Genomic DNA, 71914 nt, shown 5'->3' with positions numbered 1-71914 from the left:
TGACCAGGTTACTCAGAAGCAAAGAGAAATTTAAACAATACAGGTCTATCTGTTCCTCAAGCTTATCTCTATCCTATGTACTTGACTACACACCTAGAACAGTTGCTGGGAGTGAGTGTGGAAGAGATGAACCATCCTTTCTCAGAAGAACATCATTGGCACTGAAGAAATGTCACTGAAGAAATGTCTCTAGTATTGTTAAGCATTTTAATTAACTATTAATATTAAACAAAGCAGGTAAAAACACTATTTTTCTCTCACAGTGTACATGGAGAATACTGTAAGAACGGCCCATGTTCTGAATTCTGTCGCTGTACATTTTAAAAGTGCTGAACTAATAGTTCTATTGACTATGTCCGTCTTATCTCACTTATTGTCTTCATCAAAATCACGGAATGCCTCTTATCCACTCGTCGTCCCCTTATGTCATAGTTTGTACATCTCAATTGTCAGTAGAAACCACATTTGTTTAAGCAAATCAGCCATATCAGTTGTTTTTTTAAAAGGCAGTAACTGAGATTGAATGAACTGTTTCGCTGCCAGACAAGGCTCCGCTGATAGCCAGGTGTAACAGTGGTAAGGATTTATTCCATGGTGCTGAAAGGAAAACTCTGCTGTTGGGACACTTTATGTAGGTCCTAACAGTTTGTGGGCACCGTTTGTCACCGTTATAGTGCAGTTAATGTATTGTTTACTGTTGTGTTGTGGCTTTTATTTTTTGCCCCACCAAGATTTACATGCTAAAATCGCTACGGCACAGAACCAGAAGGACATTCACTTTCTCTGATATCTTTCCCTTTCTCTGCTCTGATAGACATGAGCCTGCAACTACCATCTCTCCAGAGTTGTACATCATTTATTTCCTGATAGAATCATAGCCATGGGAGGGTACAGCACCCTTGAAAAATTGAAATACATTTGCAAAAGTTATAGAATTACTACCCTCTTGTAACGGCTGTCTGAAGAGAGAGTAGACCAAGGTGCAGCGGAGTTAGTGTTCATCATGAATATTTAATTACGTAAGAACACGATACAAAAAACAAGAAAAAACTGACAGCTAACACACTGAACAGAAACAATTACCCACAAAACCCAAAGGAAAAACATGCTCCTTATGTGTGACTCCCAATCAGCAACAACGACCTTCAGCTGTGCCTGATTGGGAGCCACACACACGGCCCAAAACAAAGAAATACAAAAACATAGAAAAATGAACATAGAACGCCCACCCAATGTAACACCCTGGCCTAACCAAAATAAAGAACAAAAACCCCTCTATGGCCAGGGCGTTACACCTCTGTTCAGAAATAAATACAATTATTCAGAATACTACACCAGGAGTAGGCCTATAATTTAACCGCAGAAGATCAATAGCTTTAAAAAAAAATACATGTATAGCCTAGCTGTGGATTGAGTGTAGCGCAATCACAAGGCATTGCCTACAGTCAGGAACGTGTGGCAAATCTGTCAGTGAACAGCATGCAGCCAAAACAGGCCTTTTTTCAATATTTCAAATACAATCATGGGATAGCACAAAACAAAAATACTTATCTGTCTGAAGGCTACGAAAATATTTGATCAACTTCCAGATAGGCCTATTGAGTGAACAGTACTGTTTTTACAAACTAAAATGAGAGAGAATAGGCTTTTGGACGAGCGCATTGACCATCGCTGGTGAGTGAGCTGCACATCCTTTGGTAAGTAATTGAAACTGGAAATATTTTTTAGGACTATATTTTCCTCATATTGTACAATTTGTGTGTCTCCTCCACACACCTAGGTCTAGGCTATTGATGGATTGAATACCTAAGCATGACTTTTGTCCAATACCTTTTTTTCTCCAAGCATTGCTTTTTTTGTGTCAGCAATTAGACATTGTTCTTAGGTGGGGCTAGTTACCTCCTAGTACCCTAAGTGTCAAAGTAGCTTGACATTTCAATAATTTGCGTGGTATTAAAAAAGATTCTGCTAAAGTCTCCAGTCATGTAAAATGACACGTATGAAATGTGTTTATAAAAAGGCCCAATTTTTGCCGGACCCTAGGCTACAAAAAAAGATTCCGCGAGCACCATTACCCTACTGCTCTAGTCTAGAAGACAACGCAAATGCGATGATATGTATGCAATGCTTTATTATAAAGGTGATTTTCCGGTACCTCAGAGCTCCCCAGGTCACCTCCTACTATGCATAGATAATAAACAGTGAGTAGCAGCAGTGTACAATACAAATGGAGGGGGGTGTCAAAGTAAATAGTCCGGTGGCCATTTGATTAATTGTTCAGCAGTCTTATGGCTTGGGGGTAGAAGCTGTTAATGAGCCTTTTGGCCCTAGACTTGGTGCTCCGATACTCGCTTGCTGTACGGTAGCAGAGAAAACAGTCTATGACTTGTGTGACTGGAGTCTCTGACAATGTTATGGGCTTTCCTCTGACACCACCTATTATATAGGTCCTGGATGGCAGGAAGCTTGGCCCCGGTGATGTACTGGGCCTTACGTACTACCCTCTGTAGTGCCTTATGGTCAGATGCCGAGCAGTTGCCATACCAGGCGGTGATGCAACAGGTCAGGATGCTATGGTGGTCTGCTTGAAACATGTAGGTATTACAGACTCAGTCAGGGAGAGTTGAAAATATCAGTGAAGACACTTGCCAGTTTGTCCGTGCATGCTTTGAGTACACGTCCTGGTAATCCGTCTGGCCCCGCGGCTTTGTGAATGTTGACCTGTTTAAAGGTCTTGCTCACATCGGCTACCGAGAGCGTTATCACACAGTCGTCCAGAACAGCTGGTGCTCTCGTGCATGCTTCAGTTTTACTTGCCTCGAAGCGAGCACAAAAGGCATTTAGCTCATCTGGTAGGCCCGCGTCACTGGGCAGCTTGCGTCTGGGTTTCCCTTTGTAGTCCGTAATAGTTTTCAAGCCCTGCCACATCCGACGAGCGTGAGAGCCAGTGTAGTAGGATTCAATCTTAATCCTGTACTGACGCTTTGCTTGTTTGATGGTTCGTCTGAGGGATTTCTTATAAGCGTCCGGATCAGTGTCCTGCTCCTTGAAAGCGGTAGCTCTAGCCTTTAGCTCGATGCGGATGTTGCCTGTAATCCATGGCTTCTGGTTGGGATATGTAAGTACGGTCACTGTGGGGACGACGTTGTCGTCGATGCACTTATTGATGAAGCCGATGACTGAGGTATACTCCTCAATGCCACTGGATAAATCCTGGAACATATTCCAGTCTGTGATAGCAAAACAGTCCTGTAGCGGACCATTTCTGTATTGAGTGAGTCACTGGTACTTCCTGATTTGGTTTTTGCTTGTAAGCAGGAATCAGGAGGATAGAATTATGGTCAGATTTTTATTTTTATTTTTATTTATTTTACCTTTATTGACTGAGAACACATTCTCATTTACAGCAACGACCTGGGGAATAGTTTCAGGGGAGAGGAGGGGGATGAATGAGCCAATTGTAAGCTGGGGATGATTAGACAGCCGTGATGGTATGAGTGCCAGATTGGGAATTTAGCCAGGACACTGGTGTTAACACCCCTACTCTTACGATAAGTGCAATGGGATCTTTAATGACCTCAGAGAGTCAGGACACCCGTTTAACGTCCCATCCGAAAGACGGCACCCTACACAGGGCAGTGTCCCCAATCACTGCCCTGGGGCATTGGGATATTATTTATTTTTTATTTTTATTTTTTTAGACCAGAGGAAAGAGTGCCTCCTACTGGCCCTCCAATACCACTTCCAGCAGCATCTGGTCTCCCATCCAGGGACTGACCAGGACCAACCCTGCTTAGCATCAGAAGCAAGCCAGCAGTTGGATGCAGGGTGGTATGCTGCTGGCGTTAAATGGAGGCGGGGGAAAGCTTTGTATGCATCTCTGTGTGTGGAGTAAAGGTGGTCTAGTTTTTTTTCCTCTGGTGGCACATGTGACATGCTGGTAAAAATGTGGTAAAACTGATTTAAGTTTGCCTGCATTAAAGTCCCCGGCCACTAGGAGCGCTGCTTCAAGATTAGCATTTTCTTGTTCGCTTATGGCCTTATAGAGTTGGTTGAGTCCGGTCTAAGTGCCAGCATCAGTCTGTGGTGGTAAATAGACGGCTACGAATAATATAGATGAGAACTCTCTTGGTAGATAGTGTGTTCTACAGCTTATCATAAAGTACGAGCAATACCCCGAGACTTAATATTAGACATCGCGCACCAGCTGTTACTGACAAATAGACACACTTAATTTTACCAGACGTAGCTTCTCTGTTCTGCCGGTGCATGAAAAATCCCGCCAGCTCTATATTATCCGTGTCGTCGTTCAGCCACAATTCAGTGAAACATAAGATATTACAGTTTTTAATTAACGTGGCAGGTTAGGTGAGTTAACGTAGAAGGTTAGGAGAACTAGCAGCAGGTTAGGTGAAATAACCTCAATCTCCTAACCTGCTACGTTAAGGTTAGAAAAAGGGATAGGGGTTAGCTACAATGCTACAGTTGTCAACTGTTGTCCCCGATGCAACCACTAGATGGAGGTGTATTCCTACTCCTACGCCTGACATACCATCATTATCATAACACCGGGAAAATATTGTGAGGTTGCAAAAGGCAGGACAGGCTGAAAGACCAGGCAGGCTGGGGCTCATGATTGGGAATGCCTATCCATTGCATTATGTAATGTAGTGTAGCCTAGTTTTATAGACACCATCCCAGCAGTGCAAAAACTTGGGAAGGAAGAACATTTTCTTAGAAATATAATTTTGCCCTGTGCTTCTCTAAGCATGCTCTTCGTATAGCTTCTTCACTTCACTTCTACCCAAGATGGCGTAGCAGTTCAGACGTTCTTTGTTCTCCTCCTGTCGTGTCCCGTGTATATATACTGCTCAAAAAAATAAAGGGAACACTTAAACAACACATCCTAGATCTGAATGAAAGAAATAATCTTATTAAATACTTTTTTCTTTACATAGTTGAATGTGCTGACAACAAAATCACACAAAAATAATCAATGGAAATCCAATTTATCAACCCATGGAGGTCTGGATTTGGAGTCACACTCAAAATTAAAGTGGAAAACCACACTACAGGCTGATCCAACTTTGATGTAATGTCCTTAAAACAAGTCAAAATGAGGCTCAGTAGTGTGTGTGGCCTCCACGTGCCTGTATGACCTCCCTACAACGCCTGGGCATGCTCCTGATGAGGTGACGGATGGTCTCCTGAGGGATCTCCTCCCAGACCTGGACTAAAGCATCCGCCAACTCCTGGACAGTCTGTGGTGCAACGTGGCGTTGGTGGATGGAGCGAGACATGATGTCCCAGATGTGCTCAATTGGATTCAGGTCTGGGGAACGGGCGGGCCAGTCCATAGCATCAATGCCTTCCTCTTGCAGGAACTGCTGACACACTCCAGCCACATGAGGTCTAGCATTGTCTTGCACTAGGAGGAACCCAGGGCCAACCGCACCAGCATATGGTCTCACAAGGGGTCTGAGGATCTCATCTCGGTACCTAATGGCAGTCAGGCTACCTCTGGCGAGCACATGGAGGGCTGTGCGGCCCCCCAAAGAAATGCCACCCCACACCATGACTGACCCACCGCCAAACCGGTCATGCTGGAGGATGTTCCAGGCAGCAGAACGTTCTCCACGGCGTCTCCAGACTCTGTCACGTCTGTCACATGCTCAGTGTGAACCTGCTTTCATCTGTGAAGAGCACAGAGCGCCAGTGGCGAATTTGCCAATCTTGGTGTTCTCTGGCAAATGCCAAACGTCCTGCACGGTGTTGGGCTGTAAGCACAACCCCCACCTGTGGACGTCGGGCCCTCATACCACCCTCATGGAGTCTGTTTCTGACCGTTTGAGCAGACACATGCACATTTGTGGCCTGCTGGAGGTCATTTTGCAGGGCTCTGGCAGTGCTTCACCTGCTCCTCCTTGCACAAAGGCGGAGGTAGCAGTCCTGCTGCTGGGTTGTTGCCCTCCTACGGCCTACTCCACATCTCCTGATGTACTGGCCTGTCTCCTGGTAGCGCCTCCATGCTCTGGACACTACGCTGACAGACACAGCAAACCTTCTTGCCACAGCTCGCATTGATGTGCCATCCTGGATGAGCTGCACTACCTGAGCCACTTGTGTGGGTTGTAGACTCCGTCTCATGCTACCACTAGAGTGAAAGCACCGCCAGCATTCAAAAGTGACCAAAACATCAGCCAGGAAGCATAGGAACTGAGAAGTGGTCTGTGGTCCCCACCTGCAGAACCACTCCTTTATTGGGGGTGTCTTGCTAATTGCCTATAATTTCCACCTGTTGTCTATTCCATTTGCACAACAGCATGTGAAATGTATTGTCAATCAGTGTTGCTTCCTAAGTGGACAGTTTGATTTCACAGAAGTGTGATTGACTTGGAGTTACATTGTGTTGTTTAAGTATTCCCTGTATTTTTTTGAGCAGTGTATATATATTTACATATTTTCTTCACATATCTTTTTACATATTTTTTTCTAAAAACTCAACCTCAAAACACTCTCCTGCAACCCGCCTCACCAATTAAAAAAAAAAACTATTATTTACTTCAAATCTGAAATCCACAACAGAAGCTAGCCATTTCACTGGCTAACGTTGGAGTTCAGCTAGCCACGGTTAGCGGTCCTCAGCTATCCATTAGCTTGAAAAGCTATCGCCAGTTTTTGTACAGCGCGACTCAGACCAGAGCATACCGGACCTATTCTCTCTCCATATCCCTGGATTTCTACCGCAGGCTCTGGACATTTACACCTGGATCTTGCAGCGAGCTAGCTGCTACCTGAGTGACTATTGGCAAACGTCGGTCCTGGAGCTAAAATAAATTATTCCGGAGCTAGCCAGCTGAAGAGTTCCTTCAGCCACTCCTGGGCTACAACCACCTATCCGGACCCGTTTTTTTACTGCCGATGCGGAGCCCCATCGGGCCTTCACGACTGGACCACCGACGTTATCTGCCCGAGGGAGTTATCCAACTGGCCCCTCCGTCGCGGCGTAACCTGAACGCCCATCTGCGGCCCGCTAATTCGTTAGCTATCTTATCGGCTGCTGTCTGAATAAGTCTATCGGACAACTTTCTTGGGCCACTATAACTATAACTATTTTGCCAATTGGACCGGTCCCCCCTACCACACGGAACCCCACTAATCTACAGACGGAAACGCACAAAGTGGCTAAAAACAGACCTCCCTCCATCTTCTACCAGCTTGCTACCTATGGCTCGGCTAGCTATCTAATTCTCACTGGACCCTTTGATCACTCGGCTAAGCATGCCTCTCATTGTCAATATGCCTTGTACATTCCTGTTCTGGTTAGTGTTTATTGGCTTATTTCACTGTAGAGCCTCTAGCCCTGCTCATTATACTTTATCCAACCTCTCAGTTCCTCCACCCACACATGCTATGACATCTTCTGGTTTCAACGATGTTTCTAGAGACAATATCTCTCTCATCATCACTAAATGCCTAGGTTTACCTCCACTGTATTCACATCCTACCATACCTTTGTATGTACATTATACCTTGAAGCTATTTTATCGCCCCCAGAAACCTGCTCCTTTTTCTCTCTATTCCGGACGTCACAGACGACCAATTCTTATAGCTTTTAGCCGTACCCTTATCCTCATCCTTCTCTGTGCCTCTGGTGATGTTGAGGTGAATCCAGGCCCTGCAGTGCCTGGCTCCACTCCTACTCCCCAGGTGCTCTCTTTTGATGACTACTGTAACCGTAATAGCCTTGGTTTTATGCATGTTAACATTAGAAGCCTCCTCCCTAAGTTTGTTTTATTCACTGCTTTAGCACACTCTGCCAACCCGGATGTCCTAGCCGTGTCTGAATCCTGGCTTAGGAAGTCCACCGTAAACTCTGAAATCTTCATCCCTAACTACAACGTTTTCAGACAAGATAGAACGGCCAAAGGGGCCGGTGTTGCAATCTATTGCAGAGATAGCCTGCAGAGTTCTGTCCTACTATCCAAGTCTGTTCACAAACAATTTGAACATCTACTTTTAAAAATCCATCTCTCTAAAAACAACTCTCTTACCGTTGCCGCCTGCTATAGACCACCCTCGGCCCCCAGCTGTGCTCTGGACACCATATGTGAACTGATTGCCCCCCATCTATCTTCAGAGCTCGTACTAATAGGTGACCTAAACTGGGACATGCTTAACACCCCAGCCATCCTACAATCTAAGCTTGATGCCCTCAATCTCACACAAATTATTAATGAACCCACCAGGTACCACCCCAAAGCCGTAAACACTGGCACCCTCATAGATATCGTCCTAACCAACTTGCCCTCTAAATACACCTCTGCTGTTTTCAACCAAGATCTCAGCGATCACTGCCTCATTGCCTGCATCCGTAATGGGTCAGCGGTCAAACGACCTCCACTCATCACTGTCAAACGCTCCCTGAAACATTTCAGCGAGCAAGCCTTTCTAATCGACCTGGCACTGGTATCCTGGAAGGATATTGACCTCATCCCGTCAGTAGAGAATGCCTGGTTATTATTTTTAAATGCCTTCCTCACCATCTTAAATAAGCATGCCCCATTCAAAAAATGTTGAACCAGGAACAGATATAGCCCTTGGTTCTCCCCAGACCTGACTGCCCTTAACCAACACAAAACCATCCTGTGGCGTTCTGCATTAGCATCGAACAGCCCCCGTGATATGCAACTTTTCAGGGAAGTTAGAAACCAATATACACAGGCAGTTAGAAAAGCCAAGGCTAGCTTTTTCAAGCAGAAATTTGCTTCCTGCAACACAAATTCAAAAATGTTCTGGGACATTGTAAAGTCCATGGAGAATAAGAACACGTCCTCCCAACTGCCCACTGCACTGAGGATAGGAAACTCTGTCACCACCGATAAACCCACTATAATTGAGAATTTCAATAAGCATTTTTCTACGACTGGCCATGCTTTCCGCCTGGCTACCCCTACTGCAGTCAACAGCACTGCACCCCCCCACAGCTACTCGCCCAAGCCTTCCCCATTTCTCCTTCTCCCAAATCCATTCAGCTGATGTTCTGAAAGAGCTGCAAAATCTGGACCCCTACAAATCAGCCGGGCAAGACAATCTGGACCCTTTCTTTCTTAAATTATCTGCCGAAATTATTGCAACCCCTATTACTAGCCTGTTCAACCTCTCTTTCGTGTCGTCTGAGATTCCCATAGATTGGAAAGCAGCTGCTGTCATCCCCCTCTTCAAAGTCGGGGACACTCTTGACCCAAATTGATATAGACCTATATCCATCCTACCCTGCCTTTCTAAGGTCTTCGAAAGCCAAGTCAACAAACAGATTACGGACCATTTCGAATCCCACCGCACCTTCTCCACTTTGCAATCTGGTTTCAGAGCTGGTCATGGGTGCACCTCAGCCACGCTCAAGGTCCTAAACGATATCGTAACCGCCATCGATAAGAAACAATACTGTGCTGCCGCATTCATTGACCTGGCCAAAGCTTTCGACTCTGTCAATCACCACCTCCTCATCGGCAGACTCAATAGCCTTGGTTTCTCAAACGATTGCATCGCCTGGTTCACCAACTACTTCTCTGATAGAGTTCAGTGTGTCAAATCGGAGGGCCTGTTGTCCGGACCTCTGGCAGTCTCTATGGGGGTGCCACAGGGTTCAATTCTCGGGCTGACTCTTTTCTCTATATACATCAATGATGTTGCTCTCGCTGCTCGTGATTCTCTGATCCACCTCTACGCAGACGACACCATTCTGTATACTTCTGGCCCTTCTTTGGACACTGTGTTAACAACCCTCCAGACGAGCTTCAATGCCATACAACTCTCCTCTGTGGCCTCCAACTGCTTCTAAATACAAGTAAAACTAAATGCATGCTCTTCAACCGATCGCTGCCTGCACCTGCCCGCCTGTCCAGCATCACTACTCTGGACGGTTCTGACCTAGAATATGTGGACAACTACAAATACCTAGGTGTCTGGTTAGACAGTAAACTCTCCTTCCAGACTCACATCAAACATCTCCAATCCAAAGGTAAATCTAGAATTGGCTTCCTATTTCGCAACAAAGCATCCTTCACTCATGCTGCCAAACATACCCTCGTAAAACTGACCATCCTACCGATCCTCGACTTCGGCGATGTCATTTACAATATAGCCTCCAATACCCTACTCAACAAACTGGATGCAGTCTATCACAGTGCCATCCGTTTTGTCACCAAAGCCCCATATACTACCCACCACTGCGACCTGTACGCTCGAATGTTGGCTGGCCTTCGCTTCATAATCGTCACCAAACCCACTGGCTCCAGGTCATCTACAAGACCCTGCTAGGTTAAGTCCCCCCTTATCTCAGCTCACTGGTCACCATAGCAGCACCCACCTGTAGCACGCGCTCCAGCAGATATATCTCTCTGGTCACCCCCAAAGCCAATTCTTCCTTTGGCCGTCTCTCCTTCCAGTTCTCTGCTGCCAATGACTGGAACGAACTACAAAAATCTCTGAAACTGGAAACACTTATCTCCCTCACTAGCTTTAAGCACCAGCTGTCAGAGCAGTTCACAGATCACTGCACCTGTACATAGCCCATCTATAATTTAGCCCAAACAACTACCTCTTCCCCTACTGTATTTATTTTGCTCCTTTGCACCCCATTATTTAAATTTCTACTTTGCACTTTCTTCTACTACAAATCTACCATTCCAGTGTATTTACTTTGCCACCATGGCCATTTTTTGACTTTACCTCCCTTATCTCACCTCATTTGCTCACATTGTATATAGATGTATTTTTCTACTGTATTATTGACTGTATGTTTGTTTTACTCCATGTGTAACTCTGTTGTTGTATGTTGTCGAACTGCTTTGCTTTATCTTGGCCAGGTCGCAATTGTAAATGAGTACTTGTTCTCAACTTGCCTACCTGGTTAAATAAAGGTGAAATAAAAATTAATTTAAAAAATAGCCTGGGCCTTTAGTATAGGCTATGGATCATTTGAGACCACACTAGGCATACATGATATTTCGTGCCCAGCAGAGTATGAGGGATTTTACATTTAATCAATTACAAATTACATGACACTTCCCTGGACTAAATAAAAAATATACTAAACCCCGCGACAGAAATTGAAAAAGCATGACCCTCCCCATTTTCCACTGGAAAACAGTTGTGTTAATTGCGACCCCTCCCAAATATCTTTCTTTACTAGCTATTGGCAGTCCTCCATAACCCTTAATTGCAGTTGTTAAAACAGCCAGCTTCAGTCAGCTGATTCTATCCATTACTTATGGTTAGTTCTAGTTGGGCAGCTTAGTCTCCCGTTCAGAGGACCCCCACTTTTGTTAGTGTCTTATTTGTCAAGGTCACGCTAACTAATTACTGCCACATCTCCTTCAGCCTATCACTGGCCTTGATTCCCGGGACTTCAGTTTCAGTTAGTCTATGACCCCAGCACGCTGTGTGGTCAGAAACGTGCCTACCCTCCTGCTGAACTTTTCCTCCTGTGGACTGAATCCCTGTATGTATGATTAATTGTGCATGCATCTAAACTAGAGGTCGACCGATTATGATTTTTCGATACCAATACCGATTATTGGAACCCCCCCCCCCAAAGCCGATACCGATTAATCGGCCGATTTCTTCTTTTTTTTGTTATGACAATTACAATACTGAATGAACACTTATTTTAACTTAACATAATACATCAATAAAATCAATTTAGCCTCAAATAAATAATGAAACATGTTCAATTTGGTTTAAATAATGCAAAAACAAAGTGTTGGAGAAGAAAGTAAAAGTGCAATATGTACCATGTAAGAAAGCTAACGTTTAAGTTCCTTGCTCAGAACATATGAAAGCTGGTGGTTCCTTTTAACATGAGTCTTCAATATTCCCAGGTAAGAAGTTTTAGGTTGTAGTTATTATAGAACTATTTCTCATACGATTTGTATTTCATAAACCTTTGACTATTGGATGTTCTTATAGGCACTTTAGTATTGCCAGTGTAACAGTATAGCTTCCGTCCCTCTCCTCGCTCCTACCTGGGCTCAAACCAGGAACAGCCACCCTCGAAGCAGCGTTACCCATGTAGAGGAAGGGGAACAACTACTCCAAGTCTCAGAGCGAGTGACGTTTGAAACGCTATTAGCGCGCACCCCGCTAACTAGCTAGCCATTTCACATCGGTTACACCAGCCTAATCTTGGGAGTTGATTGGCTTAAAGTCATAAACAGCGCAATGCATTGCGAAGGGCTGCTGGCAAAACGCACAAAAGTGCTATTTTGAATGAACGCTTACGAGCCTGCTGGTGCCCATTATTGCTCAGTCAGACTGCTCTATCAAATCATAGACTTAATAACATAACACACAGAAACACGAGCCTTAGGTCATTAATATGGTTGAATCCGGAAACTATCACATTTATTCTTTCAGTGAAATACGGAACCGTTCCTTATTTTACCTAACGGGTGGCATCCATAAGTCTAAATGTTCCTGTTACATTGCACAACCTCCAATGTTATGTCATAATTACGTAAAATTCTGGCAAATTAGTTTGCAACGAGCCAGGCGGCCCAAACTGTTGCATATACCGATTCTGCGTGCAAGGAACGCAAGAGAACTGACAATTACACCTGGTTAATACTGCCTGCTAACCTGGATTTCTTTTAGCTAAATATGCAGGTTTAAAAATATATACTTCTGCGTATTGATTTTAAGAAAGGCATTGATGTTTATGGTTAGGTACAGTCGTGCAACGATTGTGCTTTTTTTCGCAAATGCGCTTTTGTTAAATCATCCCGTTTGGCGAAGTTGGCCGTCTTTGTTAGGAAGAAATAGTCTTCACAGTTCGCAACGAGCCAGGCGGCCCAAACTGCTGCATATACCCTGACTCTGTTCGCAAGAGAAGTGACACATTTTCCCTAGTTAAAAGAAATTAATGTTAGCAGGCAATATTAACTAAATATGCAGCTTTAAAAAGATATACTTGTGTATTGATTTTAAGAAAGGCATTGATGTTTATGGTTAGGTACACGTTGGAGCAAAGACAGTCCTTTTTCGCGAATGCACACCACATCGATTATATGCAACGCAGGACTGGCTAGATAAACTAGTAATATCATCAACCATGTGTAGTTAACTAGTGATTATGATTGATTTAATGTTTTTTTATAAATTTAAGTTTAATGCTAGCTAGCAACTTACCTTGGCTTCTTACTGCATTCGCGTAACAGGCAGGCTCCTCGTGGAGTGCAACGTAAAGCAAGTGGTTAGAGCATTGGGGATGCAATCTTATGGTTAACTAGTCCAAGCTGACAAGGTAAAAATCTGTCGTTCTGCCCCTGAACAAGGCAGTTAACCCACCGTTCCCAGACCGTCATTGAAAATAAGAATGTGTTCTTAACTGACTTGCCTAGTTAAATAAAGGTAAAAAAATATAAAAAATTAAATATTTACTAAAATATATATTAATAATCATTAAAAAAAATATTGAAAAGATATTTTTAAAATTTGACAAATCGGTGGTCAAAAATACCGATTACCGATCGTTATGAAAACTTGAAATCGGCCAACCTCTAATCTAAACAACCACATATCTCATATCAGTTATCACTGGACATGATTCTCAGTTACCTGAACCATGAGTAGTCATGTGTGTGGACATCTTACAAGGATCCGCCCCTTTCTTTCAATTTTCGCCTAAAATGACATACCTAAATCTAACTGCCTGTAACTCAGGCCCTGAAGTAAGGATATGCATATTATTGGTAGCGTTTGTGGATATGTTAAAGGAATGTAGAATATAACAAAAGATCTGGTAAAAGATAATACAAAAAAAATATATATATTTTGCGTTTTTGTACCATCATCTTTGAAATGCAAGACAAATGGCCATAATGTATTATTCCAGCCCAGCTGCAATTTAGATTTTGGCCAGTAGATGGCAGTGTATGTGCAAAGTTTGACTGATCCAATGAACCATTGTATTTCTGTTCAATGTTGTACCAAGACTGCCAAAATGTGCCTAATTTGTTTATTAATAACTTTGTTCAAAACTGTGCACTCTCCTCAAACAATAGCATGGTATCCTTTCACTGTAATAGCTACTGTAAATTGGACAATGCAGTTAGATTAACAAGAATAAGCTTTCTGCCAATATCAGATATGTCTATGTCCTGGGAAATGTTCTTGTACATACATCATGCTAATCGCATTAGCTTACGTTAGCGCAACCGTCCCGTGGACGGTACACCAATCCCGAATAAGTTTTAAATTCCCATTAACCTGGACATCTGCCTCATCCTTGTTCTGACTGGACATTCTGTAGTGCTTGCTACCGGCCTTAAGCCAGAGCCCAAGGTTTCTTATTATATTCAGTCCCTCGACTCTACAACCATACCTCTATTTTTCACTGATGAACTCCCTTTGTCTGGGAAGGGGAAACATGGAAAAAGAGATGGACACAGGGGAGACATTTAAGATATGGTGGTGGCCAATTATAAGAGCTGCTACATTTTACTTATTAAAGACAGATACAAGAGCTGTGCAATAGGGTAGTACTGTTCCTTGTTTGAAAGCTGAACGTGTGTAATTTGTATTAAAACTATCATGTTTCTCATGCACCATCATTCTTTCCTTGCATCCATACATTTCTGAATAAAAAACTTTGCATCAAAAACTCAAGTAAATTGTGCTGTTGAAATAAATCTACCAACCATAGACTGGGTTACTACAGATAGTCTATTGGGATAATTCAGCAAAGTTACCCTACCATATGTTGTCTGACAAACTGCAGTAACTTTTCTAAATCTAACTGCAAAGCAATTGAAGTCAATGTTACCCGAATTACCCTATAAAGCAGTCTGACCAAAGCAACAGCAAGCTAAGCTGTGGGTATTTACCTGGTCACACACGGCAACCACTTACTAAGAATTCCCTAACCAATAGCCCATGAACGTCAACTGCAAAAAGCAGGCTTTATATTTCATGCCAAATTAGCTTCAAGTTAATTGCTAGGTTTCCATTTAACTGGCGACAGATTTATGCAAATTGGAAACCATGTGAAGTGGAATGCTTCCACCAAATGAACTATGCGGATAAAAACAGCACACTAAATGTACTGTTTCGCGTAAGTTTGTCTGGAATAAGAACGTAAAGCTAACTAGGTCACATTTAAGGCTGAGTCAAAAAAAAAAAAAAGTACAGTAAATGGCGAATGTGCCTAGCCAACAGCTCGCATATAGTGCGGGGTAGACTAATCTACATTAGCCTACCCACCCCAGTCATAGTGGGAGGACCATATTTGCGCGTAAAGGTATTTCCACCGCCACTTCCCACAATACATTTTACTGACACGAGATGTATAACGAACAAATTCAGTCAGCATTTATAAAATTACACCATAAACTTCTCCATCACATTTTATTGGATACAACTACTTGCATAACTGTGGCACTTTAGTGGAAGGACCACAAACATTGACAACGTCTAGCAGCTGGAAGTCACAAGTGAGATTAAACTTTGTCGTAACAATATTAACCAACATAAGGTCCTAATCAAAAGCTCTGAACAATGGTTAAAGCACTTGAGATCAACATTTAGAAGTTGAGGTGGAAGGTCACCATGTTTTATTTTGTCTTTAAGGCATTGTGCCTTAAAGGCACAATATACCCCATGTGAAATCTTACTGTTCTATAGGAAACAAAGTTGCAATAGAAGTGTGATCAGGCAACCTTTTTTCTAACTTTAAAATCTCACTGACAAGAGTCATTGACTCAGTCACAAACGGGTAGAACATTTCAAACGTTGCTTGTGAGGGGGAGATGGTTGCAGAAACAGTGTAATGGTTTAGTCGACTTCCTCAAGTCGGTCAAGATAACCCACCGCCTCTAGAGCTGTGCCACCAGCTCTGGGGAATCCACCAGCCATGCCTTCGGGCATACCAGCACCTTGGTACAACTTGGTGATGCTCCCTCTGGTGGTGCTCATACGCTTCCTTCTCAGCAGTCTAAGAAACATAAACAGATTAACATTAGCAAAATATTAAATGGTCTTCAAATTAGAAATATTTAACTTCAGTCGCTCAGACATCCAAGGAAGGTATTTGGCCATCTTTGGTCTTTCAACCTCTGGTGGAAACTACGAATGGCAGGAGTAAACTTCATCACAGCGAGTGGCCCAAGACTGTACAAGGCATAAATTAATTCTTACCTAGTTCTTGTCAAGGCAGCCAATGACCTCGTTGCACTTGTCCAGAATCTTGGTCTTGTCCTCGTCACTGATCTTGCCCTGTAGTTTCTCATCCTCCACTGTGGATTTCATGTTGAAAGAGTAGGACTCCAGGGAGTTCTTGGAGGAAACCTTGTCACGCTGCACATCATCCTCACACTTGTACTTCTCTGCCTCCTGGACCATGCGCTCAATGTCCTCCTTGCTCAGATGACCTGATGACAAAATACAATCAAGTCAACCAACATCAAAAGAACTACATACTCAACTGTACATCATTGTAGACTCAAAAGTACTACTGTCGCTCAGACATCCAAGGAAGTTGTTAGGCCATCTTTGGTCTTTCGACCTCTGGTGGAAACTACGAATGGCAGGAATAAACTTCATCACAGCGAAACTACTGGGTTAGGGCTAGTAACTGTAGCCCATTTTCTAGTCTTACAATGCCACCACCACAACAAACATACCCTTGTCATTGGTGATAGTGATCTTGACCTCCTTGCCAGTGTACTTGTCAGCTGCAGACACCTTCATGATGTCGTTAGCGTCAATGTCAAAGGTGACCTCAATCTGAGGAACACCGCGAGGTGCAGGGGGATTCCAGTCAGCTCAAACTTGCCCAACAGGTTGTTGTCCTTTTTCATGGCCCTCTCACCCTCATACACCTGGAGGATACAGTCTATATTAGCTAAAACCATGCATGGTCTTCAAATGAGAAGTACATTAAAAATAGTCGCTCAGACATCCAAGGAAGGTATTGGGCCATCTTTGGTCTTTCAACCTCTGGTGGAAACTACGAATGGCAGGAGTAAACTTCATCACAGCGAATATCACTGCATTGCAGTCCTTTTCAACAGAATAAAGATCATAGCAAGCCATTTACCTTCTTATCCAAGCCGTAGGCAATGGCAGCAGTAGTTGGCTCATTGATGATATGCAGTACATTCAGGCCTGAGATGGTGCCAGCATCTTTGGATGCCTGGCGCTGGGAGTCATTGAAGTAAGCAGGCACAGTAACGACTGCATTGTTGACTGTCTAGGGAAAGAAAATATAAATTTTAATAATTCAATAACAGGGAATCAAGAAACTGACAAGTCATTGCAAATGAAAAACTACACCTTGCTGTTCAGATTTAAAATAAATACACATCAATTTACAGTCTACACATTTTAAATGATTACTTTTCCAAGGTAGGCTTCAGCAATCTCCATCTTCACCAGAACCATAGAGAAAATTTCTTCTGGGTAGAAGGACTTAGTGTCTCCTTTGTATTCAACTTGGCGCTTGGGTCGAGTAGAATCATTGATAACTTAGATGAAAAGGCTTTGGCGCACCATACAGCTAACAAAATACAATTTTCAATTAAAATATTGCAATTTAATGATAAATTATCAGAACTTAAAACGTACCGAACACTGTTGCAGGGTTCATGGCAACCCGATTATTGGCGGCATCACCGATAAATCTGAGTCTGTGAAGGAAACATAACTTGGGAGTGGTCCTGTTGCCCTGGTCGTTGCCAATGATTTCAACCTTGCCATGCTGGAACACACCCAAGCAGTAGTAGGTGGTCCCGAGATCAATGCCAACTGCTGGTCGTTTAGACATGTTGCCTAAACACAGGAATAGGGTGTAAGTTCAAGTCATCCAAAAAACAAATTAAGCTTTCTATCAATGAAAGTAATGCATGAGGTTGCGCATCAAATTACACTTCTGTAAAGAAATCTCGCCGTTAAAATGTGCGTCACACCATATGCGGTGCAGTTTCATTGCCGCGTTCACGTCGGAAACTAGTGCGAAACTCTTAACGACGTGACCACGGCACTAGAACGTTCTAGCTAGGCCGACAACTACGAGGATGATCGCGCGCCTTTTCCTTTAGTTAGCATGTGTACAAACGTTGGAACCGTCAGTCGAATGTCTTTCAAACTGCCTGCACTGCAAATGACCAAACTCGACCACGACAATTACGATACATTTAGTTGGCTAGCCATGTTAGATAAACAGTCAAAGTAAATTGGGATCGAATTGTGACTCAAACTAGTTACAGTGAGTTTATTAAATCAATGTGTCTACTAGTTAGCCAACCTTCATCAGACCGGATAACGTCAGCCTGCTAAATACCATCTAGCCGGCCAATTCGGGATATAAAATGTATCTGCTTATGGCGAACTAAAATAAACGCATTGATTACGTTAAGATTAAACTATCTTGTACTAACCAAATTCGTGACCGAGGGTGACGCTGATGTTGGTCGGAGTTAAACAACGACGAAGCCTTGTGAGAGAATAGAGAAAGAAGGAAATGTGATTCTACAACTTTTATATCACCGGCAACGCAACCAATCGTAGCTCTGGATTCCACTTTCCATTCCAAAACACCAATCAAAATACAGGACGGGCCAAGCGTTCCCTCCCACTTCTGCGACAAAGACCTAGCGCTCTTGCCGCCTTCAAAACAACAGTAAACTCGGAAATCTCCGTTTTCCGAGTGTTCGTACCAACTGGGAACTCGGAGGAAAAAACGAGCTCTGACTTGGTAAAATCGATGTAAACGATCATCCAACTCGGGGAACTCGAGCCTCTTTCTAGAGTTCCGACCTGAAGATCACTGACATAATGGTTTCACTTCGTATTTTTCCGAGCTCCCAGTTGTTGAACGCAGTAACGTTCCACGCTCGAACGTTCCAATCCCTCTTCATATCTGGGAAGCCGTTTCCGGTGGGTTGTCATGCATTACTAACAGGGAGGAGATCTCGTTAAATATGGATCAAAATCGTTAAAATTACATTCACATAATTTAAAAGATACAGTAATGCCCCTGTGGGATTTGTTAAGGAAAATTTCAAAACGAGTGTTTCAACATAGTATAACCACTACAAAGCTGACGCTAGCTATCCTCTTCCGTAATACGGTTACAGACAGAGGGGTTAGTTATATCTTTGACTTTGGTATGGTCTTCTCGGAACTCTGAAATCTCCGACAACTGGGAACTGGTAAAAAAAAACTTGGGAACGCGGTTTAATTATATATATTTTTTCGGTAATCCAAGTCGGGAAACTCGGACATCTTTCTAGAGCTCCGTCTTTCCGACCTGAAGATCACTGACGTCATGATTTGACCTCCTTTTCCCCCTCGAGTTCACAGTTTTCTTGAAAGCACCAAAAGTATTCAAAGCAATGAGTTTGAGGGAAATACCCAAAATGCAGAAGCATTAAGAAACAATTCCGGGTTTTACATGGCTATGCCAGTGTCTGAACCCAGAGGCGCATAATCGCGAGACTTCGGAGAACGCTTGCGAGATAGACCAAACCAGGCAGGGGTTTGGGAAGTTAATGAGAGAAGTGAATAAATTATTTTTTTGAATTCTAAAGACACAACGTAGATTCTAGCCAGTGTCTTAAGTAGTTGAACATGTTATTACTCCAACCCCGTGAAAGTGAAGTTGGAGTAAAAAATAACTTTATATCGAAGGAGTGCGCAAGATTGCGTGTTTCTACACATGAGTTTAGCTAGCATTGCATTACTTCTTTGAAGGAGCACTTTTAGTCTATCTTTATAATGTACTGCTTTGGTTTGCAACAGCGTTTTTACAAATAAAAACTATAAAATGTCATTAATATTTCAGAAATTCAACCACACATTTGTTTTATCATCAAACCGGATAGCAACTTCTGTCCAGTGACTTCCACAAAGCATTTATAATGTCAGACTTAGCCTATGTTTTACCTCTCACATGTTTATTTCAAAGTCCATATGTTCTTGACCCGATTGATATAAATCATGTCAAATTATATAAAATTCACATTTACCCGTCCTACAGAATATGCTTTGGCAAGATTTTGAGTGATGAAGTAAATGTCAAAATATTCTATAAAAAAAATGTTTTGAGTGGCAAAGTATCCAGTGGTCATACATAATTCATAGATTCACCAAACATCTATTATTATTCTTCTATGTTTCATTATTCCTGGTATATACCACTGGTTATGATTACAGACAGAGCCCATAGAATAAGGTCTGCCTACAGCGGCCTTTCTCAATGGCAAGGCTATGCTCATTGAGTCTGTACATAGTCAAAGCTTTCCTTAATTTTGGGTCAGTCACAGCGGTTAGGTATTCTGCCACTGTGTACTCTCTGTTTAGGGTCAAATAGCATTCCAGTTTGCTCAGTTTTTTTTGTAAATTCTTTCCAATGTGTCAAGTAATTATCTTTTTGTTTTCTCATGATTTGGTTGGGTCTAATTGTGTTGCTGTCCAGGGGCCTGTGGGGTCTGTTTGTGTTTGTGAACAGAGCCCCAGGACCAGCTTGCTTTGGTGACTCTTCTCTAAATTAATCTCTCTGTAGGTGATGGCTTTGCTATGGAAGGTTCGGGAATCGCTTCCTTTTAGATGGTTGTAGAATTTAACTTATCTTTTCTGGGTTTTGATTATTAGCAGGTATCGGCCTAATTCTGCTCGGCATGCATTATTTGGTGTTTTACATTCTACACAGAGGATGTTTTTTCAGAATTCTTCATGCAGAGTCTCTATTTGGTGTTTGGCCCATTTTGTGAATTCTTGGTTGGTGAGTGGACCCCATACCTCACAACCATATTTCTGTCATGCCTCATTCACATGCCGCGTTCAGGTGCTCGTCAGAACTCTGACATTTTCAGCAAGCTACTGGTTGTAGATATACACATTCAACCAGTTAGCAAGTTGACAATTTCTGAGTTCCGACTAGCACATGAACACAGCAACATTAACCATAAGCAAAGATATTTATAATTAACCCAAGATAGTTAAACTGTGTCGTTTACAGTCGGAGCAAATTAAGCATAGTGGGCAGAACAAGCATGGAGGTGGGCAATGCCAAGCACAAGCTAGCAAGCTCCTATTGGCGCATTGCAGCATGTTTTGCATATTTCCATTAGGGAACGCCTTCTCTGTGAAATGCGCTTGTGCACAAACAATTAGACCTTGCACTCCTTCTAGACAACGCCATTTTATAAAACTTTGGCAAAGCATCAAGTTTATAAAACATATAGTGCACTGTGTTCGTAACAGATTTATAGTTTTGAGAACAGAAAACTGTATTGAGATCAGATGTTTCATCGATAAGAACATTTGCAGAATGTCGGCACAGTTTCACCTAGTTCCATCCTCTTCCACAACCGGGGACTGGGCAAGAGAAAACCTTCTTCTTTGTGGACTACATCCCAAAATGTGTATTGCCGCCACCTATTGGATGGGGTAAAAACTGAGATACTTTAACGAAAGAAAAAAAACACTCATAATATTATCAAAAACAAAACAAAAGTCAATGTACTCCTTCACTTAGTCAAATGTACTCAGATCCCTACACAGGCTCTGGGGCTCTGATGGTAATGACGTTTGTTTTGATGATAATTATTAAGTGGAGGTCGCTAGCTACAGTATTGCCAAGCTTTTAGCTAGCTAGCTGCACTGTAAGCTAGCTTGACTTGCTAGAAAGTTATAGAAACAAGTTGAGGAAAAACAAAAAAAAACATGTTTTATTATCAACTAAATCAATATGTTTCTCCTGTCTTGAATGAAAATGTCATATTTTACAATCTCCCAAAATAAATGCAATCCCTGACGAAAGACTAGGCACTTTTTCTACATTTTATTTTTTTAAATTCTCACCGTATTTTATATAATTTTTATATTTGGTAGTGCATTCGGTGCATTCGGAAAGTATTCAGACCCATTGACTTTTTCAACATTTTGTTACGTTACAGACTTATTCTAAAATTGGTTAAATAAAATGTCCACATCAACCTACACACAATACCCCATAGTGACAAAGCAAAAACAGGTTTTTAGACATTTTTGCAAATGTATTACAAATAAAAAACTGAAATACCTTATTTATATAAGTATTATGACCCTTTGCTATGAGACTCGAAATTGAGCTCAGGTGCATCCTTTTTCAATTGATCATCCTTGAGACGTTTCAGACGAGCAAGGTGGTTTGTGAAGACGGTGTTCGAAAATGTGTTTTACTAGCCTGAGTTACAAAACTCTACCACACAACCATTAATTTTTCACATTGTGAATTTTACAAACATTCAAATTAATTATGTGTTTCGTGTTGGCTTACCTTGACCTGACAGTTTTGATAGCCGTGTAATTCTCAAGTTGAGAATTCCCTGTCAAGTAGAGAGACGGAAGCTCAGCTAGCCTGTAACCTAGCTAGCTCGGCAGTCTCAAATGGACGTCGCTATTGAATGTTTTCAATGCTGCAGAAGATGTGTTTACTTTGCTTTATTCCGGAACAATGTGGACCGCTTGGACTTTCAATGTACACTACCGTTCAAAAGTTTGGGGTCACTTAGAAATGTCCTTGTTTTTGAAAGAAAAAAATGTTGTCCATTAAAAATAACATCAAATTGATCAGAAATACAGTGTAGACATTGTTAATGTTGTAAATGACTGTTGTAGCTGGAAACGGCTGATTTTTCTTAATGGAATATCTACATATGTGTACAGAGCCCATTATCAGCAACCATCACTCCTGTGTTCCAATGGCACGTTGTGTTAGCTAATCCAAGTTTATCATTTTAAAAGGCTAATTGATCATTAGAAAACCCTTTTGCAATTAAGTTAGCACAGCGTTAAACTGTTGTTCTGAATAAAGAAGCAATAAAACTGTCCTTCTTTAGACTAGTTGAGTAGCTGGAGTATCAGCATTTGTGGGTTCGATTACAGGCTCAAAATGGCCAGAAACAAAGACTTTCTTCTGAAACTCGTCAGTCTATTCTTGTTCTGAGAAATGAAGGCTATTCCATGAGAGAAATTGCAAAGAAACTTTAGATCTTGTACAACGCTGTGTACTACTCCCTTCACAGAACAGCGCAAACTGGCCCTAACCAGAATAGAAAGAGGAGTGGGACGCCCCGGTGGACAACTGAGCAAGAGGGCAAGTACATTAGAGTGTCTAGTTTGAGAAACAGATGCCTCACAAGTCCTCAACTGGCAGCTTCATTAAATAGTACCTGCAAAACACCAGTCTCAACGTCAACAGTGAAGAGGCAACTCCGGGATGCTGGCCTAGGTAGAGTTGCAAAGAAAAAGCCATATCTCAGACTGGCAATAAAAATAAAATATTAAGATGGGCAAAAGAACACAGACACTGGACAGATGAAGGCCAACTTCCCGGAGTCGCCTCTTCACTGTTGACGTTGAGACTGGTGTTTTGCGGGTACTATTTTATGAAGCTGCCAACTGAGGACTTGTGAGGTGTCTGCTTCTCAAGCGTTTGACATTATAGATCATAGTCTGCTGCTAGAAAAACATATGTGTCATGGCTTTACACCTGCTATATTGTGGATAAAGTGTTACTTGTCTAACAGAAGACAGCGGGTGTTCTTTAATGGAAGCTTCTCCAACATAATCCAGGTAGAATCAGGAATTCCCCAGGGTAGCTTTTTTACGTCCCTTACCTTTTTCAATCTTTACTAATGACATTCCACTGGCTTTGAGTAAAGCCAGTGTGTCTATGTATGCGGATGACTCAACACTATAAACGTCAGCTACTACAGCAACTGAAATGACTGGAACACTTAACAAGTAGCTGCAGTTAGTTTCAGAATGGGTGTCAAGGAATAAGTTAGTCCTAAATATTTCCAAAACAAAAGCATTGTATTTGGGACAAATCATTCACTAAACCCTAAACCTTAACTAAATCTCGTAATGAATAATGTGGAAATTGAGCAAGTTGAGGTGACTAAACTGCTTGGAGTAACACTGGATTGTAAACCGTCATGTTCAAATATATTGATGCAACAGAAGCTAAGATTGGGAGAAGTCTGTCCATAATAAAGCGCTGCTCTGCCTTCTTAACGACACTATCAACAAGGCAGGTCCTACAGGCCCTAGTTTTGTTGCACCTAGTGTGGTCAGATGCCACAAAGAGGGACTTAGGAAAATTACAATTGGCTCAGAAAAGGGCAGCACGGCTAGCCCTTAAAAGTGCACAGAGAGCTAACATTAAAGATATGCATGTCAATCTCTCTTGGCTCAAAGTGGAAGAGAGATTGACTTCATCACTACTTGTTTTTGTAAGAAGTGTTGTTAAGTTGAATGTACCGAGCTGTCTGTGTAAACTAGTAGCACACTGCTCGGACATCCATATATACCCCACAAGACATGCCACAAGAGGTCTCTTCACAATCCCCAAGTCCAGAACAGACTATGGGAGGTGCATAGTATTACATAGCCCCATGACTACTTGGTTTGAAAAAACAGGTAAAAATTCACCTTTTGTCTCTTTGCAGCAGGGACTGTGAAGAGGCTCACACAAAAGGTACAGACACATGCATACGCATACATTGTAATATTGTTGTATGGTGGTATTATACATTTTGCATTGTACATTTTGTATTGCAGATATGTAGTGGTGTATAATGTTATATGATGTACTATTTTATCTTTTGTTTTATATGTAATATAAGTGCTTTAATGTGTTTGGACCCCAGGAAGGGGGTCCAAACACTGCCTTGTATCCATAATAAATGCAACTTGATTGGAGTCCACCTGTGGTCAATTCAATTGACTGGACATGTTTGTTTATTTATTTTTTTAACATTATTTAACTAGGTAAGTCAGTTAAGAACACATTTTTATTTACCTTGACGGCCTACCCCGGCCAAACCCGGACGACGCTGGGCCAATTGTGCGCCGCCCTATGGAACTCCCAATCACGGCCGGATGTGATACAGACATGTGATACAGACATGATTTGGAAAGGCACACACCTGTCTATATAAGGTTCCACAGTTGACATTGCATGTCAGAGCAAAAACCAATCCATGAGGGGGAAGGAATTGTCCGTAGAGCTCCGAGACAGGATTGTGTTGAGGCACAGGCCTGTGGAAGGGTACCAAAACATTTCTACAGCATTGAAGGTCCCCAAGAACACAGTGGCCCCCCTCATTCTTAAATGGAAGAAGTTTGGAACCACCAGGACTCTTCCTAGAGCTGGCTGCCCAGCCAAACTGATAAATCGGGGGTTAAGGCCTTGGTCACTCTGACAGAGCTCCAGCGTTCCTCTGTGGAGATGGGAAAACCTTCCAAAAGGACAACCATCTCTGCAGCACTCCAATCAAGCCTCTACCAATCAAGCCTTTATGGTAGAGTGGCCAGACTGAAGCCACTCAGTAAAAGGCACGACAGCCCGCTTGGAGTTTGCCAAAAGCCACCTAAAGACTCTCAGACCATGAGAAACAAGACTCTGGTCTGATGAAACCAACATTGAACGCTTTGGCCTGAATGCAAAACATCACTTCTGGAGGAAAACTGGCATCATCCCTACGATGAAGCATGGTGGTAGCAGCATCATGTTGCAGGGATGTTTTTCAGCGGCAGAGACTGGGAGACTAGTCAGGATTGAGGGAAAGATAAACGAAGCAAAGTACAGAGAGATCCTTGATGAAAAGCGCTCTGGAGCAGGTTAGGACCTCAGACTGGGGCGAAGGTTCACCTTCCAACAGAACAACGACCCTAAGCACACAGCCATGACAACGCAGGAGTGGCTTCGAAACAAGTCTCTGAATGTCCTCGAGTGGCCCAGCCAGAGCCCGGACTTGAACCCTATTGAACATCTCTGGAGAGAACTGAAAATAGCTGTGCAGCAACGCTCCCCATCCAACCTTAAAGAGCTTGTGAGGATGTGCAGAGAAGAATGGGAGAAACTCCCCAAATACAGGTGTGCCAAGCTTGTAGCGTCATTCCCAAGAAGACTAGAGGCTGTAATCGCTGCCAAAGCTGCTTCAACAATGTACTGAGTAAAGGGTCTGAATAGTTATGTAAATGCAATGTTTCAATTTTCAGTTTCTTCATACATTTGCAAAAATTTCTAAAAACCAGTTTTTGCTTTATCATTATTGGGTATTGTGTGTTGATTGATGAGGGGGAAAAACGATTTATTCCATTTTAGAATAAGGCTGTAACGTAACAAAATGTGGAAAAAGTCAAGCGGTCTGAATACTTTCCGAATGACCTGTACAATATAGAAAAAACAAAGCGTATACAACGGAGTATACAAATATTACAAACAACAGAAGGTAATACAGCGTTTTGATTTCTTTTTTGTTATGAGAAGGTTTTTAAATATTGTTGAACTTAGTTCTCAAAAATAATAAACAGAAGTTTCACTCAAAATGTACACTTATGAATATGGAATTTAGCTAAAATAAGAATGAGGTTGATTACGAAGAAAGGCTTTGCATATTCTTTGCTACACTGAGTGTACAAAACATTAACACTTTCCCCACCCCACAGGGATGCTGGTCTCCGGTTGTTAATTACAGAAGGTACAAGAAACAATGTATTTTTAAAACAATGTTTAGTAGGGGTAGCACTTGTGGATTAATTTATATGAAACTTCTTTAATCTTATTAGTTAAAAGACATTTCTGTGATAGAGACCAAATATTTTTCCATTAATATTTCTTAAAAAGGCCATTCCAGAAAGATATGACATGAAAACTCTCCTCCGTCTTGTCTTGCATTGTGAAACCCTCCCTATGCTCTCTGCCCAGTTGCGGAATGAGTTTTCATAATGAAATACGTCATGATGTAAACAGGGCATCACACTAATTCTCTTAGGAGACCCCCAGGAGTATGCACACTTTGTTCTATCCCAGCATTCAACTAGCAGAACAGTTCATGGTATTTGTTATTCAAAGGTATGTAGGCCAATAGAGAAATCACCCAAACAAAGATAATGTAAATACAATACAATTACTGAATATCAAATCAGAGTTTATTTGTTACACGCGCAGGATGCAGCAGGTGTAAACAGTACAGTGAAATGCTTGCTTACAAGCTCAACAATGCAGTTGTACTAAGTAATATAAAAGTACACGAGACAATAAAATAAATACACACGAGAATATACACTATAAACAGGGTGGGGGGGAATACTTCCACAGAATAATCAATACTTATGTTGTATATTTTTCCTTTTTTTCAGTATAAAAATAAACTTGGATTAAAAAAGATATATATATCATACATAATAGCAGCTTATGAGCCAGTGTACACACATAATTATCCACTATATCACAGTAACATTACATGTTTTAAAACAATATTACATTAAAATATATTGTTTGTCACATTTTAGGTGCTTATGATTTGAATTCTCTATGTGAATTCCCAATATTAAAACATTTTCTACAGTTCCGTCTCCTTGATCTGAGGGCTTAGGGTTGCTCCATCGGTTTGTGGGATGACTTGAATTTCAGGAGCCTCTTCTGTTTTGGTATTTGTTGTTGTTGACGTCTCTGTTGCCATTGGTTCCTCAACAACATACTTTGTGAATCCAATGTTAAAAAGTCCTAGAAAAACACGCATTTTTTACATCATGTGGAACATATAAAATGTCCTACATTTTAGCATATATTAGACATCTCACTGGGCACACACTGGTTGAATCAACTTTGTTTCCACATCATTTCAATTAAATTAAGTTGAACCAACGTGGAATAGATGTTGAATTGTGGGATAGGTCTTATAATTGTGCATTTTGTCATTGTGTTCTTTCATTGGTTGATTTTTTTTTCATATGGCATGTCACAGAAATCCGACTATGTAGGATGTAAAATATTACCATTTCCCCTTCTTCTGGATTGTTTCTCTTCATTGCTTGATTTTGATCTGCTGCTCTCCACAGATTGATCAGAGTCTTCATTTTCTGTAATGATCAAAACTATGATAATTTCTGAATAATTACATGTGAAAAGTTTAAGAATTAGTGGCAACTCAAGTCTTTGAGGGCTGCAGGTTATTTGCTGTTTTTTGTTCTTTCTGATCTAGACCTGAAAACAAATGTTTGGTTAATATCAACTGATCCAAGAAAGAAGAAAGGAAAACCAACAGAGCGAAATTCCAGTTGAGGACTGGTTGTGCACACCTGCCATAAACCAAAGATGACCAAACATGCAAAGTCATGAGAAGATCCTAAACAGTGAGAGCCGAGAGGTGTGCTGGTCTCTAGTTACCTTTCTTCCAGAGTATGTGAGCCCTCCTCAGCTTGATTACAAAGAACGCAACGACCACCAGCAGACCAAGGATGAGGCACGTCACGAGGAAGATGAGCAACGGCGCACTGCTTCCATTTCCTCTCTGCCTCTCCGTCTCATCGAAGAAGATTCCTGTGAATGAGACCAGCAGTGCAACTTTAGCCTCGTCTACTGTAGCCTTATATCCAAATCTGGCTTACACAGCCCCTAAACATGACACTTAACCAGTTTTGTATGCACTTCAGAAAAATAGTAAAACTGTCTTACCTCTATTATTAGTGGAGCTGGTTCTCGTGCCATTATGAGGTGTGTTCTCTGTTGTCTGGGACACTGACAACCAATCTACAGGGAATTACAGGGTAATGAATGAATGAATGCATCATACAGCTATTCTAGACAGCAACTACAGTCACCTTGTTCAGGAGGATATGGAGTGTATTTGTGGATAAAACAATAGTTTTCAATTGATTATACTATTCGATACTGCTATGATGGACATCTAAATATTTTTCAGGTATTTTACAAATGTTCCATCCCCTACCTGAGCCATATATTAAATAAATTTTTTGAGCCCTACATTAACGACATTTAATGAGCCGAAGCCTACTACTGCACATTACGCATGACAGAAAAACACAAAAGCCCATAGATGTAGCTAGCTATATGCTCTCTTGGTTAAATAAATTAAACTTGCTCCAGTAGACTAATCTTTTTTATTGTGAACTCTATGACTGTACTATATTGTAGCCTATTATATTGTATTATATGGACTGCAATTATGCACATCGTTCAAGCCATGATAAAGCAGAAGAGAACATGCGATTCTGGTGCAGCACATGCGGCCTACAAAGTTACAAGTATAGGCTAGCGAATTTGATGTTAATTTTGAAATATAATTGGGCCTATCTGTATAATTAGTTGGCTGACGCACACAGTGCATTCGGGAAAATATTCAGACCCCTTTACTTTTTCCACATTTTGTTGCATTACAGCCTTATTCTAAAACTGATTAAATAGTTTATTTCCCTCATTACTCTACACATAATACCCCATAAAGACAAAGCAAAAACTGGATTTTAGAAATGTTTGAAAATGTATTAAAAATAAAAAACTGAAATATCACATTAACATAAGTATTCAGACCCTTTACTTTGGCAGCGATTACAGCCTCAAGTCTTCCTGGGTATGGAGCTACAAGCTTGGCACACCTGTATTTGGGGAGTTTCTCCCATTCTTCTCTGCGAATCCTCTCAAGCTCTGTCAGGTTTGATGGGGAGCGTTGATGCACAGCTATTTTCAGGTCTCTCCAGAGAAGTTCGATCGGGTTCATGTCCGGGCTCTGGCTGGGCCACTCCTGCATTGTCGTGGCTGTGTGCTTAGGGTTGTTGTCCTGTTGGAAGGTGAACCTTCGCCCCAGTCTGAGGTCCTTAACACTCTGGAGCAGGTTTTCATCAAGGATCTCTCTGTACTTTGCTCCATTCATCTTTCCCTCAATCCTGACTGGTCTCCCAGTCCCTGCCGCTGAAAAATATCCCCACAGAATGATTCTGCCACCACCCTGCTTCACCGTAGGGATGGTGCTAGGTTTCCTCCAGATGTCATACTTGGCATTCAGGCCAAAGAGTTCAATCTTGATTTCATCAGATCAACCTTTTGGCAAACTCCAAGTGGGCTGTCATGTGCCTTTTACTGAGGAGTGGCTTCCCTCTGGCCACTCTACCATAAAGGCTTGATTTTTGGAGTGCTGCAGAGATGTTTGTCCTTCTGGAAGGTTCTCCCATCTCCACAGAGGAACTCTGGAGCTCTGTCAGAGTGACAATCGGGTTCTTGGTCACTTCCCTGACCAAGGCCCTTCTCCCATGATTGCTCAGTTTGGCTGGGCAGCCAGCTCTTGGAAGAGTCTTGGAGGTTCCAACCTTCTTCCATTTAAGAATGATGGAGGCCACTGTGTTCTTGGGGACCTTCAATGCTGCAGAAATGTTTTGGTACCATTCCCCAGATCTGTGCCTCGACACAATCCTGTCTTGGAGCTCTACAGACAATTCCTTCGACCTCATGGCTTGGTTTTTGCTCTGACATGCACTGTCAACTGTGGGACCTTGTGTGTGCCTTTCCAAATCATGTCCAATCAATTGAATTTACCACAGGTGAACGCCAATCAAGTTGTAGAAACATCAAGGACGATCAACAGAAACAGGATGCACAATTTTGAGTCTCATAGCAAAGGGTCTGAATACCTTTGTAAATAACGTATTTCTGTTCTTTATTTTTAATAATAGTCTAGCTTTTCCTGCATGGGACTCCAAGAGCTAAGGAGCGTTTTTTAAGGAGGCCAGTGGAGCACAGGTGTGTGCGTATTGCACAAGAGACAGAGGCTATAAGTTAGAAGCTTATTATGCATAACCCATCATTCATTAGCTAAATAGATTTGATAGACTGATTTAAAGCAACGATATTCGAGTGATAGGCTTTTTTAAAACTCTGCAGCTGCAATAATTTTTTTTAACGATCTTTACAATTAAAAGCAAGGTGACCCCGAAAGCCAGATGGGTAAAAATAGACGCGCATTCGGTCTTTATATTACTGTAGCATAGGCTATGCTGTAGCAAATGTAGGCCTCCTGGTCACAAGACAAAAAGTGGTCTGTCTGTCCCCACTGCATGATTCATCATGCAGAGGGCATAGAGAAGCCAGATTTAGACATTGCATGTAATTTAGCAGTTCCATTTCACGCCATGCTGTTCATATAAATCATTTATCATAATTTACCTGTTTCTCACAGTTATTTATCCCAGGAAAAGGGAGTGGTTTTGGCCCGTAAATCCGGGTAAATCTCGGTAACAGGGTTCCCGCCATTCAACCATAATTTGTAGTGATGGAAAGTCACCACGAGGTGGAGAAGCAGCCCACTGAATAACTTGTAAGACAAGATGGCAATGATACTGTGAATTTCTTCCCATACAATACTAGCTATGGTTAGTCTTGTTCTTACCGGTAGTACTGGTTGAGTTGCTGCTGCTGTCATTAGCAAGTGTGTACCCTGTAGCTTCAAACACTGAGTGGGCTGGCTGACCTGGAGGTGAAGATATTCGACAGACATTGATAACTCCAATGAGGAAATGCATCCGTTGATTCATTACAAACTAAATAGACTTCTAGTTGTTGATTTGTGGTTTTATTGTATTGATATTACAGTAAAGTGTAAGTCATTTTCACTCACTGATTGTACTACAGATGAAAATGTTGTAATTTAAGTCAATATATATATATATATATATATATATATATATATATATATATATAACAACAAATGGCAAACTCCAGGTACCTCATTTGAGCACAAAAAAAGCATAAGCTGAAATTCGGACTCAAACTTTGACTGAGGTTTAAATTGAGGACCTATATGGCTAATATTGCTATTCACTTCCATTTCAGGAAACATCCTTGATGGTATGAGAACCAAGTGCTTTTGTTTTGCACCTAAGCAGTTTTCAAACTGTTCACAAACACAAACTTTTCACATGTTGAAAACCAACTCGCAAAACATTTGTAGATGTAACCTCAGGGCAACATGGCTGTTAATAAAATGTTTTACTTACTGTGAGTGCTGAGTTGTGAGTCAGGGGTTGATGCTGGTGATCGCTTTGTACTGGGCCAATCTAAGGCTGTAGCTGTTGGTGTTTCTGTTGACACCTGTGTACCAGGCCAACGGGAGACTGTTGTTGTTGGTATCTCTGTTGGACCTTCTGTACTTGGCCAATGAGAGGTTCTCGAAGTGGAGTGTGATTCCTCAGAGGCTATAAAATAGATTGGAATTTCAGTTATTGATGTTTGTGTGGTAAAGATACCCTAGTGTGCCATGACCCTACCATTCTCATGGCATAATTTTAAACCATTGAGAAAGTACCCACAGTGTGACTGTGCAGTGAAACCAGAAATGTGCACACTTTCCTTTCAATGTTCCTCAAATAGAACACTACAAGCAGAACTACATTTCAAATAAAGGCAAACCTGTTATTTTCAATTCTTTGTTGGATATTTCCACCTTACTCTCAAGGTCATCTGAGCTTTATGTCATAGAATTGTCATTTTTATACCCTGCTAAATTCAACCTCCCATAGCTTGGATACCACCTCAACAACTAATCAAGTGAAATGTAAAAAGTGTGAACAATAAACTTGGGACTTACGATTCTGTCCAATTTTTACAAAATTCATCAGAGAAGAATTGTGTAAAGCTGGATGGCGAACGATGCATTTCACTGTGACTCTCCTCTTGTGGGACTGAACATGCAAGATATCCAGGGAGGAATATGTGTTTTTTTCCAAAAGATACTGGGACTGAGGCTGAGCTAAATAACAAGAGAAAGGTTCAATTAACTTTTGACAAAGTGTCAAAATGTCATATGTAACAGAACGTCAACAACCATCATACTTATTCTTATAATACTGACCTGCACTGCCCTTTACAGGGAGAATACAGACATTTCACTTCCCTTTATTTTGGATGAGATAAAGTGGAATGTGTGGGGGATTTGTTTTCGCAGGGGAAGTCTAAACCGTTTTGAGGCATTTCCCTTCGTTATATATCATCACAACATCCTCAGTCTCCTACTACTCCATTTTGACTTGTCTTGTGTTTTTATTTTCCACAATCCCTTAAAGTGGTTGTTATCATTGGTTGAATATATTGAATAATGTAAGTGGGGCGGCAGGTAGCCTGGAGGGTCGGAGCATTAGGCCAGCAAGCGAAAGGTTGCTGGATCGAATCCCCGAGCTGACAAGGTAAAAATCTGTCGTTCTGCTCCTGAGCAAGGCAGTTAACCCACTGTTCCCCGGGCGCCGAAGACATGAATGTCGAATAAGGCAGCCCTCCGCACCTCTCAGATTCAGAGGGGTTGGGTTAAATGCGAAAGACACATTTCAGTTGAATGCTTTCAGATGTACAACTGACTAGGTATCCCCCTTTTAAGTGAACGGCAGGGAGGGGCAGGGAAGCAAACCCAGGTCGATGGTGTGAAAGGCAAACACCCTATGCATTGCGCCAATAGGGTTAACCCACTTGGTGTGAAATTGTAACGTTCCTCATATTTTGAAGATTGCTACACTGCCCCCTCCGAACGGAAAAGGCAAGTCTCAGCGCTTCAATCTACCGTTAACCCCTAACACGTCTGGCCGTGTGTTCCGATGGCCTCATGGCCGCCATTCCACTTCTGTCACAAATATAGTGTCAGGGGTTATGCACTGCCAGGAAGTCTTGTTAAGTGTTGATTGTGCACGTGTGTGGCAACCAGGGTGTGGCAGCTGGCAGAGCCGTGAGGCTGCTGGTGGCCATGTGAAACTTTGGTTTGAATATTTAGTTTTTGGCATGCCATGTTTTGTTGTCCTTTTTGTATATACACTATTATTTGTTGGTCATGCACCATTTTTTAACATAACTCACTTGGGCTGGCCAACCAAGGAGTCAAAACACACCCTTTAGCTAGGCCTAGGACCCCTGGAAATAGTAAGTGTATCAAAATCAGAAGGTTTTGATCGTAACATAATCCCTTGCCATGAAATCTACTAAGTGAATCTAGAATAAAGGTAACTTACCATCAATTTCTAACCCACTCCCCAAAAGCCATGAAATTTTGGGAGGATGGCTATTTCCCACTGCAGAACATTTGATGGTAGTCTTTCCATTGTGTTCTGTTGTCTCCAATTTTGGCATACCTTGAGAATGACAAAAAGAATGAGGATATGAGTTTGGGATTCAACTTAATTAGTTGGAAGTGGGAATGGGGCAAGCACTCTACCTCCTGTCATCCGATAAATATGGGTATGTGACCAATAACATTTGATTTGATCCAATATGAATGTCCGGTCACACTTTATTTAGAGAGTTTGTTGATAGTATGACCATCTGTAGATCATTTATGTTGATAAGCAACTGCTTTCTAAGGTTATGGTTAGGATAAGGGTTAGTGGATAATTAGTTGAAATGTTGTTGACAATTATTGAACGTGTACAAACCATTTACTTAGGACTATCCACATAAAGTGTTACCGAATATCCTACTAGCAACGGTCATCAAAATTGTTAAAAGGTTTTGAAAACAATTATCATAAATGCAACAGTTGGACAATGGATGAAGATATTTTTTTTTATCCATCAGGTATTGAATGAATTATAGCACATAACATGTTTTACTGGCACGGCCAAATAAAGAATTCAGGTATTTGTGGGAATTCAGGTATTCAATTTGTAAAATGTCCCATTTTTTTTCTTAGAATGCACTCATATATACATTTTCATATGGTATCAGAATTTATTTTATATTGTGTTAAAATAAAGAAAATGATGTGCCCTCATTTGCATAAATACACTGAGTGTATTTGCATATGTGAACACATTAAAATAAAGGGGTGGAAAGCAATCAATCCAGTGAGATTTAAGTGACAAGTGGATTTTGCACCACTCAAACACAGGAAATAGATGCTGAAAAAGACACATCCTCAAGTGGGCGGGGCATTCGCGTTGACAATTCTACTCAGTAAAGACAAAGGCTGTGTGCCTACTTAATCACTATAGACAACAATGCTATGACAATATGTCATACTTACCCAAAACTGTCACGGTAACTGACTTCACTACAGGCACTTTTGTGTAATGTAAACATGTGTAGAGGCCTCCATCTTTGAAGGTGACATCAGACACACTGACTGAAAAATCGGACTCGGACAAGTTGATTATCTTGTAGCGCTTATCCCTCAGGGCTGTTAGTGAAGATAAGGAAGAGAGAATGCATGTCACATCATGACTCAACTACTTTAGTTCATAACAAAGATGTTATAATATGAGTAGGAACAAACATTTTTAGTTGTATCATGTACAACTATTATTATTCTAGCCATACAGCTGTCAACATTTATTGCTCATTTCGTGGGCTTCCAGTCTACATTCAAATGGAGATACTGCTTCGTTTCTGTATATAAAATAAAATGAACATCTGTCTATATATGGTATTATAATATCCTCACCCTTATGGTCATTGAAAAACATCACATGCCCGTTAGGATTCTTCCATTCCACGTGGCTCCTGTGGGCATTTCTAATGCGACACTTAATGGTTAAAGTCTCACCCTCCATCACGGTCATATGTTGCACTGCAACGGATCCTGCAATGGCAAATACCAATGAGTTAGTAAAGGACATACTTTGATTGACATGATAGAATGTTCCAACATGATTGAAACATGAACATAATAAAACAAACCCTACTTTTCAACAGCACTTTCCTCTTTCTTACAGTATTTCATTAACATAATATGATTATGGATGGACTGTATAGAAAAGCAATCATACAGAGGAGATTTAGGGGTCGTAGAATGATGAGTAAGTGGGCAGTGTAAATGATCTGGATAAGACCTGAGACAGACCCTAATACCGACCCCTCATTTCTCACAGCTCTGACTCATAGCACTATTCTACCACTCTGACTGCCCCTGGTCTCAGACTCTGCCTCTGGGGGCCACAGAGGAAACTGAAGTAGACTGAGTTGCTATTGTCGGGCTTGAGGTTATGGGAGGTGTGACAAACAACAACATGCGGGGTGTGCATTTGCCCCTGCACTGCACGTAGGCCTACAGATTATGCAGCCAACTTTCACACAGCCTTCTACACTGCAACTGACAGGAAATCAAACATAGCGTGGTCAGTCACCATTCACATGAGGGGTGTGAAAGCGAAAGCAAGGGGCATGTGGTTTTCTTCACACTGTCTACGTGAGCGTCATGTGTTCCTTTTTCCTATGCTACTGCTATGATGACTAGTGGTAGGCCTACTGTATATGGAAAAATGAACTGTGGTGGCAAATTGACACCGTTGGTGTTGGTGGGCTTGAAAGGTTTTGAAGGGTAACTGTTTCCATACATTGTGTGGGCTAAAATAATGTAACCTTATAATAGGGTCATGCTATATAGCACCTACTGAAATTAAAGAAATTCCATGGGGATGGTCTATGGTGGTCCATGGAATTACTGTAATTTAGAAATAACCGTTGTGATTTTTAGAGCTGTCTTCAACGATTGAATTCAATATTCATATATTTAATGAGGTACAGCATATGAACTCCAATGAGAGCTGATGACAACCTATAATGGTTGAAACGTTGTGATAATAAACACAGAGAATGTATTACAGTGTTGAGTCTTTGTTCCAATTCCTAATATACTGCATAACTAGACTATTTTTGTTATCAATTTGAAAACCATGCTATATGATTTAAAAAGTCATAAAATGACATTCAGAGATGCAAAGAATCATTTGCCAAACATATTTAAAACAAGGCAACAATTAGTACACATTTTCACTGTGATACAATCCAAAGAGCATTTGATCATGTCTATTTTTGTGTTGTCACTACTTGTCAGACTGCCAGAGAAACCACAAGATAGTTATCATACTATACTCTAGCAATAAGGCACGAGGGGGTGTGATATATGGCCAATATACCACGGCTAAGGGCTGTTCTTAAGCTCGACGCAACGCAGAGTGCCTGGATAGAGCACTTAGCCGTGGTATATTGGCCATATACCACAAACCCCTAAGTTGCCTTATTGCTATTATAAACTGGTTACCAACATAATTAGAACAGTAAAAAAAAATGTTTTTGTCATACCCATGGTATACGGTCTGATATACCACGGCTTTCAGCCAAATCAGCATTCAGTGCTCGAACAACACAGATTATAAAATAGTATAGTATATACGCTATGTGACACTGAAAATAAAAAACTGATGGCAGTGTCAGATTATTGAACATTTTTGGAAGATATTATTGTGTAATCAAAAGTAAGGCACTGTGGTCAACAGTGACTTTCTGTGTTTCTCTAAGTATTCACCTGTATACATCATATGCTAGGCTGTATATCGATATACAACATTTCTCTCCAACCCGAGTACATTTTAATAACAGCATTGATTTATCTCAATCTATTGGTAACATCATTCAGATGCACTTACAGTAGAGCAATTCATCTCAACAATTCTCATGAAAACAACTAAATGTGTCACAGCACTAGTATCGAGAAAAAAGCAGTTCCATTTTAATTGATCTGACATGCTGACATAAAGATTGAGGAAACATTTACAATTTAAAAAGTATCTAAATATGAATACAGCAACATAATGATTTGTGTTCTTACAACAAAAATATATAACTCTATCAATCTGTATTGTATAGGCCTACATGTACCCTGCCTGGGTACTTTGTACTTAATTGTCTCTGACACAATTACTTTCAGTGAAGTAGCCTACTCACCCCTTACAAACAAGACTAGGAAGCAAAGCTGCAGCTTTAGTGGCATCTTGACTGTCAGATTCAGATGTGGACTATCAGAGCCACTTCCTCTCTGAGGTGCCTTTATACACTACATACACTACAGCAAGGGGCCTTCCATGACATCACAGCAAAATTCATGGGGTTTCCACGCGACACTGAATACATTTACTTTCAAAGGCATTTCGGGTGCTACATTTAGAGGTTGTTGATCACATGGAATAAAAAATAATACAATGTTGATTGTATTATGAATTGACAAATGTTAAGAATGTCTATTTTCTAGTCTTTATGACATCTCTTGAAAGTTATCACCATGCACCAATGTTGTAGCCTGGTAGAACCAGCCTGATCCCTGCGTTTACAATTCTATTTCACTTATAATACTGGATCAGTCTGGGCTTTGTCCAATAGATGCAGGGTTGGAGGCATTAATGTTGTTATGGTGAATCATCAAAAGACTGGGTGTAGTAGTGCGAGTCTGCTGGATCCCAGCCCACTCTGGATGAAATAGTAGACCAGGTAGCCAAAAGGGCTTTAAAACTAGATTTAATTGGCATTTTTGCTCCACTTGGTAGAGGTGAGGCCAGATGTAAGATTAGAGACATTATTATAGATGTGTGGCAAAAGAAGTGGGACAACGAGCCCAAGATCCGGCATTTATATGCCCTCCAAAGAAAGGTTGGTGGACCAAAATTCAAAGGTCAGATTAGGAAGGAAGAGGTGGTGTTTGCTCGGTTGGGCCTAGGACATTGAACTCATTACATCTGGTTGGCAAGCATGTGAAGTTTGTGTACAGTGTATGGTTGATGAAACAGTGAAGCATGTGTTGATGTATTGTTGTGGGTACCGGAATGTAAAAGAGAGGGAAAGATTGATGTGTATGGTTATTAACGTTGTATGGGGCGTTGTAAGGGATTTTTTGGATGGGTTTGTTAGAAGTTAGTAGGGCTCTTTTTTATTTTCTTAGTAGTACAGGAATGGGTAGGAGGGTTGAGTTTTTCTTAATGTTTGTTTCTTTATTCATTTATTGTAGCTGGTAGCATGCACGTCTAACATTTGTTTGCGGACCGCCATAATACCATAGAAGACTAGATGCAACGTTTTGGAATAGAGCGCAATAGTAATGGAGTCTTTTTGTAGGCACTAACTCTGCCATGGTTTGTAGGAAAAAACCTATGGGAAAATGAATGGAGTTTTTTGGGGATAAACGCCGAAAATAAGGTTTGTGGTAAACACAAGCTTAGATCTTATACGTTTTGTTCTATGAGTTAATCTTCATCAGCTAACATTACTTTTTGTGAATTTTGAAGCATGTATTTTACACAAAGCACAAACAATTCATAATTCATAAAGGTCATGTTAACTGACATATTATCTCATAGAACAAAACGCAGGGAAACAGGGAAACTTAAATCAATTTAACCTAATTTCTGTCAACATGTGCAACCAGAGGGAAAACAATTCTAGACAACCTTTACTCCACACACAGAGACGGGTACAAAGCTCTCCCTCGCCCTCCATTTGCAAATCTGACCATAATTCTATCCTCCTGACTCCTGCTTACAAGCAAAAATTAATGCAGGAAGCACCAGTGACACGGTCTATAAAAAAAGTGGTCAGATAAAGCAGATGCTAAACTACAGGACTGTTTTGCTAGCACAGACTGGAATATGTTCCGGAATTCTTCCGATGGCATTGAGGAATACACCACATCAGTTACTGGCTTCATCAATAAGTGCATCGAGGACGTCGTCCCCACAGTGACTGTACGTACATACCCCAACCAGAAGCCATGTATTACAGGCAACATTCGCACTGAGCTAAAGAGTAGAGCTGCCGCTTTCAACAAGTGGGGCTCTAACCCGGAAGCTTATAAGAAATCCCGCTATACCCTCCGACGAACCACTCAAACAGGCAAAGCGTCAATACAGGACTAAGATCAAATCATACTACACCGACTTCGACATTCTTCGGATATGGCAGGGCTTGCAAACTATTACAGACGACAAAGGGAAGCATAGCCGAGAGCTGCCCTGTGACACGAGCCTACCAGACGAGCTAAATAACTTCTATGCTCGCTTCGAGGCAAGTAACACTATAACATGCATGAGAGCATCAGCTGTTCCGGACGACTGTGTGATCACGCTCTCCGTAGCCGATGTGAGTCAGACCTTTAAACAGGTCAACATTAACAAGGCCGCAGGACATGTACTCAGAGCATGCGCTGACCAACTGGCAAGTGTCTTCACTGACATTTTCCATCTCTCTCTGTCTGAGTCTGTAATACCAACATGTTTCAAGCAGACCACCATAGTCCCTGTGCCCAAGAACACTAAGGTCACCTGCCTAAATGACTACCAACCTGTAGCACTCACGTCCGTAGCCATGAAATGCTTTGAAAGGCTGGTCATGTCTCACATCAACACCATTATCCCAGAAACCCTAGACCCACTCCAATCTGCATACCGCACCAACAGATCTACAGATGATGCAATCTCTATTGCACTCCACACTGCCATTTCACACCTGGACAAAAGGAACACCTATGTGAGAATGCTATTCATTGTCTACAGATCAGCATTCAACACCATAGATCAGCATTCAACACTAAGCTAAGGACCCTGGGACTAAATACCTCCCTCTGCAACTGGATCCTAGACTTCCTGACGGGCTGCCCCCAGGTGGTAAGGGTAGGTAACAACACATCCGCCACGCTGATCCTCAACACAGGGGCCCCTCGGGGGTGCGTGCTCAGTCCCCTCCCGTACTCCCTGTTTACTCATGACTGCACGGCCAGGCACTACTCCAACACCATTATTAAGTTTGCTGATGACTCAACAGTGGTAGGCCTGATCACCAACAACGACGAGACAGCCTATAGGGAGGTCAGAGACCTGGCCGTGTGGTGCCAGGACATCAACCTCTCCCTCAACGTGATCAAGACAAAGGAGATGATTGTGGACTACAGGAAAAGGAGGACTGAGCACACCCCCATTCTCATCAACGGGGCTGTAGCGGAGCAGGTTCAGAGCTTCAAGTTCCTTTCGTCCACATCACCAACAAACTAACATGGTCAAAGCACACCAAGACAGTCGTGAAGAGGGCACGACAAAACTTATCCCCCCTCAGGAGACTGAAAAAATTTGGCATGGGTCCTCAAATCCTCAAAAGGTTTTACAGCTGCACTATCAAGAGCATCCTGACGGGTTGCATCACTGCCTGGTATGGCAACTGCTCGGCCTCTGACCGCAAGGCACTACAGAGGGTAGTGCGAACGGCCCAGTACATCACCGGGGCAAACCTTCCTGCCATCCAGGACCTCTATACCAGGCGGTGTCAGAGGAAGGCCCTAAAAATGGTCAAAGACTCCAGCCACCCTAGTCATAGACTGTTCTCTCCGCTACCGCACGGCAAGCGGTATCGGAGCGCCAAGTCTAGGTCCAAGAGGCTTTCAAACAGCTTCTACCCCCAAACCATAAGACTCCTGAACAGCTAATCAAATGGCTACCCAGACTATTTGCATTGCCCCCCCCACCCTCTTCTACGCTGCTGCTACTCTCTGTTATTATTTATGCATAGTCTTTATGCATAACTCTACCTACATGTACATATTACCTCAACACCGTTACCCCCGTACAATGACTCTGTACCGCACCCCCTAGACATGGGTGTTTGTGTAGGCTCGATCTAAAAGTTCAGTGAAAATTCCACAGAGGCAATCAAGGATGAGCTATTACAATATCTGACCAATCCTTTCAGAACTATACGTGCTTTGGAAGTAGGGTATGGGGGTTGATTTAGAATTGTGTAAGAATATAGTCAAGAGCATTTTTTTAGACTAAAGCCTCAAATAGAAGGCTACAATCACATCTATCCAATATCTCTTCAGCTCAGTGTTCTATGATGGCATCTAGTGGAGAAACGTCATGAAATTAAATCCGGTGGTTGATACTGCATCTTGCATCAATAATAGAGTACAACAGTATGAGTCATAAAACCTAGCGGTCATTATGGGGATTTTAGAAACACTTAAAATAAGGTCTGTGTTCTGTGTAGGCTTACCCTGGCGTGACGTTTTGATAGGGTACGACAGGTTATGCCTACATGAAACACACCCCTTATTTTAAGTGTTTCTAAAATCTCCTATGGGAAGAATTTACGGTGGAAAAACAATTGGAACCATTTCCCTGTTTGACCGCAATGTTTTATGGGTATTATGACACCTGTGGAAGTTTATTTTCACCAAAACCACAGAGTCGCTGGTTCGATCCCTCCTATGGCGGTTCCCCTTCAATTTCTACACTGGTGACAGCAGTAGGATAGTCCCATAGGCCTTTGAAGAAAGTTCCCGTTTGCTTTTGTGCATGGGACTCTTCTAGAGAGAGGGGGAATTGTGTAGCTTTCTGTGTAGTTCCTCATACACTCTATAATGGGAGTATCGGCACAGGCAGTGCAACTGTCAAAAGACCTCAGGGCCACAAGTTCAAATCCCATTTTGGCTGTTCCCTTTGAATTGATGAAATAGGTTGGTTAAAGGTTGACATACAGAGCCACCAGTAACATGTGACATTGTTACATTTCCTTCCTGGGAACATTTAGCCTAGATGTAGGGCAGCAGGTAGCTTAGTGGTTAGATTGTTGGGCCAGTAAAAGGTTGCTAGATCGAATCCCCGAGCTGACATGTCAAAATCTGTCGTTCTGCCCCTGAAAAAGGCAGTTAACCCACTGTTCCTAGGCTGTCATTGTAAGTAAGAATTTGTTCTTAACTGACTTGCCTAGTTAAAGAAAGGTTAAATAAAACATTTAAATTAGTGGGGGCTGCTGAGGGGAAGATGGCTCATAATAATGGCTGGAACGGAATCAAATGTGTTTGATGCCACTCCATTCCAGCCATTATTATTTGTAGCCTCCACTGATGTAAATGTGGTTGTATATTGGCAGACATAAAACTACATTTCAGGGACTCAGATTTCAGTGGGTCAGTACCAGTTAATTGATTAGGAAAGGTCTAGAATATTATCTTGCTTTTCTGGGGCTATATAAATATTCTGTAGGCCTAAGTTTTTCCACCCCAAGATATTTATGTAACGCACGAGCTAAACTTCAACCAATCAGAGTTCAATGCGTTGAGGGATAGCGTAAAGAAAAATGTACTGATCCTAGTGCTGGTTGATTCCTTACGTGGCCATATAACGTATTCCGCATTGAACAATAGTGGCTACATTCTGATTGTAGATCAGTTTCAGACTGCTAGAACATACTAGAAGTGCAACATTTATTTTCACCGGCAGGTGAGGAGTTATTGGAAGATATCCGGAAGAGGCTACGTCTCATTCATCGGGTTGCGGAGTCTGCGAACAGCTTTCATACCGAATTGCGTCCATCATATCCAGGTAATTAAAGCAACAAAATGTTAATCTGTTATATCCTACATCATTGTCAGTTATAGGCAGATGTAATGTGACGTTTCCTACAATTGTTTCTTGGCTACTCATATTCCCTTTTGTATCAGTGTGTCCTTATAATTAGAATCCACATGTATATACCTATTTGTTGATTTAAGATAATTTGATGTCTACATTGTTGTATTCACTGTGGGTCTATTCAACCATTCTCCGAGACGACATCTAAGAGATGCCAGAGCAGTCTCTAGAAAATGTAATTGGGTACCGGTGAAATGGCCGCAATTAATTTTAATGCGCATGGATGCGGAGCCAGCTGTACTGCAGTACTTACAGCGTTGTCCTTCAGAAGCCCGGGTGGGGGAGGGTATAAAACGGTCGTGACTTGCGACAGATGAAATTGACCAATGAAATAGCGCGAGAGTTTGGACTGGACGTTTTGAAACCAGCCAGCAACTTGGCTCAATCAGCTTAGAGCTGCCCTAGAGCAGAGGTTCCCAAACTTCTTATAGTACGTACCCCTTCAAACATTCAACCTCCAGCTGCGTACCCCCTCTACCACCAGGGTCAGCGCACTCTCAAATGTTGTTTTTTGCCATCATTGTAAGCCTGCCACACACACACTATAAGATACATTTATTAAACATAATGCGTTGTTGTCACAACCCGGCTCGTGGGAAGTGACAAAGAGATCTTATAGGACCTGGGCACAAATAATAATAAATCAATCATTTTGCTCTTTATATAAAACTTTAAATAAAACCTTATTTGTTCATCGAAAATTGTGAATAACTCACCACAGGTTAATGAGAAGGGTGTGCTTGAAAGGATGCACATAACTCTGCATTGTTGGGTTGTATTAGAGTCTCAATATTAAATCATTTCTCACCCATAGTCTGTGCCTGTATTTAGTTTTCATGCTAGTGAGGGCCGAGAATCCATTCTCTCATAGGTACGTGGTTGCAAAGGGCATCAGTGTCTTAACAGCACGACTTGCCAAGGCAGGATTCTCTGAGCGCAGCCCAATCCAGAAATCTGGCAGTGGCTTCTGATTAAATTCAATTTTCATAGAACCGCTTGTTGCACTTTCGATGAGGCTCTCTTGTTCAGATATCGGTAAGTGGACTGGAGGCAGGGCATGAAAGGGATAGCAAATCCAGTTGTTTGTGTCCTCCGTTTCGGGAAAGTACCTGCGTAATTGCGCACCAAACTCACTCAGGTGCTTTGCTATATCACATTTGACATTGTCCATAAGCTTGAGTTCATTTGCACACAAAAAAATCATACAATGATGGAAAGACCTGTGTGTTGTCCTTGTTGATGCAGGCAGAGAAGAGCTCCAAATTCTTAATCATTGCCTCAATTTTGTCCCGCACATTGAATATAGCTGCGGAGAGTCCCTGTAATCCTAGATTCAGATCATTCAGGCGAGAAAAAATATCACCCAGATAGGCCAGTCGTGTGAGAAACTCGTCATCATGCAAGCAGTCAGACAAGTGAAAATTATGGTCAGTAAAGAAAACTTTAAGCTCGTCTCTCAATTAAAGAAAAACGTGTCAAAACTTTGCCCCTTGATAACCAGTGCATTTCTGTATGTTGTAAAAGCGTTACATGGTCGCTGCCCATATCATTGCATAATGAAGAAAATACACGAGTTCAGGAACCTTGATTTAACAAAGTTAATAATTTACACTGTAGTGTCGAAAACGTCTTTCAAGCTGTCAGGCATTCCACTATGTCTCCCTGTAATGGCTTTTGCGCCATCAGTACAGATACCAACACATCTTGACCACCAAAGTCCATTTTATGTCACAAAGCTGTCCAGTACTTTCAAAATATCCTCTCCTGTTGTCCTGGTTTCCAGTGGTTTGCAGAAGAGGATGTCTTCCTTAATTGACCCCCCATAAACATAATGGACATTTACCAGGAGCTGTGCCAGGCCCAACACGTCTGCTGACTCATCCGGCTGTAATGCATAGAATTTCCCTCAATCAGCCTCCCCAGAAATTATCTTCAGCGAGACTGGGGGTCGGCAGGGCCTTAAGTCCTATGGGGCGCCGCTCCACTCATAAAACTGGAGTTACAACTCCGGTAACTATCGTTCTATTGTGTAGCTCTGCTCCTAGTGGTTTAAGGCGGAGCGCAACGTACTCCCTGCCGAGCTTATCACTTCACACTTAATGAAAAGGTCGGGCCCAGCAATGGCTACGACCAAATCCCGCAGTACTGTAACACACTGTGAAAACAGACTGTGTCACAATGTACTGCGTCCTCGGTCTAATCCGCCCTACTCCGTCTAAAGGCATAGTCAATGACTAGTGGGCAGATTAACATAATATGAGTCATACTAATCTGTACCAGCAGATAAATGAGCTCAAAACTGTCAATACTGAAGATTAGTCTAAAAGTACTGTAACACCAGTTACAGAAACTATATCCCTAATCCTTCCGCCCAAACACAGTCATAGACTTGTGGGCAGGATACAACACACGACTCTACTGTGCTACACCCCCAGCCTGGAATCATGTCATGTAGTTATTCTAATAGGAGAAAGCGGACCTGATGGAAACCCTGTCCATTGATCCTGCGTTTCCCGCCTTAGTTCTAGCCTTCCCACCAGCAAAGCTGAGTACAGGCTGAACCAATTTAGAAGACCTGCTCACTGATTTCTCAGTGTAACCCACCACACTCAATCCATAGCCAAAGCCAATGATTCGTGGGCAGATAATAGAATATAGGCCACCTACTCTGCCTCGGTAGATAGATGATACCTCAATATTCTATCAAATTTAGTGACCGGTCTAATAGTAAAGTAATACTAGTTACAGTACTATTTCCCTCATCACTCCGCCCCAACACAGTGATACACTGGTGGGCAGTCTCGACATTCCCTGTTGTACTGACAGTGTCAGACAAAGGTCATGTTGCACGTCTCTCTCCTTGACAAAAAGAGCAGACGTAATGGGAAACCTGCCCAATCGTCCTGCATCTTTTCTTAATTCAAGTTCTCCCTTCAGCTATGCTGAGTACAGAACGAGCTAGAGAGTAAAACGACATGTCTAACAGGTAGAATTGGATAAAAGGAGACAGTGACGCTCACGACGCCGCTGCACAAATATCCTCTACCCCAGTTCCTCTAAAAAGAGCCGTAGACGCCGCTACTCCACGAGTGGAGAGGGCTCTTATTCCCTGAGGCAGTGGCCACCCTGCCGCCGCATAAGCTGTCTCATTGCCTTCACAAAGCCAATGAGACAGCCACTGTTTTGAAAGTGGTCTACCCAGTGTACTAGCACCGTGACACACAAATAGCTGAAGCGATGACCTAATCGTTGCTGTGCGTTACACGTAGCACGCCAAGGCTCGCACCGGCACAGGCGATGAAGCCTCTCCTCTCTCCGCTCCACATGGGCAGGGGGGGAGAAGGCCCACAGCTCAACGCTCTGTGACCTATAAAAGCTCTTAATAACCGTCGGCATAAATGCAGGGTTAGGATGTAACACCGCTCTGCTCAGATCGCTCTTAAATGTCTCATCGAAAGAGCACCCAAATCACTGACGCGCTTGGCCGTAGTCAAAGCAAGCAACATTGCCGTCTTCAGAGACAACATCTTGAGGGGGATTTGATTCAGTGGCTCGAACGGCGTCTCGCAGAACGCCTCAAGTACAAAAGTTAAAAGCCCACCGGTGCAGCGTGGCTCTAGGCATTGGCCTAAGCCGCCGCGTTCCCAATAGAAACTGTTTCACTAGAGGGTGACAGAAGACGGTGTCTATGCCAAACCCCTCATGGCAAGCTGAAATCGCTGCCGCGAACACCTTAATGGTGGCGGGTGAGCGCTCCTTGTGAAACATGAACTGTAGGAAAGAGAGCACGCCCTTGACATGACAGCACACAGGGTCCACATTCTCTGTGGCAGTTTTCTTTTTTCAACCTTGGTCAGTAGAGTGGATTTTTCCGGAGAAAAATCCAGACACTTCCCAACATCCTCGTCTTCTCTAGAGGCGCCGTCATCATATGCCGCCTCAGAACCTGAGGCTAACACAGACATGGCGTCCTCTAGAGGGAGATCTACCCTGAAATGCCCACCACTGCTTCCTCTCCTTTAAGAAAGGAGGGCGCAGCTAGGGCATTTTGGGGGATCTGTGAGGCCGCCCCTAGCGCGCTGTGAACCTAAGCACACGAAACATAAGTCATGCAGGTCCATAGCCGCCATAGTGGAGCAGCGACACTGAGCTCTTAAAAGAGCTTTTGGGGTGGAAAATGCGTGCTCATTGAAGGACGATGTCGAGACCAGGAGATCGACAGCGAGTTCGTCCTGAGACTTCTCGCTTCTCTTCAAGGCTTCTTCAGGCCAGTCCTGTCGCTGAAGATAATGGGAGGCTGATTGAGGGGAAGCGTCCTCTTATATAGGGACTCCTGTACTCCTATTGGCTGCAGATGTGTGCATAATTTCTCAGGCTATTCACTGCCTAGGCAGCGGGGTAAACCACGAGGAGCAGAGCTCCCCTATGGGGCGGTGCTCCATGATATAGAACATCTCCTGCCATGTCACTGATGTGTCGTGAAACAGTGTTGTTTGATGAAGCCATTGTCTGTATAGTTTTTTTGGGCCTTTTCCCCCAGCATTGTCCCAGCCATATCCGCGGCAGCAGAAAGAATTAAGTCCTCCAAATAGTATGGGACATGCCTGTCCTAGCCACTCAGTAGCTCACCATATAAGACGCTTCTAGCCCCTTCTTATTAATGGTATCTGTTGCTTTTATACATGTCTTACTACTCGAAAGTCATCTTTATTGTCGCTCCAAAAACTCCCGTGGCTTAATTTAAAAATGGTCATGTTTTGTTTCTTAATGTCTGCGCAATAGTGAAGGTTTCCAGCGAGAGAGCTTTTCTGTAATACATTGATGACAGACTGTAGTTCAGCTAGAGCCTGGTCAACTGTGGGGGCAATAGCATACACAACAGTATCATTGGCATACAAGTGCAGGCTACATGTTTTTTTTACATTCGATATTGTTCATGTAAATAGTAAAAAGTACAGGACCCAGAATCGACCTCTGCGGGACACCTTTCGTAATATCCAGGGAACCTGTTTGAACACCGTCAGTAGATATACATTGAGTTCCATCTGTCCAGTAATTTTTAAACCAGTTATATGCAGCCTGGTCTAGACCAATTGAGGAAAGCATCTGAATTAGCAGTGACTGATCAACAGTATCAAAAGCCAATGAAGAGGGCAGCACAATGTTGCCTTTATACTTTTAACTATAGACTCCTCATTCATCTGTAATGACAGCTAGGTAGTATTCCTATGGGATGTAAGTGACATGCCAATTTAGCTAACGTCACTGCCATCAGGAAGCACGATGACAAGCTGGTGGGAATGACTAATTCACCGCCGGTGTTGTATCGAGGTGCTTGCCGACGTATGCGCTTCCTACTAGGTAGCAGTATTTACGTTGTTGCCGGTGGCTGCTAAAGGCGTCCGTATGCTTCCCAGACTAAATAGTTTTCGCATACATATGAAGATATTTTGTGATGTTTTTGTTCGTTTTGGACTTCAGCAAAAAAAATGTTGAGGCAAGCCAAAGTCTGTAGACAAATCCTACGCTTCCTCATCAGCGATTGGTCAAAAGTAGGGAGTCTTTAATAACCTGTTGAGGCCACGGGTTAGCAATGAACCCTGAGACGGGATTGCTAGCAAGGCTGGAAATTCAAAACATCAAAAATCTAATAATTTCAATTTCTCAAACAATCAACTATTTTACACCATTTAAAAGATAAACATCTCCTTAACTAACCACATTGTTCGATTTTCAAAGAGGCTTTACGGCAAAAGCATAAAGTTAGATTATGTTAGGACAGTACATAGCCACAAAAGTACAAACATCCATTTTCAATTCAAGGTCAGGCGTCACCAAAAGCAGAAACCAGCTAAAATTATGCACCAACCTTTGACAATCTCCATCAGATGACACTCCTAGGACATTATGTTATACAATACATGCATTTTTTGTTCCGTCAAGTTCATATTTATATCCAAAAACCGCATTTTACAGTAGCGGTGAAATTCAGATTTTTTTCTTCTCTGAAATGCTTCCGGTGAACAACGTTACAATTTTCAAAATTACTATTCGAAAACATTGGTAAATTATAATATTGTCATTCAAATAATTATAGTTTAACATTTCGTAAATGCTACTGTCTTGCCAGATTTCAAAATAACTTTACTGGGAAATCACAAGTTGCAATAAACCGGGTGCTGTGCTAAGAACAATAGGCTAGGCTATATAGGTTAGCATCATCTTGTAACAACGTAATATCAATAATACTATTGTCAATAATCCATTACCTTTGATTATCTTCATCCATTGGCACTTCCAGGAATCCCAGGTCCACAACAAATGTGGTTTCTTTTGACAAAGTTCATAACTCTAAGTTGTTCCATGTTGTTAGCGCTTCGGTGGCTACTAAAAAGTAGCGCGGGGTGGGGGTGTGAAGTCACGGCGAAAAGTTAAAAAAGTTACAAAAATAATCTATTTACGTTTGTTCAAACATGTCAAACGTTGTTTAGCATCAATCTTTAGAGCCATTTTTAACGTGAAACATCAGTAATGTTTCAACCCGACCTCACCTGTGTTTTTGAAAAATGTCTCGTGTCTCATGATTGCGCAGGTGCAGGCCATAATGGAAGTGACGACATCCCAGGGACGTCAACTTCACTGCATTCTTATTTGCTCTCTGTTCATCATAGAAGCTTCAAACAACTTTATAAAGATCGCTGACATCTAGTGGAAGCCGTAGGAGTTGCGAAATGAATCCTTTCTCACTGTGGTATCTAATAAGCAATGACTCAAAAAAATAGTACAGCCACAAAATTATTTTTTTCTCTCAGGTTTTCTCAGGTTTTTGCCTGCCATATGAGTTGTGTTATACTTACAGACACCATTCAAACAGTTTTAGAAAATATGCATATCCTAGCTTCTGAGTTGGTGTAGGTGGCAGTTAAAAATGGGCACATATTTTTCCAAAATTCTCAATACTGCCCCCGTAGCCCATAGTGCCTGTTGTCATTCAATGAGAGACGACTCGACCTCATGCACATTTTTTCACTTGAGAAATACTGCACCAATTATTGTAGTCAGATGCAAAATTGTGCAACTAAGATCTCGGCAAAAACGTCAAAATGAATGACAGATTTGTTCAGTTATCTTCAATTAATGACTATTTTAAGGAAGTGTCAACTGGCTTTTCTCGTAATTCAATCGAAGGTCTTTTAAAGGAGTATGCGAGCGCACTCATTCGGCTAGTAGAGCTCGGCTAGACGCCAGCCAAACTGAAGCATGCTGACAACGTAGCCAATTTTCTTCCCTCCCATGATTTGATAAAAAGTAGGATACTACCCTATACAAGAAATAACTAATACTGATAACCATCTAGATGTCAAGAATGAACGGTAACAACAAGCACTGCGGTCCAGCAACGGTGTAGGAAGTAGCTGGGCTAGAGTAGCCAATATCAGGTTGACAGTCACAGTAAGCACACTCAGGGCCGGCCCGCCCATTAGGCAGGATTACGCAGCCGCCTATTTGACACACAAATCCTCACATAATCCTCATAATTCTGCCCAAAAACAATGATAATTTCTCTCAACCAGTGGTATATAGGATTTTTAGGGGAGCGCTGATGCCGCCCTTTGATGAGCAGTACCCACTTTGTCAAAGGCAGGAGTGTAAAATATTTTGCATGTCCATTCCCTGCACGCCTCTCCACGGTGCTGTTGGAGATGCATCTCTGTGGCGCTCCACCAACATTCCGTCAAAAAACCATCTAACTTAAATTATGTAGCAGAAATAGCCTATGGTATAAAAAAAAGTATGTGGACTTTTCTGTAGCCTACAGGCTGGAGATAAAATGTATGACAATGTAATGAGAAGGCCACTTTTTACATCATGTACGTTTCTCCAATCAAATAGCCTAACCTAAATGGTGCCTAATCAAATGAAAAATAAACTGACATGTTAACACACCTAGCTTCGATGCAACCAAGATTGTTTTTACATTGTGCTGACTCTTAAAAACACGTGGTTGCATCGACGCTAACAAACAGCATATCATAAAAACAGGACAGGTCAAAGTAAAATGGACAATATGGAATGGACAATCAGGCTAATCACAACTGCAGTCCAGGAGTTTCACCCTGTGTGCTAAAATAGTCATGATCAGTGGTTTCCAGTTTGTATCTGTCAATTTTTGATGAGCTGATCATAGCGAAAAATAATATACTACTGTATTTTGCTGTAGGCTAAACACATTGCAAATAGAGTACCACAGTATGAATCATAATACCCATAAAACCTAGTGGTCAAACAAGGAAATGGTTCCAATCATTTTTCCACCATACATTTTTCCCCATACGGGAGTTTAGAAACACTTAAAATAAGGACTGTGTTTCATGTAGGCTTACCCTGGCGTGATGTTTTGATAAGTGTAAATCTCTCCAAGACAAGGTGACTTATCAATATATTCGCCTGCATTTTTACATTTACATTTTAGTAATGCAATCTTTAAGTCATACCACAGATGCTCAATTGGATTGAGGTCTGGGCTTTGACTAGGCCATTCCAAGACATTTAAATGTTTCCGCTTAAAGCACTTGAGTGTTGCTTTAGCAGTATGCTTAGGGTCATTGTCCTGCTGGAAGGTGAACCTCCGTCCCAGTCTCAAATCTCTTGAAGACTGAAACAGGTTTCCCTCAAGAATTTCCCTGTATTTAGCACCATCCATCATTCCTTCAATTCTGACCAGTTTCCCAGTCCCAGCCGATGGAAAAACACACCAACATGCTTCACTGTGGGGATGCTGTTCTCGGGGTGATGTGAGGTGTTGGGTTTGCGCCAGACATAGCGTTTTCCTTGATGACCAAAAAGCTCAATTTTGTTTCATCTAACCAGAGTACTTTCTTCCATATGTTTGGGGAGTTTCCCACATGCCTTCTGGCGAACACCGAACGTGTTTGCTTATTTTTTTTCTTTAAGCAATGGCTTTTTTTCTGGCCAGTCTTCCGTAAAGCCCACCTCTGTAGAGTGTACGGCTTAAAGTGGTCCTATGGACAGATACTCCAATCTCCGCTGTGGAGCGTTGCAGCTCTTTCAGGGTTCTTTGGCCTCTTTGTTGCCTCTCTGATTAATGCCGTCCTTGCCTGGTCCGTGAGTTTTGGTGGGTGGCCCTCTCTTGGCAGGTTTGTTGTGGTGCTATATTCTTTCCATTTTTTAATAATGGATTTAATGGTGCTCCGTGGGATGTTCAAAGTTTCAGATATTTTTTTATAACACAATCCTGATCTGTACTTCTCCACAACTTTGTCCCTGACCTGTTTGGAGAGCTCCTTGGCCTTCATGGTGCTGCTTGCTTGGTGGTGCCCCTTGCTTAGTGGTGTTGCAGACTCTGGGGCCTTTCAGAACAGGTGTATATATACTGAGTTCATGTGACAGATCATGTGACACTTAAATAAAGTCCACCTGTGTGCAATCTAACTAATTATGTGACTTCTGAAGGTAATTGGTTCCACCAGATCTTATTTAGGGGCTTCATAGCAAATACATATGCACACACCACTTTTCCTCTTTACATTTTGTTTGGAAACAAGTTCTTTTTTCATATCACTTTATCAATTTGGACTATTTTGTGTATGTCCATTACATGAAATCCAAATAAAAATCTATTTAAATTACAGGTTGTAATTCAACAAAATAGGAAAAATGCCAAGGTGGGTGAATACTTTTGCAAGGCACTGTAAATTCTGATGAATTTGGGTATCTGATTGTCAGAGCTTAAATTTCCAAGTTGATTAGTTACAGGAATCAGGACTAATAAAGCCAATGCAACTGCCTGTTTTACAAACTGTAGGTCTACCATATGGATGGGCATTCATTAAATTCCATTGTGGGCTGACACTGTAGGCTACACCCCAGTAAGCACGGGCCGATTTCTTTTGGATGTCTTTTTTTGACATCAATGTTTGGTTCAGATTTGGTCCGGTCTGAACCGGCCTTGATTTGGTCCAAAAATAGACGTCAATAAATGACGTCTTTTCAACTTTCATTCAGAACTTAAAATGAACCTAAGTTCAACGTCTGGAAAATACGTATTTTAGATGTCTTTTCAATGTAATTTTGCTTACTGGGACTATTCTAGATTTTGCTGGGTATAGATCGGTTAGCTGACAACAGTAAGGAAAATGATGTGCGCGCATCCTGTTTTTTGATTCTGGATGGCCGGGTTGCTAGCAAGAATGACCAGAAACTGCCAAATGGGGAGAATCATAAGTGGCTCATTTCATTGTTATTGATTCCATGTCTTTTTTTTAATGTTTTGACTGATTCAATTTCAATGTTAATATGGCTAAAATTTGCTAGCTAGCTAACAATAAGGTGACCAGATTTCTGAAATGAAAACCGGGGACATTTCCAGTCCGGTGGTCAGTATATCATAAAAATATCCAATGTTATCTATGAAATAAAGGGGGACAATTCTGGTTTCATGTATTTTGTCTAACAGGCACACTGTGATAGACAGAGAAAACAACTATATTACACAAACACTACAGACAAGACAGAACTGTCCGATCTGAACAGCCATTCAGTGGTCCTGGTAGCCTGGGTAGAATAAGAGCGGAAGAGAACATGACATTTTTTAAATTTTTTTAAACAGACAATAGTATATGTGAAATACTTAACATAATAAAGAAATAAGATGAGATTGGTAACTACATAATATACTTATACCAACCTAATCTGTATATTTCTCAGAAGAATGTATTTTCGTCAGGATTGCTCTGTCTTTGGCAAGCTTCTCCATGAACTCCTGGCAGGGGAGGTTGAAGTTTGTCTTCACAATAAGCACTGTCTTGATGGTAGGAACAGTGAACCTATTTCTTGCTGCTGTCCATATATCATTCATTTGGGAGAACGCTCTCGACTGGTGCATTACTTCCAGGTAAGCACATGACAACAGACGCTAATCAGCCAGGTTAGTGTGTGGGGTGTCATTCTTTTTGAAGTGGGTAACCACCTCTGACTAAGCGGTGTCTCAGATGTTTTCCATTCTTCAATCGATCCTTTTTTAGGAACTCTTGCAGGCCAGTAACCTCGTCAAACAATGTATCCTCATTGATGGTCACATTGGGGAATTTTTCCTGCAGTGTGGCTGCTGCCTTCTGGATCTCTTCACGCTGAGGTTGCCTTTATAAAAGGAGACAATGAACATCTTTTAGATTATCTGTGTGCTTTTCCCATGCTTGCAAGTAGTTCACAGCCATAGTGAAGAATGATTGGAATATTTTGAGAAAGCTCTCTTTAGACGTTGCTCTATTTTCCACTAGCTCTCTCCGAAGTCCTCTGACCAAAACTGGAATGAAGTTGTCATCACGTCTTGCAGTCAATTTTGCCTCAACGTTTCTCAGAATTGCAGCTGACTCCACAGCACAGCGGTCCTGGCCTTCAAGCATCTTGATCGTGTCACTGAATACGGTCAGGTTTCCATGGACAAAGGCCAGCCAAACTTGAGTCAGTGGATCTTCGAACATTGTCTGCAGAACAACAGGGTATTTGTCTTCAGAAAGAAAAAGGATTTTAATAGCACATACATTTTCAGCACTCTTTCTAGAGCAGGGAGCATGGACAGCCAGAAAACATTGCTGTGTCCTAAAATGTTATGATACTCCTGGCCAACAAACTCACAAAAGCTCTTCAGTCTTTCTACTCTGACGGTGAAAATATGAAAATATCTTTGTGAGCAGGTACTCAACATCAAGGGGTATCATATCCAAAGCTATTCTGGCCATGTTATGAATGATGTGGGCAGGGACAACCTAAGCCAATCACCTCCTGCTGCAGAGCATTTTTAACTTTGGTATGGACATTGACCCTCCCCAGCCTATTCAGTCCTCCAAAGTTGGTATTTGTGTTGTCGGCAGGGAATTCCACGACTTTGTTTTCCAGGTTACATTTTTGGATGACCACCAGGACCTCTGCTGTTTCTCCTTTAAATTCAACAAAATCAAGCAGTTTTGTTTCCACAGATGTGCTGCCATCATATACAGTTGAAGTCGGAAGTTTACATACACCTTAGTGAAATACATTTAAACTCAGTTTTTCACAATTCCTGACATTTAATCCTAGTAAATATTCCCTGTTTAGGTCAGTTAGGATAACCACTTTATTTTAACAATGTGATTTATTTCAGCTTTTATTTCTTTCATCACATTCCCAGTGGGTCAGAAGTTTACATACACTCAATTAGTATTTGGTAGCATTGCCTTTAAATTGTTTAACTTGGATCAAACGTTTTGGGTAGCATTCCACAAGCATCTCACAATAAGTTGGGTGAATTTTGGCCTATTCCTCCTGACAGAGCTCATGTAACTGAGTCAGGTTTGTAGGCCTCTTTGCTCGCACACACTTTTTCAGTTCTGCCCACACATTTTCTATGGGATTGAGGTCAGGGCTTTGTGATGGCCACTCCAATACCTTGACTTTGTTGTCCTTAAGCCATTTTGCCACAACTTTGGAAGTATGCCATTGTTCATTTGGAAAACCCATTTGTGACCAAGCTTTAACCTGTTATGGCTAGAGGGCAGTATTTTCACGGCCGGATAAAAAACATACCCGATTTAATCTGATTATAACTCCTGCCCAGAAACTAGAATATGCATATAATTATTAGCTTTGGATAGAAAACACTCCAAAGTTTCTAAAACTGTTTGAATGGTGTCTGTGAGTATAACAGAACTCATTTGGCAGGCCAAAACCTGAGAAGATTCTGTACAGGAAGTACCCTGTCTGACCATTTCTTGAACTTCTTGATTATCTCTGTCCAAAACATCTGCTGTTACGTGACACTTCCTACGGCTCCCATAGGCTCTCAGAAGGCGGCAAAAAGCTGAATCGTGGCTTTGCAGGCTCTGGCTGAAAAACATTAGCGCGTTTGGATAGTGGCCGGTAACAGTACTATGAGACTCAGGCTCGTGCACGAGGGGATCCCACGCTTTCATTTTCTCTCTCTTTGTACGTACTCACGCTTTCCCGGTCGGAATATTATCGCTTTTTTATGAGAAAAATGGCATAAAAATTGATTTTAAAACAGCGGTTGACATGCTTCGAAGTACGGTAATGGAATATTTAGAAATCTTTTGTCACGAAATGCGTCGTGCGCGTGACCCTTATTTACACTTCGGATAGTGTCTTGAACGCACGAACAAAACGCCGCTGTTTGGATATAACTATGGATTATTTTGAACCAAACCAACATTTGTTATTGAAGTAGAAGTCCTGGGAGTGCATTCTGACGAAGAACACCAAAGGTAATCAAACTTTTCTAATAGTAAATCGGAGTTTGGTCAGGGCTAAACTTGGTGGGTGTCAAAATAGCTAGCCGTGATGGCTGGGCTATCTACTCAGAATATTGCAAAATGTGCTTTCACCGAAAAGCTATTTTAAAATCGGACATATTGAGTGCATAGAGGAGTTCTGTATCTATAATTCTTAATTAACTTCTTATGGCTCAAATCCCGTTAACGGGATCGATTTGACAACATCCGGTGAAATGGCAGAGCGCCAAATTCAACATTTTTTTTTTTACAAAATGTAACTTTCATACATTCACAAGTGCAATACACCGAATTAAAGCTGAACTTCTTGTTAATCTAGCCACTGTGTCAGATTTCAAAAAGGCTTTACAGCGAAAGCAAACCATGCGATAATCTGAGGACAGCGCCCAGAATGCCAACACATGAAAATCAGATTTCAACCCGCCAGGCACGACACAAAAGTCAGAAATAACGATTTAATTCATGCCTTACCTTTGAAGAACTTCTTCTGTTGGCACTCCAATATGTCCCATAAACATCACAAATGGTCCTTTTGTTCGATTAATTCTGTCGTTATATCTCCAAAATGTAAATTTATTTGGCGCGTTTGATAAAAAAAAATACCGGTTCCAACTCGCGCAACATGACTACAAAATATCTTATAAATTACCTGTAATCTTGATCCAAACATTTCAAACAACTTTCGTAATACAACTTTAGGTATTTTTTAACGTAAATAATCGTTAAAATTTAAGACGGGATAAACTGTGTTCAATACCGGAGGAAAACTAAGAAAGCGCGTTCCAGGTCGTGCGCATCAAAACATTAGAGAGCCCTAGGCTGGACCCTCGTTCTGGACAGCCGTACTTCTTCATTTCTCTAAAGAAAAACATCAACCAATTTCTTGACATCTAGTGGAAGCTATAGGAATTGCAAGCATATTTCTATTAAAACGGGCTTACCATAAAAAAACCAATGGAAAACAGATTGATCTCCAAAAAATAAATCCCTGGATGGATTGTGCTCGGGGTTTCGCCTGCCAAATCAGTTCTGTTATACTCACAGACATTATTCAAACAGTTTTAGAAACTTCAGAGTGTTTTCTATCCAAATCTACCAACTATATGCATATCCTAGCTTCTGGGCCTGAGTAGCAGGCAGTTTACTTTGGGCACACTTTTCATCCAGATGTGAAAATAGCGCCCCCAAGCCTGGAGAAGTTTTAACAAACTCTAGTTTTGGCAAGTCGGTTAGGACATCTACTTTGTGCATGACACAAGTCATTTTTCCAACAATTGTTTACAGACAGATTATTTCACTGTATCACAATTCCAGTGAGTCAGAGGTTTACAGACACAAAGTTGACTGTGCCTTTAAACAACTTGGAAAATTCCAGAAAGTGATGTCATGGCTTTAGAAGCTTCTGACAGGTTAATTGACATCATTTGAGTCAATTGGAGGTGTACCTGTGGATGTATTTCAAGACCTACCTTCAGACTCAGTGCCTCTTTACTTGACATCATGGGAAAATCAAAAGAAATCAGCCAAGACCCCAGAAAAAAAAGTCAGACCTTCACAAGTCTGGTTCATCCTTTGGAGCAATTTCCAAACACCTGAAGGTACCACGTTCATCTGTACAAACAATAGTGCGCAAGTATAAACACCATGGGACCACGCAGCCGTCATACCGCAAAGGAAGGAGACGCATTCTGTCTCCTAGAGATGTACGTACTTTGGTGCGAAAAGTGCAAATCAATCCCAGAACAACAGCAAAGGACCTTGTGAAGATGCTGGAGGAAACGGGTACAAAAGTATCTATATCCACAGTAAAACGAGACCTATATTGACATAACTTGAAATGCTATGAAGAAGGCAAGGAAGAAGCCACTGCTCCAAAACCGCCATAAAAAAGCCAGACTACGGTTTGCAACTGCACATGGGGACAAAGATCGTAATTTTTGGAGAAATGTCCTCTGGTCTGATGAAACAAAAATAGATCCGTTTGGCCATAATGACTATCGTTACGTTTGGAGAAAAAAGGGGGAGTCTTGCAAGCCGAAGAACACCATCACAACCGTGAAGCACAGGGTGGCAGCATCATGTTGTGGGGGTGCTTTGCTGCAGGGGGGACTGGTGCACTTCACAAAATAGATGGCATCATGAGGCAGGGTTAATATGTGGATATATTTAAGCAACATCTCAAGACATCAGTCAGGAAGTTAACCTCTTACATCTAGACGTTCCGCTAGCCGAACACCTGCTCCAATATCCAATGATAGGCGTGGCGCGAATTACAAATTCCTCAAAAATACAAAAACGTCAATTTTTCAAACATATGACTATTTTACAGCATTTTAAAGACAAGACTCTCCTTTATCTAACCACACTGTCCGATTTCAAAAAGGCTTTACAGCGAAAGCAAAACATTAGATTATGTCAGCAGAGTACCCAGCCAGAAATAATCAGACACCCATTTTTCAAGCTAGCATATGTCACAAAAAACAAAACCACAGCTAAATGCAGCACTAACCTTTGATGATCTTCATCAGATGACAACCCTAGGACATTATGTTATACAATGCATGCATGTTTTGTTCAATCAAGTTCATATTTATATCAAAAACCAGCTTTTTTACATTAGCATGTGACGTTCAGAACTAGCATACCCCTCGCAAACTTCCGGTGAATTTACTAAATTACTCACGATAAACGTTCACAAAAAACATAACAATTATTTTAACCTTTTAGGGACAGGCGTTCCGCAGGCGTTCCGCTTTTAGGGACAGGCGTTCCAATATCCAATGGTAGAGCGTGGCGCAAAATATAAATACCTCAAAAATGCTAAAACTTCAATTTCTCAAACATATTAATATTTTACACCATTTTAAAGACAAGACTCTCATTAATCTAACCACATTGTCCAATTTCAAAAAGGCTTTACAGCGAAAGCAAAACATTCGATTATGTCAGGAGAGTACCCTGCCAAAAATAATCACACAGCCATTTTCAAAGCAAGCATATATGTCACAAAAACCAAAACCACAGCTAAATGCAGCACTAACCTTTGATGATCTTCATCAGATGACACTCCTAGGACATTATGTTATACATGCATGTTTTGTTCAATCAAGTTCATATTTATATCAAAAAACAGCTTTTTACATTAGCATGTGATGTTCAGAACTAGCATACCCCCCGCAAACTTCCTGTGAATTTACTAAATTACTCATGATAAACGTTCACAAAAAACATAACAATTATTTTAAGAATTATAGATACAGAACTTTTATGCAATCACGGTGTCAGATTTTAAAATAGCTTCTCGGAGAAAGCAATATTCTGAGTAGATAGCTCGGCCATCACAGGCTAGCTAATTTGACACCCACCAAGTTTGGCCCTCACCAAACTCAGATTTACTATAAGAAAAATTGGATTACCTTTGCTGTTCTTCGTCAGAATGCACTCCCAGGACTTCTACTTCAACAACAAATGTTGTTTTGGTTCCAAATAATCCATAGTTATATTCAAATAGCTCCGTTTTGTTCGTGCGTTCAGGTCACTATCCAAAGGGTGACGCGCGAGCGCATTTCGTGACAAAAAAAATCAAATATTCCATTACCGTACTTCGAAGCATGTCCAAAAAAATGTAAAAAACATTTTTATGCTATTTTTCTCGTAAACTAGCGATAATATTCCAACCGGGCGACGTTGTATTCATTCAAAGGCTGAAAGAAAAAAATGGAGTAGTCTCGTGGACGCGCTTCTCCAGTGTCACTGTTCCCAGCCTGACCACTAACAAATACTCCTGCTGTTCTTTGCCTAGAGACTGCAGACACTTTCTGGTGCCTTCTGAGAGCCAATGGAAGCCTTAGAAAATGTCACGTTACAGCACAGATGCTGTATTTTCGATAGAGATGCTACAGAAGGACAATAAATTGTCAGACAGGGCACTTCCTGTATGGAATCTTCTCAGGTTTTGGCCTGCCATATGAGTTCTGTTATACTCACAGACACCATTCAAACAGTTTTAGAAACTTTTTAGAGTGTTTTCTATCCAAATCTACTAATTATATGCATATTCTAGTAACCAGATTAAATCGGGTAAGTTTTTTTTATCCGGCCGTGAAAATACTGCCCCCTATCCCAAACAGGTTAACAAGAAATTTGTGCAGTGGTTGAAAAGCGAGTTTTAATGACTCCAACCAGAGTGTATGTAAACTTTCGACTTAAACTGTATCTTACAATATCTGACTACTATTGGCAGCAGCATTACATATCCATGATTGGACGCATCAATGTACAGGGACACAAATTCAACCTGGTCTAGGTCTGTGTTACCAAAGTAGTTGCCCATGGTGCTAACACGTTACTCACTATGGCGTCACATTTTGTCCTAGCACATGTACAATTTGGCTCATAAAGCTTCTGTGTCAGTTGTGCTGTGCAGTCCATAGATCTGTAACTATGATTGTGTCGCATAGTGTGGTATGCAAAGACACCCTCGTGCACAGCTAAATCATATTCTTCTTGGGAAGGCTAGTGCACCTCCTCTGTCTGCTCTTCTGCACACTCCATGTGTCACTCTTCTTACTCTCTTAACTTTTTATTTTCCTCCAATCTTTCTCCTCCTCTTTTCTTCACTCGTTTTCCTTCCTTTCCTTCTCGTTATCTTTCCACCTCACTCTTCTACACTCTCCTCGCTTCACTCTTTTTACTCCCTTAAATTGTTCCTTCCTTCTCTCTTCTCCTTCCTCTCCAATCTTTAATAAAATAGTACACTATTAGATCAAATACTTTGGTTAACAGATTCCCATTGCTTGCCTCATTTTTATATTTTCTCAAAAACATTGTTTGGAATAATAAATTGCCAGGCTCTGTAATCATATATTTACCTTTCCTCCTCTCTCCTTCACTCTTTTTCCTATCCAGTCTTCCTCTTCTCCACTCTCTAACAGAAAACATTATGCTAATGTTATCCATGAAAATGTCAAAATATATATTTTCACACTACTTATTATAATGCCAAACTATTAAAATTGTAATCTACAAATAAATATCATAATTAATTGTGCATTCATTTAATATTAATCATATTCTCAAAATAGCCTGTCCACTGCATGTTTACATGTGAATGTTTTTTAACCTAGCTACCTTGACAGTAGCTAGCTAACCTAGCTAGCTAACTTAGTCTACATAGCTAACATTAGCTAGCATAACCTATTTAAAACCTTATAGAGCAGATCATCTATCTATATAATAAGTTGTGACATTATAACATCACTAGCTAGTATCTCAAACGATGGTAACTTACCTGGCTTGAAAAGACATTTGTGGTGATGTTGTGGATTCGCTTGACACTTGCTAGCTTCTGGCTGAGTTTTCCGCAGCAGTTTTCTCTTAAACTAGCGCAAGCAAGAAACGTTAGTTAGTAAAAGACAAGTGAATGAAGCTGCTATAGCGAGCAGCCCCCTCTGTTGGCCAAAACATGCACAACATGATTGAGACATCAACCGGTAGGCTCCTGCCTGGTCTTTCTTGCCACGTAAAATATTATTCCACTTCGTGGTCTGTTTTTAACGCATAGTTAAAAACGGGGACAGCTCCAGCCGGGGACAGGCCACCAAAAATGGGTCTTGTCACACTAGCTAACAAACAACTTTAACAATGCATTTGAGAGACAAGTGCTCATTGTGCTAATTTATTTACGTTTTCAATAAACATCGGAGACTAAATATAGTTTACATGTTGTCAAAAATCTAAGCCAACCCTGTTTGTTTTGCCCCATAGTTGCGCACGCCTCGGTTTTGTTGCTAAACAACCAGCCTGTCTATAGGAGGGCACAATTTCTTTGGCCAGTCTAGGGTGGCAGAACAGCCAGGACTGGGCCTGAGCACACGCATGCAACAGTATACCCATCATCAAGTCTTTCATCGAAAATAAACAATCATACATTTTATTAACTGAGAATGTACAATTACTTTGTGTAAAGCTAACAGTTAAATATGACTCATTCATCCTCTGGCTTCAAAATATTAAGTCCAACTCTTGCGGTAGTTCAATTATAAATCTCTGTGCAACTTCCGGCATGCGTTTACTGTGATCATTGAGGCTTTACTCGCTTTAAGTTACAGTTTTAACAGTGGCCAAGTAGGCTACTGTGGCTATTTGATCAAAGTGTAGGCCTACCAGAGAGGTCTACCATCAAAACAAAAAATGCATCACATAACATTTTAACATGGAAATAGCTGTTCTATCATTCACCTACAGTAGCAGAAAGTGTCTTGTTCAATGTAGGCCTACATTCCATGAGACTTCTAAAAAAAAACATGCAGGGCTTGTCATGAACCTGTTTATCCACTTGTCATGAAAATGTTGTTGTTTGATGCAAGAAACCACTTTACAAAATAACATTCATTATTATTCCCATACCATTATTACAAAGAATCAGACAAATTATGCTACCCTTTTCCTATTGGCTACTTAGCTTATTCAAGACCATTCAAAATACAACACTGCCCTTTTAAAACATAAAAAAAGTTATTTACCTGCCTTGTTTTCAAAGATGGCTAGAAATGCACACATTTTGTGCTCTTGTAGGAAGCAACCACTCCCCTATTATTGAATAGAAATTAGCTATAACTAGGCTAATAACTCACTAACTAGCAAAGAATATGAACACATGTACACAGGTGACAACATGCAGCTCTCACTTTGATCTCAAAACAAGCACCTCTACTCGTGACCGCTCATGCAGTAAACACAGTCCAGTTCAAAGTGAACAGCACGGATCCATATATGGCAATGGCTATTTGCATATAGGCCAACTGCAGTTCTGATTGGTTATGGTGCGCCGGTCTGTTATGGTGCGCCGGTCTGTGCTTGTCAATGCAGTAGAATCCTTCTCCGATGTGTTCTGCCAACAAGAAAATCTCTTGCGTAGGTTGCTTTGTTTCGGTATGTTACATTGGAAGTGGCTAATATTGTGTTGATTCAAGCACAATTCCCACGGTAGAGCGAAACGTTGATAGTGTTAATTAAAGGAGGAAACTGAGTGAAGTTCAATCTTGTGCTTCTCTGTGCACGCTGACATTTCTTCTACACTGCAGTCCAAGAGGAGCTGCGTGCAGTTTAGCAGGAACATTGTTCATATCTGAATTTCTCTATATTTATGCACCTTTGCCATCAGTTTAAAGAGCGACTGTCCCTAAAAAGCCACTTCTCATTTTGAAAATGGCCTATGTGGCATCAATATGTGCCAAAAATGTATTCTAGTGTCAAAATTGACTACAAAGTTTAAATAGGATCATTTTGGTCATAAAGTCAGTATCGTACAAAACGGAAATTTGCAAGATGATAGGAAAACAAAATTATGTCATGGAATGAAGAGTACGTAACAGTTTTCCATGGGCTGTGTTTATTTTAATCCTGCCCAAATTCCCACAACTGGCAAGTAATCATCCATTCAGATCTCAGATCCAATGCCAATGGTCAATTTGGTTGACGTTCGATATCACAATGGGGCTAGTTAGGGAACATCAGTAAATAACACAGTGTAAATGGAACAATAATTTAAAAGGTCAATAGCTCCAAATTTCAATGACTTAACCTTAAACCAACTATAAATTGTAGAAATTTGTTTACAAATATTGAAAGCATTCGATGAGACAACTAAAAGATGTGCAACATGAAAATATTGTCCCTTTTTACATTGTGTAATTTGACGGCCCCTAACTATCCCCAGAGATAGGCTATCCAAAGTAAAACCAATTTTACCACGGTGCACACCAGCCAACTGAAGCTAATTGGCTTAATCATTTGGCTAACTCTTTCCACCTGCATACACACAGGAAACACCCACATCAAGCCACACCCCAAGACAAACTCACCTTTGAATTCTGTCAAGGCTGTTAGCATTTTTTAATGAACCAAATCTAAAACAAGGCCAAATCAGGAAGTGCAGTCGCCCTTTAATTGAAACTGAAGGCCTATGACTTTTTTGGAACCGGATTAGTCCCCGTTCTTAGGAATTGAATTTCAACACAACGGGTTGGCATTATTCTCCATAAAGGAAGTTGCACATGTAATCTATGGTGGCTACGTTTACCTAGGCAGCCCAATTCAGATTTTTTCCCCACTTTTTTTTTTTTACTAATCTGATCAGCTTTGAAAATATATTTTCACATCAGAGCTGATCTGATTGGTCAAAAGACCAATCAGTTAAAACAAGAATTGGGCTGCCTGTGTAAATGCAGCCACAGTGACTCAAAATACAGTCCAAAGTCTCTATGGGTCACTTTACCTTGAGTGATCATGACTGCCATCTATTGGAAAGACTTTGCTCATCATTAAATATTTATCTGTTTTCACAGCAACCATGTCTAAGGGAACAGCAGTCGGCATTGATCTCGGGACCACTTACTCCTGCGTGGGTGTGTTCCAGCATGGCAAGGTTGAAATCATTGCCAACGACCAGGGTAACAGGACCACACCAAGCTACGTTGCCTTCACTGACTCTGAGAGGCTCATCGGTGATGCTGCCAAGAATCAGGTTGCCATGAACCCCTGCAACACAGTGTTTGGTAAGTTTATGTATTGCAATGGTGATTATTGTTAGATGTTTGTAAAGGTGTGATGCAGTTTATTCCTGCCATTTGTAGTTTCCACCAGAGGTTTTATAACATTCCTTGGATGTTTGAGTGAGAAACCAAAGGTCAACTGCTATGATCGGAGTAGATCTATAATGCAATCATTTTAACATACTTTTTATTTGCGTATTCCAGATGCTAAGCGTTTGATTGGTAGAAGATTTGAGGACACCGTGGTTCAGTCTGACATGAAACACTGGCCTTTCAACGTCATCAGCGACAGCGGACGCCCCAAAGTGGAGGTTGAATACAAAGGTGAGACCAAGAGCTTCTACCCTGAGGAAATCTCCTCCATGGTGTTGGTCAAGATGAAGGAGATTGCAGAGGCCTACCTCGGGAAGGTGAGTTTGAGTTGCATTGCAGTCTATTTCAGATTTGTATTGACAGTTAGTCTATTCATTCACAACTTTTTTTCTTTTACCCTCATTTTTGCAGACTGTATCAAATGCGGTTGTAACAGTGCCAGCTTACTTTAACGACTCTCAGCGCCAAGCAACCAAAGATGCTGGAACAATCTCTGGTCTGAACGTTCTGCGAATCATCAATGAGCCAACCGCTGCCGCTATTGCTTATGGCTTGGACAAGAAGGTGAGACGCATATAATTTTTTTAGAGCTCAGGAAGGTCTATTGAAATAATAATTTGATTTGGACAAACCAGATTTAATTCGCAATGATGGAGTTTACTCCTGCCATTTTATTTATATATATATTATTTATATATATATTATTTATATATATATATTTATATATATATTTATATATATATATATTTATATATATTTATATATATATATATATACTGCTCAAAAAAATAAAGGGAACACTTAAACAACACAATGTAACTCCAAATCAATCACACTTCTGTGAAATCAAACTGCCCACTTAGGAAGCAACACTGATTGACAATACATTTCACATGCTGTTGTGCAAATGGAATAGACAACAGGTGGAAATTATAGGCAATTAGCAAGACACCCCCAATAAAGGAGTGGTTCTGCAGGTGGGGACCACAGACCACTCCTCAGTTCCTATGCTTCCTGGCTGATGTTTTGGTCACTTTTGAATGCTGGCGGTGCTTTCACTCTAGTGGTAGCATGAGACGGAGTCTACAACCCACACAAGTGGCTCAGGTAGTGCAGCTCATCCAGGATGGCACATCAATGCGAGCTGTGGCAAGAAGGTTTGCTGTGTCTGTCAGCGTAGTGTCCAGAGCATGGAGGCACTACCAGGAGACAGGCCAGTACATCAGGAGACGTGGAGGAGGCCGTAGGAGGGCAACAACCCAGCAGCAGGACCGCTACCTCCGCCTTTGTGTAAGGAGGAGCAGGAGAAGCACTGCCAGAGCCCTGCAAAATGACCTCCAGCAGGCCACAAATGTGCATGTGTCTGCTCAAACGGTCAGAAACAGACTCCATGAGGGTGGTATGAGGGCCCGACGTCCACAGGTGGGGGTTGTGCTTACAGCCCAACACCGTGCAGGACGTTTGGCATTTGCCAGAGAACACCAAGATTGGCAAATTCGCCACTGGCGCCCTGTGCTCTTCACAGATGAAAGCAGGTTCACACTGAGCACGTGACAGACGTGACAGAGTCTGGAGACGCCGTGGAGAACGTTCTGCTGCCTGCAACATCCTCCAGCATGACCGGTTTGGCGGTGGGTCAGTCATGGTGTGGGGTGGCATTTCTTTGGGGGGCCGCATAGCCCTCCATGTGCTCGCCAGAGGTAGCCTGACTGCCATTAGGTACCGAGATGAGATCCTCAGACCCCTTGTGAGACCATATGCTGGTGTTGTTGGCCCTGGGTTCATCCTAATGCAAGACAATGCTAGACCTCATGTGGCTGGAGTGTGTCAGCAGTTCCTGCAAGAGGAAGGCATTGATGCTATGGACTGGCATTGATGCTATGGACCGTTCCCCAGACCTGAATCCAATTGAGCACATCTGGGACATCATGTCTCGCTCCATCCACCAACGCCACGTTGCACCACAGACTGTCCAGGAGTTGGCGGATGCTTTAGTCCAGGTCTGGGAGGAGATCCCTCAGGAGACCATCCGCCACCTCATCAGGAGCATGCCCAGGCGTTGTAGGGAGGTCATACAGGCACGTGGAGGCCACACACACTACTGGGCCTCATTTTTACTTGTTTTAAGGACATTACATCAAAGTTGGATCAGCCTGTAGTGTGGTTTTCCACTTTAATTTTGAGTGTGACTCCAAATCCAGACCTCCATGGGTTGATAAATTGGATTTCCATTGATTTATTTTTGTGTGATTTTGTTGTCAGCACATTCAACTATGTAAAGAAAAAAGTATTTAATAAGATTATTTCTTTCATTCAGATCTAGGATGTGTTGTTTAAGTGTTCCCTTTATTTTTTTGAGCAGTATATATATATATATATACATACATACATACATACATACATACATACATACACAAACTGTGTACATGGGACAATAGTTATATATATATATATATATATATAGCTAGCCATGTGTCATAGGGTTTAAATATTGAACATTCTTCTGTTTCAGGTTGGTGCTGAAAGGAATGTCCTTATCTTTGATCTGGGTGGCGGCACCTTTGACGTGTCCATCCTGACCATTGAGGATGGCATCTTTGAGGTCAAGTCCACTGCTGGAGACACCCATCTGGGTGGAGAAGACTTTGACAACCGCATGGTCAACCACTTCATCGCAGAGTTCAAACGAAAGTACAAGAAAGATATCAGTGACAACAAGAGAGCTGTTCGCCGTCTCCGCACCGCCTGTGAGAGGGCAAAGCGCACCCTGTCCTCCAGCACCCAGGCTAGCATCGAGATTGACTCTCTGTACGAGGGAATCGACTTCTACACCTCCATCACCAGAGCTCGCTTTGAGGAACTCAACGCAGACCTTTTCCGTGGCACCTTGGACCCAGTGGAGAAATCCCTCCGTGATGCCAAGATGGACAAGGCCCAGGTCCACGATATTGTCCTGGTCGGAGGCTCCACTCGTATCCCCAAGATCCAGAAACTGCTCCAAGATTTCTTTAACGGTAAAGAGCTCAACAAGAGCATCAACCCCGACGAGGCTGTGGCCTATGGCGCAGGTGGGTCACTGATCATCTTGTGTTCACTCTGTGGTCATTGGGCTGCTATAAGTAGCCCTAACCTAATAGTTTAGCTGTGATTTAAGTTTATTGCTGCCATTAGTACTCAGACAAAAGATGGCCCAACACCTTCCTTTTTTAATGTCTGAGCGACAATGTTACTGTGGCTCTACAGTTATGTTTTTACATGAGTCTAACCTCACCATTCCCTTTTACAGCTGTCCAAGCAGCCATCCTCTCAGGTGACAAGTCTGAAAATGTCCAGGACCTGCTTCTGCTGGACGTCACCCCCCTGTCCCTGGGTATTGAGACAGCTGGAGGTGTCATGACCGTCCTGATCAAACGTAACACCACCATCCCAACCAAGCAGACCCAGACCTTCACCACCTACTCAGACAACCAGCCTGGTGTGCTCATTCAGGTGAGAAGACCCTGCATAAAATGTACATTTCAGGGCAATGTTTCCTCATTCCTTTAGCCACTCGCTGTGATGAAGTTTACTCCTGCCATTCGTAGTTTCCACCAGAGGTTGAAAGACAAAAGATGTCCCAATACCATTGTTCGATGTCTAAGTGACTATTTAGTGAAACGTACTTCTCATTTGAAGACCATGTATGTTTTTAGCTAATATAGACTGTGTCCACCAGGTGTATGAGGGTGAGAGAGCCATGACCAAGGACAACAACCTGTTGGGCAAGTTTGAGCTGACTGGAATCCCCCCTGCACCTCGCGGTGTTCCTCAGATTGAGGTCACCTTCGACATTGACGCAAACGGCATCCTCAATGTCTCTGCCGTTGATAAGAGCACTGGCAAGGAGAACAAGATCACCATCACCAATGACAAAGGTAGAAACAAAATGTGACCAAAGTGAAATGTTATTAAAATATGCCCACTTGGATAGTGAGTGTATCCTTAACTTAACACTTTCTTTTTTTGTCTGACCAGGTCGCCTGAGCAAGGAGGACATTGAGCGCATGGTCCAGGAGGCTGAAAAGTACAAGTGTGAGGATGATGTGCAGCGTGACAAGGTTTCCTCCAAGAACTCCCTGGAGTCCTACTCTTTCAACATGAAATCCACAGTGGAGGATGAGAAACTACAGGGCAAGATCAGTGACGAGGAAAAGACCAAGATTCTGGACAAGTGCAATGAGATCATTGCCTGGCTGGATAAGAACCAGGTACAGTATATTGATGTGCCCATTAATTTAAACCAAGTTATTACCCATAATGTGTCAAGAAGGGAAATCGATCAATCTTAAATTGTATATTTCTTTTCACAGACTGCGGAGAAGGAAGAGTATGAGCACCAGCAACAGGAGCTGGAGAAGGTGTGCAACCCCATCATCACCAAATTGTACCAGAGTGCCGGTGGTATGCCTGGTGGAATGCCTGGAGGCTTCTCAGGTGCTGGCAGTGCTGCTCCTGGAGGTGGTGGATCCTCAGGCCCCACCATCGAGGAAGTCGATTAAACCCAATGTCCAATCTCACCACTCTGTAAACAGAAAGCATGTAAACCCAGAGGCCCAATCTGTAAAGCCAAGGCTGGTCATTGGCTGAGTAATTTAAACTGATAAGCTGCTATGTGTGTTTTGAATACTTGAATATGTACACTGTCAAAAATAGGGTGATTTTAAGGAAGAAGAGTTTGCCTGTCTATACATTTTGAGTCCTGGAGAATAAATTATTATTTGTCACTAACCACGTTTCTAGCCACAGTTTTTATGAGTAAAAAAAAATCACGATAGCTGTGATGGAAATGGCTAGTTTCGGTACAATTTTATAAATACCGACAAAACATTTGTTCGTTTGACATGGTGGGAACTTTTTGTGTCAGTAAAATTAATTATGTGAGAAATGGTGGTGGAAATGCCTTTATGCGCAAATATTGATTTAATAACCATCATATCGAAGTAAACTTGGGAGTCACATAATGATATAGTGTGTAGTCCTCCCACTATGACTCAAAACCATGCAGTTTATTAGGCTACAAATGAAATAACTTATGAACTTTACAGGGTGGTGAAAGTGCACGGTGATCTGGATACTCCTTTCCAATAAATATCGAGGGTCTTATTCTGGTGACGATGATCGATGCTTGACTGCCGTTTGACAAATAAAAGTATTCTCGCTCTTATCCATAATAATCTGCACAGGCGTGGTTCTTGAGTTAAATAAGCAATTGACATCCCATCATGCTTAGTGTCACGTTTTGGCTACGCCCCCATAGGATAACAATGCTCCCATCCACAAGGCATGAGTGGTCACTGAATGGGTTGATGAGGATGAAAATGATGTTATCCATATGCCATGGCATCAAATATCCCAAAATATCAACCCAATTATGTGAGATTCTGCAGCACCGCCTGAGACAGCATTTTCCACCACCATCAACAAAAGACAAAAATATGGATTCTTGTGGAAGAATGGTGTTGCATCCCGCCAATAGAGTTCCAGACACCTGTAGAATCTATGCCAAGGTGTATTGAAGCAGTTCTGGCTCATGGTGGCCCAACGCCTTATTAAGACACTTTATGTTGGTGTTTCCTTTATTTTGGCAGTTACCATTTATGATTATTTTTTATTTATGAATACGAAAATTTCACAACAGGACTGCACAGTGGTCACTTTAGGAATGGTTAGTGCTATCCAGAATCCTTGGGACGTCCCCTCAACGGGGTGACATCAGAGTTGGCGTCCCAAGGATTCCCTTTAGACTTATGTAGGCCATTGCACCGACTGCATCAGTCCACTAGGGGTAGAATCAAAGAGGATAGTGAAAGACACTCGTCTAAACTTCATCCTATTCATATAGAGATAAATAGTAATGGTGTCTTTTTGTAGGCGCTAACTCCAGCATGGTTCGTTGGACAAAGCATATTGGGAAATTAATGTCGTTTCTGTAGGGTTTTGAATAAACGCTCAAAATAAGGTCTGTGGTTAACCTAGGCTAAGGAGATTTTCTTCTATGAGAATCTTCATCAGCTCATGCCACTTTTTGTGAATTTTTAAGAATTTATGTAATAAAAAAAATCACAAACATATTAACGGACTAATGAAGTAATTGAGATAATAATAATTAAATGAGCTAATAATGATTATCATAGAATAAAACTTATAAGATTTCCTAAGCCTGTGTTAACCTCAGACCTTAATTTCCCAAAACCCTATTCATGTCTCATAGGAATTGCTTAATGAACCAGAGGTAACTCAGTTCCTTCCGGTTTTTATGATTACATCCTGGCAAACTTTATTAACAGCAGAGATGCTCTAAAGAAAAGAGAAACTAATATCCTAGATTAGCATAAGTGCAGTGCAGTGCATTCAGAAAGTATTCAGATCCCTTGACTTATTCCACATTTTGTAACGTTACAGCCTTGTTCTAAAATGGATCAAATTGTTTTTCCCCCTTATCAATCTACACACAATACCCCATAATGACAAAGCAAAAACAGGTTTTAGAAATGTTTGCAAAAAAATTAAAATACTGAAATATCACATTTACATGTGTTCAGACCCTTTACTCAGTTTTCATCAAGGATCTTTTGCTCCGTTCATCTTTCCCTTGATCCTGACTAGTCTCCTAGTCCCTGCCACTGAAAAACATCCCCACAGCATGATGCTGCCACCATGCTTCACTGTAGGGATGGTGCCAGGTTTCCTCCAGACATGATTCTTGGCATTCAGACCAAAGAGTTATTGTCTGAAAGACAGCCTGCTTGGCAAACTCCAAGCGGGCTGTCATGTGCCTTTTACTGAGGAGTGGCTTCCATCTGGCCACTCTACCATAAAGGCCTGATTGGTGGACCTGTGGGACCTTCTCTAGACAGGTGTGTGCCT

At 41.7% G+C, this 71914-nt stretch overlaps 3 protein-coding genes and 3 non-coding genes across 11 annotated transcripts; 1 reads left to right on the top strand and 5 right to left on the bottom strand.

Annotated features, from left to right (window-relative positions):
• Window positions 1–15384: 15384 nt before the first annotated feature.
• LOC115154161 (heat shock cognate 70 kDa protein) lies at window positions 15385–19482 on the bottom strand. 6 transcript variants are annotated; one of them, XM_029700114.1, is made up of 5 exons: window positions 17398–17583; window positions 17099–17251; window positions 16683–16880; window positions 16198–16430; window positions 15385–15994 (listed from the first exon to the last, which is right to left on the bottom strand). In XM_029700114.1, exons 3-4 carry the CDS (start codon window positions 16747–16749, stop codon window positions 16198–16200), a joined length of 300 nt encoding a protein of 99 aa, XP_029555974.1. In that variant the 5' UTR covers window positions 16750–16880; window positions 17099–17251; window positions 17398–17583; the 3' UTR covers window positions 15385–15994. The 6 variants fall into 6 exon arrangements, 2 of the variants coding, with proteins under 2 accessions (XP_029555974.1, XP_029555975.1); XR_003867829.1 differs by lacking the exons at window positions 15385–15994; window positions 17398–17583 and adding exons at window positions 17626–17829; window positions 19310–19482 and having other exon boundaries at window positions 16385–16430; window positions 17099–17247; XR_003867828.1 differs by lacking the exons at window positions 15385–15994; window positions 17398–17583 and adding exons at window positions 17626–17829; window positions 18438–19301 and having other exon boundaries at window positions 16385–16430; window positions 17099–17247.
• LOC115155095 (small nucleolar RNA SNORD14) lies at window positions 16066–16159 on the bottom strand. Its single transcript, XR_003867989.1, has one exon. It is a non-coding gene; the product is annotated as a small nucleolar RNA SNORD14 (small nucleolar RNA).
• On the bottom strand, window positions 16517–16610 carry LOC115155097 (small nucleolar RNA SNORD14). The gene has a single exon (XR_003867991.1). It is a non-coding gene; the product is annotated as a small nucleolar RNA SNORD14 (small nucleolar RNA).
• Window positions 16949–17042, bottom strand: LOC115155096 (small nucleolar RNA SNORD14). Its single transcript, XR_003867990.1, has one exon. It is a non-coding gene; the product is annotated as a small nucleolar RNA SNORD14 (small nucleolar RNA).
• Window positions 19483–26963: 7481 nt separating the features above from the next.
• On the bottom strand, window positions 26964–37615 carry LOC115154160 (cytotoxic and regulatory T-cell molecule). Its single transcript, XM_029700113.1, has 11 exons — window positions 37550–37615; window positions 35268–35405; window positions 34851–35003; window positions 33841–33960; window positions 32436–32597; window positions 31846–32043; window positions 31239–31319; window positions 28514–28588; window positions 28226–28378; window positions 27835–27918; window positions 26964–27562 (listed from the first exon to the last, which is right to left on the bottom strand). Exons 1-11 carry the CDS (start codon window positions 37593–37595, stop codon window positions 27399–27401), a joined length of 1374 nt encoding a protein of 457 aa, XP_029555973.1. The 5' UTR covers window positions 37596–37615; the 3' UTR covers window positions 26964–27398.
• A 5253-nt stretch (window positions 37616–42868) lies between these two features.
• Window positions 42869–69775, top strand: LOC115154159 (heat shock cognate 70 kDa protein). The gene is made up of 9 exons (XM_029700112.1): window positions 42869–42963; window positions 64709–64918; window positions 65120–65325; window positions 65420–65572; window positions 67521–68076; window positions 68295–68497; window positions 68724–68922; window positions 69023–69255; window positions 69358–69775. The coding sequence occupies exons 2-9, from the start codon at window positions 64714–64716 to the stop codon at window positions 69544–69546; spliced, it is 1944 nt and encodes a 647-aa protein (XP_029555972.1). The 5' UTR covers window positions 42869–42963; window positions 64709–64713; the 3' UTR covers window positions 69547–69775.
• The last annotated feature ends 2139 nt before the right edge of the window (window positions 69776–71914 follow it).

This window comes from Salmo trutta, chromosome 19, assembly GCF_901001165.1.
Source record: "Salmo trutta chromosome 19, fSalTru1.1, whole genome shotgun sequence".
NCBI classification, from domain to species: Eukaryota; Metazoa; Chordata; class Actinopteri; order Salmoniformes; family Salmonidae; genus Salmo; species Salmo trutta.
The sequence above is the reverse complement of the archived record's forward strand: the minus strand, read 5'-3'. Positions and strand labels throughout refer to the sequence as shown.

Excerpts from the sequence above, each read along its gene's own strand:
- LOC115154161 (XM_029700114.1), bottom strand. The coding sequence starts at position 16,749 with ATGAAGGTGTCTGCAGCTGACAAGTACACTGGCAAGGAGGTCAAGATC. Across the intron at positions 16,431-16,682 it reads CACTATCACCAATGACAAGG|GTCATCTGAGCAAGGAGGAC; the intron begins GTATGTTTGTTG and ends TTTTGTCATCAG.
- LOC115154159 (XM_029700112.1), top strand. The coding sequence starts at position 64,714 with ATGTCTAAGGGAACAGCAGTCGGCATTGATCTCGGGACCACTTACTCC. Across the intron at positions 64,919-65,119 it reads CCCCTGCAACACAGTGTTTG|ATGCTAAGCGTTTGATTGGT; the intron begins GTAAGTTTATGT and ends TGCGTATTCCAG. Across the intron at positions 68,923-69,022 it reads CACCATCACCAATGACAAAG|GTCGCCTGAGCAAGGAGGAC; the intron begins GTAGAAACAAAA and ends TTGTCTGACCAG.
- LOC115154160 (XM_029700113.1), bottom strand. The coding sequence starts at position 37,595 with ATGCCACTAAAGCTGCAGCTTTGCTTCCTAGTCTTGTTTGTAAGGG. Across the intron at positions 35,406-37,549 it reads CCTAGTCTTGTTTGTAAGGG|GATCCGTTGCAGTGCAACAT; the intron begins GTGAGTAGGCTA and ends TTGCCATTGCAG. Across the intron at positions 27,563-27,834 it reads ATCCAGAAGAAGGGGAAATG|GACTTTTTAACATTGGATTC; the intron begins GTAATATTTTAC and ends GTGTTTTTCTAG.